This window comes from Salvelinus fontinalis, chromosome 7 (genome assembly GCF_029448725.1).
Source record: "Salvelinus fontinalis isolate EN_2023a chromosome 7, ASM2944872v1, whole genome shotgun sequence".
NCBI classification, from domain to species: domain Eukaryota; kingdom Metazoa; phylum Chordata; class Actinopteri; order Salmoniformes; family Salmonidae; genus Salvelinus; species Salvelinus fontinalis.
The window spans coordinates 65235185-65307273 of record NC_074671.1 but is presented as its reverse complement, the minus strand read 5'-3'; the positions used below and the strand labels follow the sequence as shown (position 1 = coordinate 65307273).

Sequence of the window (72089 nt, the reverse complement as noted above, 5' to 3'; positions counted from 1 at the left end):
ATGCATATTATTAGTCTATTTTGATAGAAAACACTCTGAAGTTTCTAAAACAGTTGAATGATGTCTGTGAGTATAACAGAACTCATTTGGCAGGCAAAAACCGGAGAAAAAATCCAACCAGGAAGTGGGAAATCTGAGGTGTGTAGGTTTTCAACTCATCGCCTATCGAATACACAGTGGGATATGGGTAATTTTGCACTTCCTAGGGCTTCCACTAGATGTCAACAGTCTTTAGAACCTTGTCTGATGCTTCTACTGTGAAGTGGGGCCGAATGAGAGGGGATTGAGTAAGGTCTACGATGACCTGAACATGTGCGTTCATGTGAGAGCGAGCTCTGTTCTATCGCATTTCTGAAGACAAAGGAATTCTCCGGTTGGACCATTATTGAAGATTTATGTTAAAAACATCCTAAAGATTGATTCAATACATCGTTCGACATGTTTCTACTGACTGTTACGGAACTCTTTGACATTTCGTCTGCTTTTAGTGAACGCACTTCGTGACTTTGGATTTGTTTACCAAACGCGCTAACAAAAGTAGCTATTTGGACATAAATTATGGATATTACCGAACAAATCAAACATTTATTGTGGAACTGGGATTCCTGGGAGTGTATTCTGATGAAGATCATTAAAGGTAAGTGAATATTTATAATGTTATTTCTGACTTCTGTTGACTGCACAATATGGCGGGTACCTGTATGGATTGATTGGGCTCTGAGCGCCGACCTCAGATTATTGCATGGTTTGCCTTTTTGAAATCTGACACAGCGGTTGCATTAACTTCTACTTCCTCCCAATCCCGGGTCCGGGAGCACCCCCATCAGTAAAAAAGCTGACTAGCATAGCCTAGCATAGCGTCACAAGTAAATACTAGCATCTAAATATCATTAAATCACAAGTCCAAGACACCAGATGAAAGATACACATCTTGTGAATCCAGCCATCATTTCTGATTTTTAAAATGTTTTACAGGGAAGACACAATATGTAAATCTATTAGCTAACCACGTTAGCAAAAGACACCACTTTTTTTACTCCACCATTTTTTTCCTGCATAGGTAGCTATCACAAATTTGACCAAATAAAGATATAAATAGCCACTAACCAAGAAACAACCTCATCAGATAACAGTCTGATAACATATGCTATACAATAAATATGTTTTGTTAGAAAAATGTGCATATTCAGGTATAAATCATAGTTTACCATTGCAGCCACCATCACAACTCTCACCAAAGCAACTAGAATAACTACAGAGACCATCGTGTATTACCTAATTACTCATCATAAAACATTTCTTAAAAATACACAGCGTACAGCAAATGAAAGACAAACATCTTGTGAATCCAGCCAATATTTCAGATTTTCTAAGTGTTTTACAGCGAAAACACAATATAGCATTATATTAGCTTACCACATTAGCCAGAAACACACGCCATTTACCAGCAGCAAAGGTTAGCGATCGTAACAAACAGGCAAAAGATATATAATTTTGACTAACCTTCATAAACTTCTTCAGATGACAGTCCTGTAACATCATATTACACAATGCATATAGGGTTTGTTCGAAAATGTGCATATTTAGCGGCACAAATCGTGGTTATACAATGTGATTAGTGGCCAAACTTCAAGCAATCTGTCCGGCGCCATCTTGGAGAGGCACCTATTCTAATCGATAAGTAATCATAAACTTGACAAAAAAAAATACAGGTTGGACAGCAAATGAAAGATACATTAGTTCTTAATGCAACCGCTGTGTTAGATTTTTAAAATTAACGTTACTACGCATACAGCGTGCGCTAAAGCGAGACCGCACCAAAATTCATGGCGGAATTATTATTTGACATTTGTCAACATAAATACGAATTAACAGCATAAAGACTGCTTACTATTTGCTGAGCTTCCATCAGAATCTTGGGCAAGGTGTCCTTTCTCCAGAACAATCGTCTTTTGGTTGAAAGATGTCCTCTTCTCCTGTAGAAATAGCAGCTAACGCTAGCCATCCACCGGAGAGGTGTCCAACTCGCGATAGCGCAAGACAAAGAAATTCCAGAAAATCGCAATAAACTGATATAAACTGCTATAAGTCGGTTTAAATTAACTACCGTATGAAGTTAAGACAAAAATCAAATTAAATCAGAGCCGGAGATATAGAACTGCTAAAACAAAAGCTTTTCAGGACGCCATTGTGATGTCCATCTTGCGCCAGGCGCCCCGTTGAAAAGAACGGTCCTTCCGTTCCATGAGCTTTTATAGTGCCATCCACTCCATTCAAATTCTCACCGCTTACTGACATCTAGAGGAAGGCGTATGCAGTGCATGTAGCCCCATAGCTTACACGGGGACTTATAAACTGACCCTAGAACAGGGACCTCGATTTCAGAAATTTCACTTCCTTACAGGAAGTGTGCTGCAGAATGAGTTCTGTTTCACTCAGAGAAATAATTCAAACGGTTTTAGAAACTAGAGAGTGTTTTCTATCCAATAGTAATAATAACATGCATATTGTACGAGCAAGAATTGAGTAAGAGGCAGTTTAATTTGGGAACAAACTTTTACAAAGTCGAAATGGCGCCCCCCTATTGACAAAATTAAGGAGAAGTGGATCTAAGAGTCCACGTATTACACTTGATCTTTGATCAAAGTTTATTATGAGTATTTCTGGAAATTGATGTGGCTCTCTGCAAAATCACCGGATTTTTTGGAACTACTGAACATAAAGCGCCAATGTATACCGAGATTTTTTAATATAAATATGAACTTTACCAAACAAAACATACATGTATTGTGTAACATGAAGTCCTATGAGTGTCATCTGATGAAGATCATCAAAGGTTAGTGATTCATTTTCTCTCTTTCTGCTTATTGTGACTCCCGTCTTTGGCTGGGAAAATGGCTGTGTTTTGGCAGTGACCTAACATAATCGTTTGTGGTGCTTCGCTGTAAAGCCTTTTTGAAATCGGACACTGTGGTGGGATTAACAACACGTTTATCTTTAAAATGGTGTAAAATACTTGTATGTTTGAGGAATTTTAATTATGAGATTTCTGTTGTTTGAATTTGGTGCCCTGCACTTTCACTGGCTGTTGTCATATCGATACCTTAACGGGATTGCAGCCCTAAGAAGTTTCAAGCTTCAAAACTGTATTGCGACCGTGAAATTGTCTCTCTGCACGCGCATTTTAGTTCGTTGACGCAGACCGAGTGGGCGCCGCCAGTTTACCAGCTCGTGAATTTTACACAAAATCAATAACATGCTAAACAAACTCTGAAATCTCAAATAAATGGATTCTTTATTAAATTACCTTTGCGGAAATCATGTCCATCCATTCAGACAAACCCAAAGTGTCTAGCTATGTGAATATCTATGTGTATCACGTTCACTCGGTTTGACACAAAAATAACAGCCCTTGACCAAACGTGATAATACCTTAACGGATGTTACCTAGCATGGTATGACATGTTCTTCTGATATTAGGAAGTTTAAACCTGCTATTACATACCTGTAGTAATAAATAGAAACGGACACAAAGGTTATCTTCTTAACATAACAGTTCTGGCGTTTCTTTATACTGAAGAATGTTGTGTGCCTGTCTGGAACTTCCTGTTCCCCCACTACCACAGTGCAGCCACAGATAGAACAATGAGACAGATATTATTATAGACATGAACCGGCAACTCATCTCTCCAGCATTGCACTTCATCATTTATTTCCTACAATATTTCTAATACAAATCGCTAGAAAACACAGGTTGTAAAGCAAATAGATCCCTGCTGAATAGAACATACTAATCTGTCTGTTACCAAGTTATCAACTTCCAAATAGGTCTATTGAGCGAACAGCACTGTTTACAAAGTAAAGCAAGAGAGAGAAGCTTTTGGCCGGTGAGTGAGCTGCACATCATTGGGTGAGTCAGTGAAACTGGAAAGCTTGTTTAGGACTATAACTTTCTCCTCATATTGTACAATGTGTTTCTCCTCACATCTGACCTAGGCTATTGATGGATTAGAGACAAGGTTGTTTATATTGACCTCAGAGTCTCAGTTTGTCAGTGTCAAAGCAGTCTGTCAATATGGTCATTTGTGAGGTATTAAAAAAGATTCTGCAAAGTCTCCAGTCATCTAAAATTATGTAGAACCGCATGAAATCCATTTATAAAAGGCCACATTTTTCCAGGACTCCAGGCTACAACAAATGTACTCCATGTGTGCAACTTCTGCAAACGGCTCCACACCGCTGCTCTATGCCAGTTCACTAAAGCCATGATAATGCATGCAATGCTTTATTAAAAAGGTAATTTTATTTAATGTGTTCTGGTACCTCAGAGACCCCCAGGTCAGCCCCCTCTTGGGTTCACTTCTGGTTCCAGCACCTCCCAATTTACAAATGAAGCACAGGAGAAGTGGGTAGCTGCTGCTGCCTCCCCGGGACACATCTTCTTTACATAGAGTTCATCAGGCTGTTGATTGTAGCCTGTGGAATGTTGTCCCACTCCTCTTCAATGGCTGTGTGAAATTCCTGGATATTGGCGGGAACTGGAACAAGCCGTCGCACACATCGTACCAGACCATCCAAAACATGCTCAAAGGGTGACATGTCTGGTGAGTACGCAGGCCATGGAAGAACTGGGACATGTTCAGCATTTTAAATCGTGTACAGATCCTTGCGACATGGGGCTGTGCGTTGTCATGCTGAAACATGAGGTGATGGCGGCGGATGAATGGCAGGACAATGGCCCTCAGGATCTTGTCATGTATTGAACACTAACCAAACGTCAGTGAGTACCAGATTGAAAGCCCCCTAAGCATGTATTTGGGGGCAAACTATACATTCTACCAGTTTCAAATCAATTCAAAGAAATTTGAATCAGAAGATGAGCGCTGGATAGCAAAATCAGAGAATTAGAGGGAAGCTTTTTTGGATAACTCAGTTGAAGTAAACAAGGAATTATTTGCTCCTAAATCTCAGTATAAATAACTTTCCACCTCAAAGGCTGCAAACAGTTTAACTAGGCTGAAACAATCCTTCTATGATCAAGGTGAAAGACCTGGTAAATTGCTGGCCTGGTGCATTAAGAAGTTCAATTCAGACCGAGCCATTCATGCAATTCATAATTAACAGGACAATTATCAATGGATCCATTGATAGAAATAGAAATAAACCAAACATTTGCTTCCCACTACCGCACTTTACAACTCTGAATCTCCTGAGAACTAATCAGGTCTTGATGTTGCCTCTATTCCAGACACTAAATTGGATCTGGAAAAGGAATTGGATGGTGTTGAAATATCTGATGCTATTTTCAATATGAAGAGGCAGGTCCAGGTGGGCTCCCAATAGATATTTAGAAGATATTTAAGGACAAACTTCTAGGTCCACTGTTGGATATGTACTGCTCTCGAGCTCAGACACAGACAATAAAAACCCTTCTGAGATTGTTGCAATACAATTGGATAATGAGAACATATCACCCTTGTTAAGCCCCACACATTTGATCCCAATACCCCAGACCTGTGTGTTAAATGTAACGCGCATTTAGGCACCTTGTATCATTGCCTGGAGGAATGTGCTGAGATACAAATGTTTTTTACCCCAATACCACTAATCCCTAAACTATGCCTCCTAAATCTTTTTTTTTTCTCCCCAATTTCGTGGTATCCAATTGTTAGTAATTACTATCTTGTCTCATTGCTACAACTCCCGTACGGGCTCGGGAGAGACGAAGGTCGAAAGCCATGCGTCCTCCGAAACACAACCCAACCATGCCGCACTGCTTCTTAACACAGCGCGCCTCCAACCCGGAAGCCAGCCGCACCAATGTGTCGGAGGAAACACCGTGCACCTGGCCACCTTGGTTAGCGCGCACTGCACCCGGCCCGCCACAAGAGTCGCTGGTGCGCGATGAGACAATTGTGCGTCGCCCCACGGACCTCCCGGTCGCGGCCAGCTGCGACAGAGCCTGGGCGCGAACCCAGAGTCTCTGGTGGCACAGCTAGCGCTGCGATGCAGTGCCCTAGACCACTGCACCACCCGGGAGGCCCCTGCCTCCTAAATCTTTACCCAGAGAATCGCTCTTTACATAGGAGAGAAAATAAATTGGTTGACCTCTGTCTATTACAAGCTAGACGTTCAATTGCTCTCCACTGGAAGTATGTCAGTTGGCCCTCACTTGGTCATTGGTTAAAATAATTAACGTCAAGCCTGGCTCTTGAATAATCTATTTATATAGTGAAAAGGAAAGCCCCAGATTTTCACAATATTTGGGATCTGTTTTGTGAGTTTTTCCAAACCGGTGATATTCTAGAAGCATTGGAACTGTAAATCCTCTATTTATATTGGCTACAGTTCTTAGAGGTATCTGCTTTATCTGCATATTACACGTTTTGGTTTCCTTCCCCAGATCTGTGCCTCGACATAATCCTTTCATGGAGCTCTACGGCCAATTCCTTCGACCTCATGGCTTGGTTTTTACTCTGACATGCACTGTCAAATGAGGGACCTTATATAGACAGGTGTGTACCTTTCTAAATCATGTCCAATAAATGTAATTTACCACAGGTGGACTCCAATCAAGTTGTAGAAACATCTCAAGGATGATCAATGGAAACAGGATGCACCTGAGCTCAATGTCGAGTCTCATAGCAAAGGGTCTGAAAACATATGTAAATAAAGGTATTTCTGTTTTGAATTTTTAATACGTGTACAAACAAAAACATTGATTGAGGAACATTGATGATACATTTTTTATTTAATCAATTTTAGAATAAGGCTGTAACGTAACAAAATGTGGAAAAAGCCAAGGGATCTGAATACTTTCCGAATGCACTGTATGTATTCATATTAAAAGGCTGTGCAATACAAAAGGGGAATAAATATTTTCTAAAAGTGGGTAAGATGGGGAGTGTCATCCTCCACTCACTATCACAAGGGTTTGTAACTACATAGGCTCATTTCATATAACTTTAAAACACTACTTCAATTATTTAGTGATCACTCCAGATAGCCCAGTGAGTAAAACGAATGCTGACAATTCTGGTGTCAAACCATGCAAGTGTCAGTAGCATGAAATAACATCTACCTTCTCATTGGAACAGTTCATCATGAAACAGTTTTACTGCAACTTTCATCCATAGTGGGAATTTGGAATGAATAACACAAACTTAGTGAGATAAAACCTGCTCTTACCATGAGAAACAGATTTCCCAATCTTCTCCTCCTCTTCTTCATCTTTAATGTTGGCATTCAGTTCCAGTGTTTGACTGCAGTCCTCCAGCTTCACTGATGCCATCTCTGGATCCTGCTGTGCAAACTGGGCCTCGCTGTCACAATCAGGACCCAGTGACTGTATGCTTGGACTCCGTGTGGAAGGAGAGAGGCAGGCTGGGTTTGTCCTCACTGTTGATGTTACCGCCCTCAGACTTAATCTGAGTCGGCCTGAAGTAATAAAGAGAAACGGATACAAAAGTTAGTCTTGACAGTTCTGGCACTTTATTTATTCTCTAAAAATATGGTTTATATTTAGGTGCAGGAGCTCCACAATACTGTTGAGCTAATTTTCTATAAGAGGAACATGAGCTCAAACAGTAGAAATTTGAGGTACTGGTACTCAGCTCCGGTGAGCTCCTGTCCAAGTCAAGCACAGATCTCATTTCAATAGATCTAGTAGCTAAGCATTGACAACAAAACATGAATTAATTCACATTAGACAAAGTTTACAATTTAAATCAGGCTACACAATTTAAGTGCACTTAATCTATAGTAGATTTCCTGAATTCACATAAATGACTCAAAAAACATTTAGTACAAGGTTGCCTTTTGTTTTAGGCAGCACTGTGTACTATTTTCCTTAATAACCTCGTCTTCGGTGTATTACTTCAATCAAAACCAATAGTATATCTGTTCACACCATAGTAACAATTATAGATAAAGATAGAAACAACGTGTCTGAATTTTAGTACACATGTAGAAAACTGATAATCATTACATTCAGCTTCAAAACAGTAGTGCAACCGTGAAATGGTCTCCCTCTGCCTGGACTTTTTATCATTGTATTCACAGGAATGTCCCTGTATTGATGTGTAATTTTGTTATTATTGTTGCAATAAAAGAAATTGACGCAGACCGAGTGGCGCCGCCATTTTACGAGCTCGTGAACGAATTCAGAAATCTCAAGTACATATATACTTTAGAAAGTTTAAACGTGCTATTACATACCTGTAGTAATCAATAGAAACGGACACGAAGGTTATCTTCTTGACCGCACCGTTCTGGCGCTTTCTTTATAATGAAGAATGGTGCGCGCCTGCCCGGAACTTCCTGTTCTTCCACTAACACCGTCCGTGCATTCCGGCATCCTTGGGAAGGTTCTACCCCATTACAAGAGAACGGGGTCGTAGCCTCTCCCAGGACACATCTCCTTTGCATAGAGTTGATCAAGATGTTGATTGTGAAATGCTATTTCTAGAATATTTTCTGGTCTGTGGAGCAACCAGACACTGGACTTGACACATTTATGAAATTGATTATTCCAGTTACTAATAAGCACGCACCTATTAAGGAAATTACTGTAAAAACTGTTAAATCTCCTTGGATTGATGAGGAAGTGAACAATTGTATGGGTTGAGAGGGATAAGGCAAAAGGTATGGCAAATAATTCTGGCAGCCCAACCGATTGGCAGATGTACTGCAAATTAAGAAAGTGTGTGACTAAACTAAATAAAAATAAACTATACTATGAAACCAAGATAAATTATATAAAGAATTATAGTAAAAATCTTTGGAGCACATTCAACAAAATTCTGGGGAAAAAAGCCAACTCAGCTCCTTCATACATTGAATCAGATGTCTCATTCATCACAAAACCCACTGGTATTGCCAAGATAAACAAACTTAGGGATGACATGCCAGCAACAAACGCTGACACTACACATCCAAGTATATCTGACCAAATTATGAAAGACAAGAAATGTACTTTTGAATTCCGTAAAGTCAGTGTGGAAGAGGTGAAAAAAACGATTGTTGTCTTTCAATAATAAGAAGCCACCGGGGTCTGATAATCTCGGGGCAGCAGGTGTTCTAGAATCAATTTTAGTATTTCAAAATCCAGTGAAGTTAATTTTTCCATGACAGGTACCAAAGCCCTTTGTAGGGTCATGTGAAGGTTTTTGTGGTTAGAGCTTGGGGCCAATCCCTGAGCTGACAAGGTGAACATCTGTTGTTCTGAACAGGGCAGTTAACCACACAATGACCCCAATAGACCGTCATTGTAAATAATAATTTGTACTTAACTGACTTGCCTCATCAAATAAAGTTTTTTTTTTTTATTGTATAAAAGGTGTTTTTCTGGAGTTTGATAAAGGTGTTATATAAAGGTGGTATGAAATGTGTTATATCTAGAGTTGAATAAAGGTGTTATATAAAGGTGGTATAAAAGGTGTTTTTCTGGAGTTTGATAAAGGTGGTATGAAGGAAAAAGGAAACTGCACACTGCTCTTGGTAGTATCACTGATATTTAATAAGCTTTACGTATCGACCTCACCACCTCCGTCAGAGCTATTGTGATTTTTTTTAAATTAGCACCCTTATGTAGACCTAGCCCCACCCACATCCTGTTCTGGTTAGTGTTTATTGGCTTATTTCACTGTAGAGATTCTAGCCCTGCTCTCTATACCATATCCAACCTATCAGTTCCACCACCCACATATGCGATGACATCACCTGGTTTCAATGATGTTTCTAGAGACAAGATCTCTCTCATCATCACTCAATACCTAGGTTTACCTCCACTGTATTCACATCCTACCATACCTTTGTCTGTACATTATTCCTTTAAACTATTTTATCGCCCCCAGAAACTTCCTTTTACTCTCTGCTCTAGTAGCTCTAGGCGACCAATTCTCATAGCTTTTAGCCGTACCATTATCCTACTTCTCCTCTGTTCCTCTGGTGATGTAGAGGTGAATCCAGGCCCTGCAGTACCTGGCTCCACTCCTATTCCCCAGGCGCTCTCTTTTGATGACTTCTGTAACCGTAATAGCCTTGGCTTCATGCATGTTAACATTAGAAGCCTCCTCCCTAAGTTTGTTTTGTTCACTGCTTTAGCACACTCTACCAACCCGGATGTTTTAGCCGTGTCTGAATCCTGGCTTAGAAAGACCACCAAAAATTCAGACATTTTTATCCCCAATTACAATATTTTCAGACAAGATAGAACGGCCAAAGGGGGCGGTGTTGCAATCTACTGCAAAGACTGCCTGCAGAGTTCTGTTATACTATCCAGGTCTGTTCCCAAACAATTTGAACTTCTACTTTTAAAAATCCACCTCTCTAAAAACAAGTCTCTCACCGTTGCCGCCTGCTATAGACCACCCTCTGCCCCCAGCTGTGCTCTGGACACTATATGTGAACTGATTGCCCCCCATCTATCTTCAGAGCTCGTGCTGCTAGGCGACCTAAATTTGAACATGCTCAACACCCCAGCCACCCTACAATCTAAGCTTGATGCCCTCAATCTCACACAAATTATCAATGAACCTACCAGGTACCACCCCAATTCCGTAAACACGGGTACCCTCATAGATATCATCCTAACAAACTTGCCCTCCAAATACACCTCTGCTGTTTTCAACCAAGATCTCAGCGATCACTGCCTCATTGCCTGCATCCGTAATGGGTCAGCGGTCAAACGACCTCCACTCATCACTGTCAAACGCTCCCTGAAACACTTCAGCGAGCAGGCCTTCCTAATCGACCTGGCCGGGATATCCTGGAAGGATATTGATCTCATCCCGTCAGTAGAGGATGCCTGGTCATTTTTTAAAAATGCCTTCCTCACCATCTTGAATAAGCATGCCCCATTCAAGAAATTTAGAACCAGGAACAGATATAGCCCTTGGTTCTCTCCTGACCTGACTGCCCTTAACCATCAGAAAAACATCCTATGGCGTTCTGCATTAGCATCGAACAGCCCCCGTGATATGCAACTTTTCAGGGAAGCCAGAAACCAATATACACAGGCAGTTAGAACAGCCAAGGCTAGCTTTTTCAAGCAGAAATTTGCTTCCTGCAACACAAATTCAAAAAAGTTCTGGGACACCGTAAAGTCCATGGAGAATAAGAACACCTCCTCCCAGCTTCCAACCGCTCTGAAGATAGGAAACACTGTCACCACCGACAAATCCACTATAATTGAGAATTTCAATAAGCATTTTTCTACGGCTGGCCATGCTTTCCACCTGGCTACCCCTACCCCGGACAACAGCACTGCCCTCCCCTCTGCTACTCGCCCAAGCCTTCCCCATTTCTCTTTCTCCCAAATACAGTCAGCTGATGTTCTTAATGAGCTGCAAAATCTGGACCCTTACAAATCAGCCGGGCTAGATAATCTGGACCCTTTCTTTCTAAAACTATCTGCTGAAATTGTTTCCACCCCTATTACTAGCCTCTTCAACCTCTCTTTCGTGTCGTCTGAGATCCCCAAAGATTGGAAAGCAGCTGCGGTTATCCCGCTCTTCAAAGGGGGGGACACCCTTGACCCTAACTGCTACAGACCTATATCTATCCTACCCTGCCTTTCTAAGGTCTTCGAAAGCCAAGTCAACAAACAGATTACCGACCATTTCGAATCACACCACACCTTCTCCGCTATGCAATCTGGTTTCAGAGCTGGTCATGGGTGCACCTCAGCCACGCTCAAGGTCATAAACGATATCGTAACCGCCATCGATAGGAAACAATACTGTGCAGCCGTATTCATTGACCTGGCCAAGGCTTTTGACTCTGTCAATCACCACATCCTCATTGGCAGACTCGACAGCCTTGGTTTCTCTAATGATTGCCTCGCCTGGTTCACCAACTACTTCTCTGATAGAGTTCAGTGTGTCAAATCGGAGGGTCTGTTGTCCGGGCCTCTGGCAGTCTCTATGGGGGTGCCACAGGGTTCAATTCTTGGACCGACTCTCTTCTCTGTTTACATCAATGATGTCGCTCTTGCTGCTGGTGATTCTCTGATCCACCTCTACGCAGACGACACTATTCTGTATACTTCTGGCCCTTCTTTTGACACTGTGTTAACAACCCTCCAGGCGAGCTTCAATGCCATACAACTCTCCTTCCGTGGCCTCCAACTGCTCTTAAATACAAGTAAAACCAAATGCATGCTCTTCAACCGATCGCTGCCTGCTCCTGCCCGCCTGTCCAACATCACTACTTTGGACGGCTCTGACTTAGAATATGTGGACAACTACAAATACCTAGGTGTCTGGTTAGACTGTAAACTCTCCTTCCAGACCCACATCAAACATCTCCAATCCAAAGTCAAATCTAGAATTGGCTTCCTATTCCGCAACAAAGCATCCTTTACTCATGCTGCCAAACATACCCTTGTAAAACTGACCATCCTACCAATCCTCGACTTCGGTGATGTCATTTACAAAATAGCCTCCAAAACCCTACTCAATAAATTGGATGCAGTCTATCACAGTGCCATCCGTTTTGTCACCAAAGCCCCATATACTACCCACCACTGCGACCTGTACACTCTCGTTGGCTGGCCCTCGCTTCATACTCGTCGCCAAACCCACTGGTTCCAGGTCATCTACAAGACCCTGCTAGGTAAAGTCCCCCCTTATCTCAGCTCGCTGGTCACCATAGCAGCACCTACCTGTAGCACGCGCTCCAGCAGGTATATCTCTCTAGTCACCCCCAAAACCAATTCTTCCTTTGGACGCCTCTCCTTCCAGTTCTCTGCTGCCAATGACTGGAACGAACTACAAAAATCTCTGAAACTGGAAACACCTATCTCCCTCACTAGCTTTAAGCACCAGCTGTCAGAGCAGCTCATAGATTACTGCACCTGTACATAACCCATCTACAATTTAGCCCAAACAACTACCTCTTTACCTACTGTATTTATTTATTAATTTATTTTGCTCCTTTGCACCCCATTATTTCTGTCTCTACTTTGCACTTTCTTCCAATGCAAACCAACCATTCCAGTGTTTTTTAGTTTTTATTTTACTTGCTGTGTTGTACTCACTTCGCCTCCATGGCCTTTTTATATTTTATTTATTTATACATATATCTGTTTGCCTTCACCTCCCTTATCTCACCTCACTTGCTCACATTGTATATAGACTTATTTTTTTTTCACTGTATTATTGACTATATGTTTGTTTTTACTCCATGTGTAACTATGTGTTGTTGTATGTGTCGAACTGCTTTGCTTTATCTTGGCCAGGTCGCAATTGTAAATGAGAACGTGTTCTCAATTTGCCTACCTGGTTAAATAAAGGTTAAATAAAAAATAAAAAATAAATCCGTTCCACACATCGAAAGGGGTTGGAGGCAAAGGAAAAACAAATAAGTGCTACCAAATATAACAATATGCATTTCATAAATATTACAAAAGTGTATAATAAGACGTATTAAACACGTCTGTAAAACCACAATGAGGACATAGCAAGTTTTCATTAATCCTTGGGCACATCGTACGAAAAACATCAGAGTAATCTTAAATAGGCACATAATTCATGTTCAAATTCACAACATAACATACATAGGCATTTCATCATTAAGTCCTTTAGGAAATAATGTCTGCAGGGTGAAAATCCCAAAACATTCTCTTTTACTCAGAGTGTTATTAATATCTCCTCCCCTGTCTGATATCTTAACTTTCTCTATACCACAAAATCAAAAGGTGGAAATGTCATTAAAATGTACAGCGACTGGATAATCCCTGTCGTTTCTCCTGATTGAACTTTTATGTTCACTAATTCTCTGTTTGAGAGAGCGGGTGGTTTTACAGACATAGCAGAGCCCACATGGACATTTAATAATGTAAATATCATGGCTGGTGGAACACATAATAATGTAATTTATTTGGATTTTCACCCTCCAGACATTATTTCCTAAAGGACTTAATGATGAAATGCCTATGTTATGTTGTGAATTGGAGTGTGGAAGGAGAGAGGCAGGCTGGGTTTTTTCTTACTGTTAATCTGTCAACTCTGAATAGAATCCCAGTTCTAAATAGAAGTCTGAGATCAACTTCCTGGTCCTCCCCTGTGCAGGCCACACCCCCTCCCATTGTTACTGTGTGTATGAAAACATTTTGAACAATGGCTTCCTAAAATGCTGTGGTGCTTACTAACACAATAGGAAAAGTTGTGGTAGATGTGGGCCATCACATGTGAGGTCACAGTTCTTTCAATTTAAACATTCATATCAATGACTCACCCTCAAATGGACCATCAATATCAGAGTTCTACAAGACTATTTACATAATAAACTGGACATTACAACAGTCTGACTCTCAATATAGTCTTGGGTATATATTGAACTCTAACAAAGGGCCATGGAAAAGGTCTGTTGAAATGGATACTGTAGTGGTGTAGAGAAAGGTAACACAAGCTTCCTCTCTGGTTACATTATCCAATCGATAGATAGTGGGTAATTCTTGAACTGAATGGGAAATGTTGTCTCTGGACTTTGGTACCTAATAAAATGCTGTTATTTAATTAAAAAAAATGTTTTTAAATGAAATTAGTCTGTGTAGTTACTAACCCTTGTGATGGTGAGTAGAGGATGACACGCCCCTTTTTAGCTTCAAATCTTACCCACTTTTAGAATAGTTATTTTCCCCTTTTGTATTGTACAACCTACTGATATGAATACATATACTACCAGCCAACAGTATGGACACACCTACTCATTCAAGGGATTTTCATAATTTTTTACTGTTTTCTACATTGTAGAATAATAGTGAAGACATCAAAACTATGAAATAGCACATACGGAATAATGTATTAACCAAAAAAAATGTTAAACAAATCAAAATATATTTTATATTTGAGATTCTTGGAAGTAGCCACCCTTTGCCTTGATGACACACTCTTGACATTCTCTCAACCAGTTTCATGAGGTAGTCACCTGTAATGCATTTCAATTAACATGTGTGTAAATTTGTGGAATTTCTTTCCTTCTTAATGTTTTTGAGCAAATCAGTTGTGTTGTGACAAGGTAGGGGTGGAATACAGAATATAGGCCTATTTGGTAAAAGACCAAGTCCATATTGTGGCAAGAACAGCTCAATTAAACCATTTGTTAAAAAGTTTTTGTTAATCCAGCATAAAGCTTGAGCTTTCCTTTCAGCACCATGGAGTAAATCCTTACCACCGCTGCACCTGGCTATCAGCCACCGGAGTCTAGTCAGGCAGCGAAACAGTTAATTCTGCCTAATTTACTGCTGATATGACTGACTTGCTTAGACAAATATGGTTTCTACTGACTCCTTGTGGATTTGTGGAAGTCGATGAGAACCTTCTAGTTAAATAAAGGTAAAATAATAATAATAAAATATGTACATGCTAAAATCACCACTGTAAAACACACAGGGTGTTCACTCCTTAGGCCCACCTTCCTTTCTGCGTTGGACTTCAGCCTCATGTCTGGGGTGGAACATCTACTTCTGAAAGTACCATGCTTAGATTCATAATGACATCTCAGATTGAACTGACACACTGCAAACAAGACACACTGGTTTGAAATGACAGAAATATGATTAATATATTTTAACAGAACAGGTAGGACTATTAATACAGATATTGGTGATTTTACCACTGGTATCAGATAGAGATTATTATGTTATGGTCATTGAATTGATTAGCCCACTAACCACGTGTTAAATGTGTAGTGTACACTGTGTAGGACTATGAATTGGGCAGCTATACGCTATTTGTTAATAGGCTAATTATGTTCTGGCCCGCAGACTAGCTACTAACTCAGCAACAAATTGACTGGAGGCCAAACCTAGTTACCAACACACATTGTATATTGTCAATTCAATTTCCCCCATCATCACAATACAGATAATTCAAACAGGTATAGTGAAAACTTGAAGGACTCATTGTCTATGTGAATTTAAATTATGTTGTTCCCCACCAGTGCCCTCAGAAGAGGAAACAATGATACAATGTAGTCTAACAACATCTCTCTCAAACAGCACAGATGTGAGATGTGTTTCACTGTAGAAGCACTGGTCCTCTTCCATTTTAATTCCAGGTTGCATATTACAATATTTAAGGGCATATCAGATGGTCTGCTCTGACCATAACAGTCACACCAAGCATAGGGTTGGTTGGTATAAGATTGAAATGGGTAAATAATGTACCTGTGAAAACCCTATGAAATAGCTCCCCAATACCATCTGATGTATATATTTATTGTATTACATGAATGGAGACCACAGTCCTTCCAACAATACATTTAAATAATGTTTTACTGTGATTGTTTCACCCTGCTGCATGTATTCAATGTATTCCATTTCAAATGTGTCTCTCAGTGCGGCTTTACTTCCAGGCTATTATGACACATCTGGCAGTTTCCTCTATGTTCCTGCCTCTAGTACAATGGAAAACATATATTGTTTTTAGGTCACTGCCATCCCAAGAAAATACCATGCTATATTTTGTTCATTGTACTACAATCTTACATTTTTGTAAGGGCTGTTCTTCACATCAGAGTGCTGCTGCAGGCCCTTTGCCTCTCTTGACCATGTTGGGCGGGCCGGGCACAACCCACAAAGCTCAAGGCGCGCTCTCCACTTCCCTCTGGTAGTTATTTAGCCTGATAACACATCACTCCCGCAGGCACAAGCAGAAATGTATCAGCCTATACACCTAATCATTAGGGATCTGACATGCTGTATTACATGGAAACTGTAGTCTACTAACAGTAGCTACATAGTCTAGTTTACTATGGTCCTGTACCTCTGACCAGGGTCAACAAAGTGGTAATGTTGTGTATTGTATATTCAGTATTTCACTTCAAACAGTTTATTTCATTTGAGAGAAAAAAGTGTTTGCCCAGCATAAATTCATGTACAATTTTTTTTTTTCATTACATTCTTGTCATTTAGCAGATGTTCTTATCCAGAGACTTACAGGACAAATAAGGGTTAATTGCCTTGCTCAAGGGCACAATGACAGACTTTTCACCTCGTCGGCTCTGGATTCAAACCAGCGACCTTTCAGTCACTGGCCCAACACTCTTAACCGCTAGGCTACCTGCCGCCAGATTAATTAACTTCAATACAGTTATTCAAATACATTCATCATCAATGACTAAAATAATGATTCTAATATTAAAATACTAATTAATAAACAAGTATCATTAAACAAAAGTTGTTTAGTAATATAAAATAATCCACCCAAACTAACGCTAAACACTGATCATCACACCATCTTTATCTGATATACACTGAGTGTACAAAACATTAGGAACACCTTTTGGATATTGAGTTGCACCCCCCTTTGTCCTCAGAACAGCCTCAATTCATTGGGGCATAGACTCTCCAAGGTGTTGAGAGCGTTTCACAGGGATGCTGGCCCATGTTGACTCCAATGCTTCCTACAATTGTGTCAAGTGTGGATCTACTCCGAATTGCTCGTTCCATCTCCTCCCACAGATGCACAATTACAGTGAACTGAGTAATCTGAATTCATTGTCATGTTCTTGGAACCATTCCTGGACAAGCCTTGTGGCATAATCCTGCTAAAAAAAATCATTTTGCAGATGGATACACTGCTGCCATGAAGGGATGCACCTCAACTCCAGCCACTTTAATAATGGAAAAACATATGTAAAAATGTATCACTAGCCACTTTAAACAATGCCACTTAATATAATGTTTACATACCCTACATTACTCATCTCATATGTATATACTGTACTTATACCATCTACTGCATCTTGCTAATGCCGTTCTGTATCATCACTCATTCATATATTTTTATGTACATATTCATCATCCCTTTACACTTGTGCGTATGAGGTAGTTGTTGTGAAATTGTTAGGTTAGATTACTCGTTGGTTATTACTGCATTGTCGGAACTAGAAGCACAAGCCTTTCGCTACACTCGCATTAACATCTGCTAACCATGTGTATGTGACAAATCAAATTTGATTGGGAATGATGTTTAGATATCCTGTGGCATTCAAACATTGTTCAACTTTTATCAAGGGGCCCAATGTGTGCCCTGAAAACACACCCCACACGCCTTCACACCACCAGCCTGCAATGCTGACACACGGCATGGATGCAGGCAGTGATGTAAAGTAGTTCTTTAAATCATTTTTACTTAAGAAGTTTTTGGGGTATTTGTACTTTACCATTTATATTTTTTTGCCAATTTTTACTTTTATTTAACTAAATTCCTAAAGAAAATGTACTTTTTACTCCATACATTTTCCCAGACACCCAAAAGTACTAGTTACATTTTATATGATTACTAGGACAGAAAATGGTCCAATTACCACACTTATCAAGATAACATCCCTGGTCATCCCTACTGCCTGATCTGACAGACTCACTAAAACACAAATGCTCCATTTGTAAATGGTGTTGGAGTGTGCCCCTGGCTAGCCGTAATTTAAAAAAAAACAATTGTGTCGTCTGGTTCACTTAAAAACCTTTTAAGGATCTTACCCTTTTTATTGACATTTTCCCCTAAAATGACATACCCAAATCTAACTGCCTGTAGCACAGCGCCTGAAGCAAAGAGACAGCAGGGGTTCAAAATGTAGAACCCTGTATCTATATTTGAACATAAAAACTGATTTTATCAAACTAAACTATGCTACATTTTATCTCTAGGACCCTCAAGATGACAAATCAGAGCAACATTACTGAATGTAGGTACACTATTTACCTTCAGAGGTGAAGGTATCAAACCAGTTGCAGTGATAAGTTGTTGTTGTACACTCTCCTCAAACAATAGCAAGGTATTTTTTCACTGTAATAGCTACTGTTAATTGGACAATGCAGTTAGATTAACAAGAATTTAAGCTTTCTGCCCATATAAAATATGTGTCTATGTCCCCGAAAAGTTGGCTGTTGTATACAACGTCATTATAGTCACATTAGCAACAACCGTCCCGTTTTAGGGACACCCAACCCGTAGAGGTTAATTTAAGAAATTTGAAATGATTCATACTTTTAGTTATAATACTTAAGTATATTTACAACCAAAAACTTTTACTCAAGTAGTATTCTACTTGGTGACTTTCACTTGAGTTACTCTTGCCACATTAAGAGCAGAAGGCTTCTCTCCTGTGTCTGGTCTCTGATGAACTTCTAGCTGACCTGATGTTGTGAAGCATTTTAAATCAGTCAGAGCAGGAGTAAGTCTTCACTCCTGTATGCATACGTTCATGTCTTTTTAAGGGGCCCGGTTGAGAGAAAATCCTTCCACAGTCAGAGCAGGAGTAAGGCTTCTCGCCTGTGTGTATACGTTCATGTTGTTTTAAGGTGCACCGTTGGGAGAAACTCACCCCACAGTCAAAGCAGGAGTAAGGCTTCTCTCCTGTGTGTGTTCTCTGGTGAACTTTTAGCTCAGTTGATGTTGTGAAGCATTTTACACATTCAGAGCAGGGGTAAGGCTTCAGTCCTGTATGTCTACGTTTATGTGTTTTTAAGTTGCACAGTAGAGAGAAACTCTTTCCACAGTCAGAGCAGGAATAAGGCTTCACTCCTGTATGTATATGTTCATGTGTTTTTAAGTTGCACAGTAGAGAGAAACTCGTTCCACAGTCAGAGCAGGAGTAAGGCTTCTCTCCTGTGTGTGTTCTCTGATGAACTTCTAGATGAGCGGATGTTGTGAAGCATTTTACACAGTCAGAGCAGGAGTACGGCTTCTCTCCAGTGTGCAATCTCTGATGAACTGTCAGAGACCCTGATGTTGTGAATCTCTTCCCACAGTCAGAGCAGGGATACAGATTCTTTCCTGTGTGTATTTTTAGGTGTATTTTTAGCTTTGATAGAATTGGGAAAAGCTCCTCACAATGTGGGCAGTGGTGAGACCTCTTAGCTCTGTGATCTTCATGCTGTTGCTCTCTGGATGTAGAGAATGTCTCAACATTGTCTCCTGTGCGAACAACATCAGAAGAACCAGTCAGTTGGTGTGATATACATGTCAATCACATGTATTTTATGTAGCCCTTATTACATCAGAAGTTATCACAAAGTGCTTAACAGAAACCCTGACTCAATCCCAAAAGAGCAAGTAATGCAGATATAAAAGCACAGTGGCGAGGAACTAGGCTCAAAGGGGTGGCCAGTCCTCTTCTGTCTGTATCGGGTGACATATGTATTCATATCAGTAGGCTGTACAATACAGGGGAATAAAACTATTCTAAAAGTGGGTAAGAGATGAAAGCTAAAAAGGGGCGTGTCATCCTCCACTCACTATCACAAGGGTTAGTAACTACACAGACTAATTTCATATCATCCTCCACTCACTATCACAAGGGTTAGTAACTACAGACTCATTTTATAGAACTTTAAAACACTGGCAGTTTGTCTACTTCACTTCTTTAGTCTACTCTCTGATCACTCCAGACAGCCCAGTGAATAAAACAAATGCTGGCAATACTGATGTCAAACAATGCAAGTGTCAGTAGCATGAAATAATATTTACCTTCTCATTGAAACAGTTCTACAGCAACTTGTTATGCACAGTGGGAAGTTGGAATGAATAACACAAACTTAGAACCTGCTCTTACCATCAGAAACAGATTTCCCAATCTTCTCCTCCTCTTCTTCATCTTTAATGTTGACATTCAGCTCCAGTGTTTGACTGCAGTCTTCCAGCTTCACTGATGCCATCTCTGGATCCTGCAGTGCAAACTGGGCTCCACTGTCACAAGCAGGACCGAGTGACTGTAGGTTTGGACTCCGTGTGGAAGGAGAGAGGCAGCCTGGGTTTGTCCTCACTGTTGATGTTACCGGCCTCATACCTGAGTCGGCAAGTAGTAGAAGAGAAACAGACACAAAATATATTGTCTTGACTGTTCTGGCACGTTCTTGATTAACTCTATTAAATACACTGCTCAAAAAAATAAAGGGAACACTTAAACAACACAATGTAACTCCAAGTCAATCACACTTCTGTGAAATCAAACTGTCCACTTAGGAAGCAACACTGATTGACAATAAATTTCACATGCTGTTGTGCAAATGGAATAGACAAAAGGTGGAAATTATAGGCAATTAGCAAGACACCCCCAATAAAGGAGTGGTTCTGCAGGTGGTGACCACAGACCACTTCTCAGTTCCTATGCTTCCTGGCTGATGTTTTGGTCACTTTTGAATGCTAGCGGTGCTTTCACTCTAGTGGTAGAATGAGACGGAGTCTACAACCCCCACAAGTGGCTCAGGTAGTGCAGCTCATCCGTAATGGGTCCGCGGTCAAACGACCACCCCTCATCACAGTCAAACGCTCCCTAAAATACTTTAGGCCTTTCTAATCGAGCAGGCCTTTCTAAATCGACCTGGCCCGGGTATCCTGGAAAGATATTGACCTCAGTCAGTACAGGATGCCTGGTTATTCTTTTAAAGTGCTTTCCTCACCATCTTACATAAGCATGCCCCATTAAAAAACTGTAGAACCAGGAACAAATATAGCCCGTGGTTCACTCCAGACCTGACTGCCCTTGACCAGCACAAAAACATCCTGTGGCGTACTGCACAGGCATTGAATAGTCCCCGTGATAAGCAACTTTTCAGGGAAGTTAGGAACCAATATACACAGGCAGTTTGAAAATGCTAGCCTTTGCTTTCCTAACAGAAATTTACATCCTGTAGTACAAACTCCAAAAGATTCTGGGACACTGTAAAGTCCATGGAGAACAAGAGCACCTCCTCCCAGCTGCCCACTGCACTGAGGCTTGGAAACACTGTCACCACCGATAAATCTACGATTATCGAGAATTTCAATAAGCATTTTCTAAGGCTGGGCTTGCTTTCCACCTGGCTACCCCAACCTCGGGCAACAGCTCTGCACCCCACACAGCAATTTGCCAAAGCCTCCCCCATTTCTCCTTCACCCAAATACAGATAGCTGATGTTCTGAAAGAACTGAAAAATCTGAACCCTACAAATCAGCTGGGCTAGACAATCTGGACCCTCTCTAAAACTATCCGCCGCAATTGTTGCAACGCCTATTACTAGCCTGTTCAACCTCTTTCGTATCATCTGAGATCCCCAAAGATTGGTAAGCTGCCGCGGTCATACCCCTCTTTAAAGGGGGAGACACGCTAGACCCAAACTGTTACAGACCTATATCTATCCTACCCTGCCTTTCTAAGGTCTTCGAAAGCCAAGTTAACAAACAGATCACCGACAATTTCGAATCCCAACGTACCTTCTCAGCTATGCAATCTGGTTTCCGAGCTGGTCATGGGTGCACCTCAGCCACTCTCAAGTTCCTAAACGATATCATAAACGCCATCGACAAAAGACAATACTGTGCAGCCGTATCCATCGACCTGGCCAAGGCTTTCGACTCCGTCAATCACCGCATTCTTATCGGCAGACTCAACAGCCTTGGTTTCTCAAATGACTGTCTCACCTGGTTCACCAACTACTTCTCAGACAGAGTTCAGTGTGTCAATTGGGAGGGCCTGTTGTCCGGACCTCTGCCAGTCTCTATGGGGGTGCCACAGGGTTCAATTCTCGGGCCGACTCTTTTCTCTGTATACATCAATGATGTTGCTCTTGCGGCTGGTGATTCTCTGATCCACCTCTATGCAAACAACACCATTCTGTATACTTCTGGCACTTCTTTGGACACTGTGTTAACTAACCTCCAGACGAGCTTCAATGCCTTACAACTCTCCTTCCGTGGCCTCCAACTTTTCTTAAATGCAAGTAAAACTAAATGCATTCTCTTCAACCGGTCTCTGCCCGCATCTGCCCACCTGCCTAGCATCACTACTCTGGACAGTTCTGACTTAAAATATGTGGACTAGAGGTCGACCGATTAATTGGAATGGCCGATTAATTAGGGCCGATTTCAAGTTTTCATAACAATCGGAAATCGGTAATTTTGGACGCCGATTATGCAGATTTTTTAAATAAATATTTTTTAACACCTTTATTTGACTAGGCAAGTCAGTTAAGAACACATTCTTATTTTCAATGACGCCCTAGGAACGGTGGGTTAACTGCCTTGTTCAGGGTCAGAACGACAGATTTTTACCTTGTCAGCTCAGGGATTCAATCTTACAACCTTACGGTTAACTAGTTTAATGCTCTAACCACCTGCCTCACGAGGAGCCCGCCTGTTACGCGAATGCAGTAAGAAGCCAAGGTAAGTTGCTAGCTAGCATTAAACTTATCTTATAAAAAACAATCAATCAATCATAATCACTAGTTATAACTACACATGGTTGATAATATTACTAGTTTATCTAGCGTGTCCTGCGTTGCATATAATCGATGCATTCGCGAAAAAGGAAGATACATGACTAGAGGTTATGCAATATGGGTGTATATCCACTGCACGCTTCTTAGGTGTGTAATTGACACGATCAAGGAGCTATTGCAAATTTGAAACTTTGAAAAATGTACATTACAGCACATGATTTTACAGGACACAAACAAGAGTGTGCAATATAGAAGGGTAGTCAGCGGACATCAGCGGACATGACCAAGGAGCAATTGAAATTTAATGTAAATGTTGAAAAATTCATGTAAAATCATGCGAGATGAAAATAGACCAACTAAAGGGTGTGCAATGTGTAGGCCCACTGAGTGGACATTCTGAACCTTGTTTGAAGTCATTAAGTCACATTACCAAGGAGCTATTGAAATTTAAAATGTAGAAAAATTCATGTAAAACCATGTGAGATGAAAATGGACAAACTAAAGGGTGTGCAATGTGTGTGTATGCCATCGGGTTCGCTACAACCAGTTTTGAAAGTGTTAGGAGTATTAGTTAAAGAGCTATTGAAATTTTTACATTTTGATTTGTCACTATGTTGACGGTCCCTAACTGCTGTTGGTGGACGTAAGGAAAACTACAGGCGAATATCCGACCTGAAACTGTCTTTACCTCGGTGTGCATAAATGACTCAAAAACCATTTAGTACAAGGTTACAGTTTGTTTCAGGCAGCACTATGCGCTATTTTTCTTAATAACCTTGTCCTCACTTTATTACTTAAATCAAAAACCAAAAGTATTTCCTGTTCACACCATAGTAACATTTATAGATAAAGACAGTAACAACTGAATGTCTCTTAATATTAGTACATATGCAACGTTAGAAAACCGATAATCATTACATTCAACGCGTAAACAGTCCGTTGACTCCTACAGACTGGGGACCGCCATTTTACCAGCTTGTGAATTTTACACAAAACCAATAATATGCTAAACAAACTCAGAAATCTCAAATAAATAGATTATTTATTAAATTTCCTTGAGAAAATTATGTACATCCATTCAGACAAACCCAGAGTCTCTAGCTGTGTGACTTGTAAAATGTTTTTTTATCACGTTCTTCCCTCGGTTTGACACAAAAAGAACACATCAAACCTTAACCAAACATGATAATACATTACTGGATTTGTTACCTAGCATGGTATGACATATCCTTTCGACATTAGAAAGTCTACACGCGTTATTACATACCTGTAGTGATAAATTGAAACGGACACAAAGGTTATCTTCTTAACTGCACAGTTCTGGCGCTTTCTCTAAACTGAAGACTGGTGCGCGCCTGCCCGGAACTTCCTGTTCCCCGCTAACACAGTGCAACAGTACGTGCATTCCAGGATCCTTGGCATGGCACTACCCCATTACATAAGAAAAGGGTAGCTGCCGCTGCCTCCTCCTCCTCCCGACCCTTCTCCTTCACATAGAGTTAATCAAGCTGTTGATTATGGCCTGTGGAATGTTGTCCCATTCCTCTTTAGTGTGCTATTTTTCTTTTTCTTACGGGGTATCTTTTATATCCCAGCTTTACACAGGGTGGTAGATAGGCTTACCCTGGCGTTTTATAACCGTGTAAATCTCTCTAGAACAAGGTGACTTTGATCAATATATTCGCCTGTATTTACCCCCCCAAATAAAATGCTAATTAGCTATCCTAAAGAACTACAAATGCAATGATGTTCTGGACAAGACTGCCGAATCCAGTCAAAGGTCAGGATGACAGAATTAACTATATAATGTTAGCTAAATGTAGTAATGAATAAATAGGCTACATTTATTTAAATGGACAATTCTGTTAACTGTCTTGTGCAAGTTTTAAATTGACACAATACCTGTTAGCAAAGGTGTCAGCTAGATATGACATGCAGGAGCTTGCAGTTATTTGTTGTTTGTGCATAATGTTTGATGCTAATTAGTGTTTCATAATTTGAGACGAAATAAAGCCGAATATATTGATAAAAGTCACCTTGTCCGAGAAAAATGTACATGGTTATCAAAACGTCCCGCCAGGGCAAACATACATGAAACATAGCCCTTATTTTAAGTGTTTCTAAAATGAAAAAGGATTGGAACCATTTCCCTTTTGACCGCTAGATTCTATGACACCGTTTTTGCAAATTTAATAAACTGAAATATTACATTTATTTTAGTATTCAGACCCTTTACTCCGGACTTTGTTGAAGAACATTTAGCAGCGATTACAGCCTTGTCTTCTTGGATATGATACTACAAGGTTGGCACACCTGTATTTGGGGAGTTTCTCCCATTCTTCTCTGCAGATCCATATAACTTTTGTAGATATTTAAACAAAACGATTTGGTGGTAAATTTATCACATTTTTGAGATGTAATTTTTTAAATATATATATTCCAATGAAGTTAGCTCTATAATTGTTTTTTAACGTCTTAAGATAATAAAAAAGATAAATTAGAAAACCTTAAGATAAATAATAACATGTTTAGAGAGAAACATTTGGATAGTTTTTGAGTAAAGTAGTAATATGTTGGATGAGTGTGTTGGGGGCAACTCGCCCTGCTTGGGGGTAACTGGCCCATGGGGGCTAATGACCCCTTAATGGTTATGAATGTGTTTCGACCTGTCATTTAGACAATGACTAGCCCAGTTAGCTAGTTTATGCTAACTTGCTAGCTAACAACTTCACTAGCGGTAAATGCTAGCCAGCTAGCTAGTTAGCATAAGCCTTACTTCCAGATCGTCTGAGGTAAAAAACATTAAAAAGATAACGTAACTTAATTGCAGTTGTAAATGTTTCCACGAGTGACTGATAGCTTTACAGTTAATGTCATGTCATGAACAGTCGCTAAGATTATAGAATACTAATGTTCATTGATATCGGCTATAGCAAAATCTAGCAAAAGATCCCTTTTACTGGTTGAAGTGAAGTATAATGCAGTTGATTTGTGATGATGACACAAACATTACATGAAGCAGGACATTCATACAAGCCTTAAAATCCTATTATTATTATTATCCAAAAGTAGTGTGAAATGCACTCATAAGCAACATGTAAATAGTCTTTTTTTGATGGTGTTCTATAAGAACTCCCCCTTGTTCTGCCTCAAATTTTCGCATTGCCATCTTCCAGCAATGTTTGTAAACACATAAAGTGATCTATGGCGTCTCAAAATGGACAAACAGTGCTACTGCCACTTTTTTCTTGTTTTTTAAGCAAAGGTCTTTTAAGAGAGTATGAGAGCACACTCGTTCGGTTCACCTAGCCTTCTTAAGAGATGACAAAAGCCGTTTTCTTTATAAAATAAATGAATATTTATTTATAGCACATGCTTAGAGCAAATGCATCACTAACTAAATGGAACTCAAATGGAACTCCAATTAAAAGGATAGTTCAATCAAATTACAAACGTCCACCTTGGTTTCTTCACCCTGTATACAATCCCAATAATGTGCACGTCAGCAGTGAAGTTCTGAAGATGGAGGACTTTCAGTACAGCAGTGTTCCCCAGCCCTGGTCCCAAAGGGGTGTACATGTATGTTTTTGACCTAGCACTCACATACCTTATTCAGATCAAAGGCTTGAGTTGTTTAGTTGAATCCAGTGTGTGGGTGTTAGGGGAAAAAACAAAAAAGCTCACCTCTTTGGACCCCTGGACGAGGATTGGGAGTGATGATGCAAATTATATTAAATTATCATCTCACTTTTTCCTCTGTACTGAAAGTTCTCTATCTTGAAAACTTGATTGCTAACATACAACATGGAACATTTTTGGCATTGTATTAACAGTGGACTAATGAACAAAATACTACAATAAGTTTTTTGTGTGAAAACAGAACCTACCGCTCCATTAAAAGATTTCATAACTTGTTCTTGTTGTAATATTTGTGTTGTGGAGAAATGACCAGGCAGGAAATGGGAGTGCAGTTAGATTTTGTTTAGTCAAAACCTCTCGTGCTCCACAGTTCCCGACACAATAGTGCGCATGTGCATTTCCTATTAGGTGTAGTAACGTAGCACTGCTGTAATACATCACTGCTTAGTAACAGCATAGTAACTAATATAAACAGATGTAGATCCCAGATACTACACTCCTCCCCCATAGTGTTTAACTCCCAGAGAACAAGGTAAATATGTTAGGGAACTACTAATGCAATATCTGAACAATGCATTCTTAACATTTTTCAACTACTGGGTTGAAGCAGACTTTTCAGAGCCCAGCACAAATCCAGGGGATTATTCTGCCCCGAAGATGGAGTTTGTGTCCTAATAACTAACCCAGGTAATGTCCTTTTTCTTTCCTTTTATCTAGGACATATTAAAGGGTTTGTTTGTTTTACTGTCTGTTACCTCCTTAAACAGCTCAACTCACAGGTCAATCTTTTGAGGTGCCCTTCGCTGTCGAATAGGATATCTCCGTTCCTCCTGGGCTTCCGGTGGTGGGCCAGGTTCGGGTGGAAGGTCAGGCTCTGTCTCTCCCGTACGTCCACAGTCAGGAGAATAGTCCTGGGGGTCGTTATTGTTCTCTCGGCGTGTCTCTGCTGGGGCGTTGGACCGTAGCAGATGATCCACATGAACGTTGACCTGGCGATGACCAATTTGGACTTGATAAGTCAAAGATCCTCTGCGTTGCAAGATCACACCTGAGTTCCACAGGCGCTTGGGGTGTCTGAAATCACGTACCATCACCCTCTCTCCCTCTTTGAATTCTCTGACAGTCTTTGAGTGTCTGTCATGAGCTTTCTTCTGCTGTAGCTGGTGCTTTGCCACAGTGCTTGACAAGTCTGGTTTCAACAATGTCAGGTGGGTACGTCAGAAACAGTTCAGCTGGTGTACATTCCGTTACTGTGTGTGGTGTGTTACGGTAACAGGAACCGGGGAAGCCTTTGGGTGGGTGGGCACAGACTGAACCTCGAGTCTAGTCCAGGCTTTCTTAAAGGTTTGCACGGCTCTCTCCGCTGCTCCATTTGATGGTAAGGTGGTGACAGGATGTGCCTTACTCTGTTGTTCTTGAGAAACATTTCAGAATCTTTGACATGAAAGGAGGGCCATTGTCCGATACGAGCTCCTTGACTAGTCCAAAGGATGCGAACAGGTGTCTAAGAAGATTGATGGTCTTCTCAGCTGTGGTCAGTTGAGTGGGGAACAATTCCATCCACTTGGAATGAACATCGACGACAACAAGGAAATGTTGCTTGTCAATCTCGGCGTAATCCACATGGATGCGTTCCCAAGGTGTAGCAGCTCAGGACCATGGATGAAGAGGTGCAGCAGCAGGCTTGTTGCGAACAGCTTCACAAGGTGAGCAGTGGCCTATATGCTGTTGATTGTCCTGATCCAGTCCAGGCCTCCACAGATAACTGCGAGCGAGTGCTTTCATTCGAGTCATCCCTGGATGTCCCTCATGCAGGTCAGATAGCAGTCTCCTCTGGAATTTGTGAGGTACCACCACCCTTGATCCCCACAGAACACATCCCTGATCAGTGGACAACTGGTCTTTCTTGTCGATGAATCGACAAAGGTTATCGTCATTTACGAAGGTTGGCCAACCGCCTAATGTTAAGTCCAAGACTTTGGAAAGCACTGGGTCTTTCCTCGTTTCCTCTGCTATGTCTGAAGCAGATATGGGCAGTTCGTCAATGAGTGAGATCTGGAAGACTGCTCTATCATCTTCACTGTCGGAGTCACTATTGCATGGTAGTCTTGATAGTGCATCTGCATTTGCGTGATCACTGGATCGTCTGTACTCAATCTCATAGTCGTAGGCTAACAATATCAGAGCCCAACATTGCATTCGAAGTGCAGCAAGGTTTGGTATAGCTGATTTTGGTCCAAGGATGGCCAACAGAGGCTTGTGATCTGTCAGCAGTTGGAACTTCCTTCCGTACAGGTATTTGTGAAACTTCTTCACTCCAAATATTATGCTCAGGGCTTCCTTCTCAATTTGAGCATAATTTTTCTCACTTGGTGACAGAGTCCGTGATGCAAATGCAATAGGGTGTTCTTCACCTGACGATAGAACATGTGAGATGACGGCTCCTACTCCGTATGGAGATGCATCACACGCGAGTCTCAGCTTCATCTCTGTGTTGTAGTGGGCAAGCCACTTGCTCTTTAGCAGACGCTGTTTGCAAGTCTTGAATGCTTCTTCGCATTGTGGGGACCAATTCCACTTTGTATCGGCCTGCAGCTGTTGGTGAAGCGGATGCAACAATGTGGACAAGTTTGCCACAAACTTTCCGTAATAGTTCAGGAGCAAGGTGCTCTCCAATGGTTGGTGCTGACACGAGGATGTCGTCCATGAAGCACACAACGTTGTCTATACGTCCAAGATCTGATCCATTGTGTTTTGGAATATCGCTGGAGCTGTCGAGATTCCATAGGCCAAGCGATTGAATCTGAATAGCCCCTTGTGTGTATTGATGGTCAGATACTGTTCTGACTCCGGATCCAGCTTCAGTTGCTGATAAGCAAATGCCAGGTCCAGCTTACTGAAAACCTTCCCACCAGCTAGAGTGGCAAACAGATCTTCAGCGTTTGGTAGTGGATATTCCTCTGGTAGTATGCAGCGGTTTACTGTGACCTTGTAGTCACCTCACATTCTGACGGTCTTGTCTTTCTTTGGGACTACAACAATCGGAGCAGCCCAGTCGCTCCTCGCTACTTTCGTGATTATGTTATTCTTCTGTAGGCGGTCCAGTTCCTTCTCTACTGCTTCCTTAACTTCTCTGCGCTACGGATCCCTTTTACGAGATCATTTTCCTAAACAACCGCTGAATTGCAGGGCGCAAAATATTACAAAAAATATTTATAATCATGCAATCACAAGTGAAATATACCAAAACACAGCTTAGCTTGTTGTTAATCCACCTATCGTGTCAGATTTTGAAAATATGCTTTACAGAGAAAGAAATCCAAGCTTTTGTGAGTGTATCAATCAATGCTAGAACAGCTAGCTCCAAATTAGCATGGTCACGAAAGTCAGAAAAGCAATAAAATTAATCGCTTACTGTCACGCCCTGGCCTTAGTATTCTTTGTTTTCTTTATTATTTTAGTTAGGTCAGGGTGTGACATGGGGAATGTTTGTGTTTTGTCGGTTTTGGGTAGTTATATGGTAAAGGGGGTGTTGGGTTAGTGTATGGGTTTGTGTTGAGTGAATGTGTCTAGCTGTGTCTATGGTTGAGTGTAGGTTCTAGGAAAGTCTATGGTTGCCTGAATTGGGTCTCAATTAGAGACAGCTGGTTATTGTTGTCTCTGATTGGGAGCCATATTTAAGGCAACCATAGGCTTTAGCTGTTTGTGGGGGATTGTCTATGTCGAAGTGTTTTGTGTCAGCACTTATGTTTGTATAGCTTCACGGTCGTCTGTTTGTTGTTTTGTTTTTCCTTCTTTAATAAAGAGAAGATGTATTTTCCACGCGCTGCATGTTGGTCCTCGCTCTCTCCAAAAGACGATCATGACACTTACCTTTGATAATCTTCGGATGTTTGCACTCACGAGACTCCCAGTTACACAACAAATGTTATTTTTGTTTGATAAATATTACTTTTATAACAAAAAATGCCATTTGGGTTGCGCGTTATGTTCAGAAAACCAAAGCCTCGTTCCGTTCAACGAAAATTCCAAAAAGTATCCGTAATGGTCGTAGAAACATGTCAAATGTTTTTTATAATCAATCCTCAGGTTGTTTTTAACAAACATAATCGATAATATTTCAACCGGACCGTTACCTATTCAATAAGAGAGAAAAAGAAAATGGAGAGCTACTCTCTCGCGCGCAGGAACTATTCAGAGGACACCTGACTACTTTAGAAAAATCTCGCTCATTTTTCAAAATAAAAGCCTGAAACTATGTCTAAAGCCTGGTCACAGCCTGAGGAAGCCATTGGAAAATGAATCTGGTTGATACCCCTTTAAATGGAAGAAAGACAGGCCAGGAAACAAAGATAAAAAATAAAAAATATCACTTCCGGGTTAGGTTCTCTCAGGTTTTCGCCTGCAGAATCAATTTTGTTATACTCACAGACAATATTTTGACAGTTTTGGAAACTTTGGAGTGTTTTCTATCCTAATCTGTAAATTATATGCATATTCTACGATCTGGACCTGAGAAATAGTCAGTTTACCTTGGGAACGTTATTTAAAAAATAAAATAAAAATCTGACCCCTAGCGTCAAGAGGTTGAGCATAGGGAACTGGACATGGTTTATGAAAGAGAGGCTTGGTTCCTTCTTGTACTCTGACTTTTGCTGTGAAGTCTTGTATTTCGCTGTAGCCATCTTTGAAAAGTTCTTTGTGCTTCTCCAGCATGTTAGTGAGTGTAGCCTGACTCACTGGTTTGTCATTTCTCAGACTGAAGATTTCTCCCCAGTTCAACTTGATCTTTTGTAGCCAGTTTCTACCTAGCAAGGCTGATTTTTCTCCTTTAACAATGACAAGCGGTAGCATCCACTCCTTCCCCTCATACCGGACTGGTACCTGGATCTGCCCTAACACAGGAATAGTGTCACCAGTGTATGAAGAAAGGCGGATGGACGCTGGTTGAAGAGGGCACTCTTTCAGTTTTTCTTTGTGGAGTCTCTCTGGAACCAGAGATACAGACGCTCCAGTGTCCAGCTGCATTTTTACTGGTTTTCCCGCTAACTCCATGTTGAGATAGATTCCATCTTTTTGTTGTTGAGCTGTGTACACTGTGGACAGTTCCAATACTGTTTCAGTAGTACCTTCCTCTTCTTGTGCTGCGTCTGACACTTTGTGCGCTCTTGCTGTGTGTTTTGAGGCTTTACACACTCTCTGTAAATGTCCAATCTTTCCACAATTGTGGCACTTAACATTTTGGAATCGACATTCACTGTGCTGATGATTATCTCCCCCACATCTGTAGCAACTTGGCTTAGACCTTTGAGATGTGGGCTGCTTTGTTCTTGTGTAACCTTGAGGACGGGACTGAGAAAAGTGTGACTTTTGTGAGCCTTTTTCACCACGTGCATCACTGACCTTTCTGACGTGCTGCATGTCCCGATAGCTCAATAGTATCCCTGTGGGAAGCTCGAGTCCAAGTGTGATATCACAGGCTTTCTGAAAGGTCAGGTCCTTCTCTGACAGAAGCCTTCTGTGATATGCTTCACCTGTGAGACCACATACACACTTGTCTCGAAGAGCATCATCAAGAAATTGTATAAACTCACATGTACTAGCCAGCCTTTTCAAAGCAAGGATGTAGTCAGCCACGGTTTCCCCTTGACTCTGGTGACGTTGGTAAAATCTGAAACGTTCTGCAATGAGAATTGGCTTAGGCTTGAAATGCCTTGAAAGAGTTTCAGTCAGTTCTGCATAGTTCAACTCCACTGCTTTTATTGGTTCAATGAGATCTTTCAGCAATCCATACTCAGTTGGACCCAAAACACTGAGAAATACGTCTGCTTTCTTTTCATCTTTCATTTCATTTGCAGCCAGCCAACGCTCAAAACGCTCCAAATAGGAATCAAAATCCTCTTTTGTAGGCTCAAACTCTGGTACTCGACCAATGGTTGCCATTTTCACAGTTAGTTGTTAAATTTCCTTATTCCTTGTATTCCTTAATTTTCAGAATTTATCTAATTCTTCACTTCAGACGTTTCTGCAATTACTCCTTTCACTGCACTCATTTGTAATAATGTACACACCGTACACACAATATTTCTTCACTGAGATCGCCTAATTTCAATGGGTTCAATGAGTAAAAAAAAATGTAACCACCAGAGGGCAGTGTCGCTATTGTGGACTCCAATAGTCTTGCTACTTGGCAGCTACCTACTAGCAGTGCTTAGCCTTTTCCATTGGCGAAAGAAAATAAAAAATAACTGACGAATTACATAATTATTTTGAGTTTCATTACTCACGCAACATTCTTCCCTTCAAGCAATGTCCGTTAAATAAGTTTAATCACCTCGTCGCCACTGTAATATTTGTGTTGTGAAGAAATGACCAGGCAGGAGACGGTAGTTAGATTTCGTTTAGTCAAAACCTCTCGTGCGCCACTGTTCCCGACACAATAGTGCGCATGTGCATTTCCTATTAGGTGTAGTAACGTAACACTGCCGTAATACATCACTGCTTAGTAACAGCATAGTAACTAATATAAACAGATGTAGATCCCAGATACTACATATGTAAGATTACTTGGTTTGTATTCAGGGGACTAGGTACAGTATGTACTCAGGAGATGAATGTCTGTTCTTAGCAGTGCCATTCTTACTCCTTCACAGCATTGCATTGTGGTTCTTCAATGTTTCCCTGCCGCTGTCGAACAGATAAAGGATTTGCCAATCTATATCTGCCGTTTCCATCACGTTGCAATGATTGTTTTGCCAAAAGAAAGTGTCTAATAAATCTGGGCCAATGGAAACCTGTCTACTGATGCCATCTCTAGATCCTGCAGTGCTAACTAGACCCAGTGACTGTATGTTTGGACTCATTGTGTAAGGAGAGAAGCATGCTGGATTTGTCCTCCCTGTCAACTCTGGATAGGATCCCAGGTCTAAATAGATGTCTAAGATCAACCTCCTGGTCCTCCTGTGCATGCCCCATCGTACTGTGTGTATGAACACATTTTGAACAATGGCTGCCTAAAATGCTGTGGTGCTTACTAACACAATAGAAAAGGTTGAGATAGACGTGGGCCATCACAGGTCTCAAAAATATAAATATTGTTTAATTCTCCAAATTTGGGGATTAGGAATTTTGGGCAAGAAGAATGTCTTTGTTCTGCATAGGCTCTCTCCCTCCTTATTCCATGGCAGCAAAAAGAGTTTCTGTCAGGAATTTCTGACCCTTGTAAAACATGAGGTGGGAGAGAGAGTGGGAGGGGCACAATATACAGCCAAAAGGGCCACGTTGTGTCGTCTGCAATCTTGATGATTGAATTGGAGGCATGCTTGGCCAAGCAGTTATGGGTGAACAGGGAGTACAAGAGGGGGCTGAGCACGCACCCTTGTGGGGCCCCAGTGTTGAGGATCAGCAGGGGGGTGGCCCGTCAGGAAGTTTATGATGCAGTGGCACAGGGCGGGGTTCAGACACAGGGCCTCCAGCTTAATGATGAGCTTGGAGGGTACTATGGTGTTGAATGCTGAGTGATGGCGATTGCATCGTCTGTGGATCTATTGGGGCCCTGAACAAATTGAAATGGGTCTAGGGTGGCAGGTAAGGTAGAGGTAATATGATCCTTGACTAGTCTCTCAAAGCACTTCATGATGACAGAGGTGAGTGCTACGGGGCGTTAGTCATTTAGTTCAGTTACCTTTGCCTTCTTGGGCACAGGAAGAATGGTGGCAATCTTGAAGCATGTGGGGACAGCAGAATGGGATAGGGAGAGATTGAATATGCCCATGAACAGACCAGCCAGCTGACCTGCTCATGCTTTGAGGACGCGACTCGGGATGCTGTCTGTGCCGGCAGCCTTGCGAGGGTTAACACGTTTAAATGTTTTACTCACGTCGGCCACGGAGAAGGAGAGCCCACAGTCCTTGGTAGCGGGCCGCGTCGGTGGCACTGTTATCCTCAATGCGTGCGAAGAATGTGTGACAGGTGAGTTCACAGCTCTTTCACTCTGAACATTCATATCAATGACTCACCCTGAAATGGACCATCAATACCAGAGTTCTACAAGACTATTTACATAATCAACTGGGCATTTTAACAGTCTGACCCTCATTATAGTACTGGCCATATGTTGAGCTCTAACAATTGGTTGTGGAAAAGGTCTGTTGAAATTAATACTGTAGTGGTGTGAGAAAGGTAACACAAGCTTCCTCTGGTTCTATTCCCCAATAGTAACTGGGTCATTATTAGATTGAATGGGAAATATTGTCCCTGGGCTTTGGTACCTAATAAAACACTTATTTAATTTTTTAAAAGTTCTATGAAATGAGTCTGTGTAATTACTAACCCTCGTGATAGTGAGTGGAGGAGGATATGAAATTAGTCTGTGTAGTTTCTAACCCTTATGATACTGAGTGGATGATATGAAATGAGTCTGTGTAGTTACTAACCCTTGTGACAGTGAGTGGAGGATGACACGCCCCTTTTTAGCTTTAATCTCTTACCCACTTTCAGAATAGTTATTTTCCCCTTTTGTGTTGTAGAGCCTATTGATATGAATACATATACTACCAGCCAACAGTATGGACACACCTACTCATTCAAGGGTTTTTCATTATTTTTTACTATTTTCTACATTGTAGAATAATAGTGAAGACATCAAAACTATGAAATAGCACATACGGAATAATGTAGTAACCAAAAAAAGTGTTAAACAAATCAAAATGTATTTCCTTCTTAATGTGTTTGAGCCAATCAGTTGTGTTATGACAAGGTAGGGGTGGTATACAGAATATAGGCCTATTTGGTAAAAGACCAAGTCCATATTGTGGCAAAAACAGCTCAATTAAACCATTTGTTAAAAAGTTTTTGTTAATCCAGCATAAAGCTTGATCTTTCCTTTCAGCACCATGGAGTGAATCCTTACCACCGCTGCACCTGGCTATCAGCCACCGGAGTCTAGTCAGGCAGCGAAACAGTTAATTCTGCCTAATTTACTGCTGATATGATTGACTTGCTTAAACAAATATGGTTTCTACTGACTCCTCGTGGATTTGTGGAAGTCGATGAGAACCTTCTAGTTAAATAATAATAATAAAATATGTACATGCTAAAATCGCTACTGTAAAGTACATAGGGTGTTCACTCCTTAGGCCCACCTTCCTTTCTGCGTCAGACTTCAGCCTCATGTCTGGGGTGGAACATCTACTTCTGAAAGTACCATGCTTAGATTCATAATGACATTTCATATTGAACTGACACACTGCAAACAAGACACACTGGTTTGAAATGGGAGAAATATGATTCATATATTTTAACAGAACAGGTAGGACTATTAATACAGATATTGGTGATTTTACCACTGGAATCAGATGGACATTATTATGTTATGGTCATTGAATTGATTAGCCCACTAACCACATGTTAAATGTGTAGTGTAGCCTACACTGTGTAGGACTATGAATTGGGCAGCTATACGCTATTTGTTAATAGGCTAATTATGTTCTGGCCCGCAGACTAGCTACTAACTCAGCAACAAACTGACTGGAGGCCAAACCTAGTTACCAACCCACATTGTATATTGTCAATTCAATTTCCCCCATCATCACAATACAGATAATTCAAACAGGTATAGTGAAAACTTGAAGGACTCATTGTCTATGTGAATTGAAATGTTGTTCCCCACCAGTGCCCTCAAAAGAGGAAACAATGATACAATGTAGTCTAACAACATCTCTCTCAAACAGCACAGATGTGAGATGTGTTTCACTGTAGAAGCACTGGTCCTCTTCCATTTTAATTCCAGGTTGCATATTACAATATTTAAGGGCATATCAGATGGTCTGCTCTGACCATAACAGTCACACCAAGCATAGGGTTGGTTGGTATAAGATTGAAATGGGTAAATAATGTACCTGTGAAAACCCTATGAAATAGCTCCCCAATACCATCTGATGTATATATTTATTGTATTACATGAATGGAGACCACAGTCCTTCCAACAATACATTTAAATAATGTTTTACTGTGATTGTTTCCACCCTGATGCATGTATTCAATGTATTCCATTTCAAATGTGTCTCTCAGTGCAGCTTTACTTCCATGCTATTATGACACATCTGTCAGTTTATTCTATGTTCCTAGGCCTCTAGTACAATGGAAAACATATATTATTTTTTGGTTCCTACCATTGCAGGAAAACACCATGCTACTGGTGCAAATACCAAAACTAACAACATTGAAAAATATCTACTATCATCTATTTCTTTGGTCACTATAGTGCCATGATAGTACCATGGTATTTTTCCCCCCAATGTACTACAATCATACATTTTTGTACAGTTCTTCACATCAGAGTGCTGCTGCCGGCCCTTTGTCTCTCTTGACCATGTCGGGCGGGCCGGGCACAACGCACAAAGCTCAAGGCGCGTTCTCCACTTCCCTCTGGTAGCCTGATAACACATCACTCCCGACAGACACAAGCAGAAATGTAGCAGCCTGTACACCTAATCATTAGTGATCTGACATGCTGTATTACATGGAAACTGTAGGCTACTAACAGCAGCTACATAGTCTAGTTTACTATGGTCCTGTACCTCTGGCCAGGGTCAACAAAGTGGTAATGTTGTGTATTGTATATACAGTATTTCACTTCAAACAGTTTATTTTCATTTAAGAGAAAAAAAGTGGTTGCCCAGCATAAATGAATGTACAAACATTTTTCATTACAATCTTGTCACTTAGCAGATGCTCTTATCCAGAGCAACTTACAGGACAAATAAGGGTTAATTGCCTTGCTCAAGGGCACAATGTCAGACTTTTCACCTAGTCGGCTCGGGATTCAAACCAGCAACCTTTCAGTTACTGGCCCAATACTCTTAACCGCTAGGCTACCTGCTACCAGATCAATTAACTTCAACACAGTTATTCAAATACATTCATCATCAATGACTAAAATAATAAATCTAGTATTAAAAGACAATTTTAATAAACACAAGTAGATTCATAGACTGTTTATCATTAAACAAAAGTTTAGTAATATAAAATAATCCACCCAAACCAATGCTAAAAACTGGTCATCACACCACCTTTATCTGATATACACTGAGTGCACAAACATTAGGAACAACATCCTATTGAGTTGCACCCCTCCTTTGTCCTCAGAATTAGCCTTAATTCTTCAGTGCATAGACTGTCCAAGGTGTTGAGAGCATTCCACAGGGATTCTGGCCCAATTCTTCCCAAAATGGTGTCAAGTTGGCTGGGAGTGGATCTCTACTCGGAATAGCTCCTTCCATCTCTTCCCACAGATGAACAATTGGATTGAGATCTGGTGACTCGGCAGGCCACTGCAGTAAGCTGAATTCACTGTCATGTTCTTGGAATCACTCCTGGACAAGCCTTGTTGCATAAAAAATCTATTTGCAGATGGATACACTGCTGCCATGAAGGGATGCACCTGATTGGCAATGATGTTTAGATATCCTGTGGTATTCAAACGTTGCTCCACTTTTATCAAGGGGCCCAGTGTGTGGTATGAAAACAAACGCCACACCATCACCAGCCTGCAAAGATGACGAGGCATGATGGATGTACTCATGGTTTCCTCCATACCCTAGTCTTTCCATCAGCATGAATCAGCAGGAACAGGGATTCATCAGACCAGGAAATGTTTTTCAAATTCTCCAGCATCCAGTCTTTCCATTTCTTAGCCCACTGCAACTGCAGTCTCTTGTTTTCTGCTGAAAGCTAATGGGGATCCAAAATGAATCCATGATAAATTCATAATAAAAACTACATCAATAAGGATTATAGTTTTCATCTGGGTTCACCTGGTCAGTCTATGTCATGAAAAGAGCAGGTGTCCCTTCATGTTTTGTACACTCTGTACATGTTGTGTCTACCAGCTCTTTCCCACAGAAAACTGCAGAGAGAAGCAGTACCACCCAGTCAACCATCAGACTCCATTGTGAGACGCCTCACAGAGGATATTCCACCCTAAGGGCAAATCCAAGGTCAACTCAATATCTTTACAGTAGAAGCTAACAAAACACACCAAAACTGACAAGGTGCACAATGATCAGTAAAGAGAGGCTAACATTCTATAACACTCCCTTTCCTCTGCACGGTTCTCTCACAGTGAGAAACAATAGGATTACTATAGTGTTCTACGCTTTCTTCATTTGGTCCAATTCAACGTTGCCAATTATTTAATGACATGAGAATGAAGTGGAGTGACTAATCTTAGCTGGTCTGAGAGAACTCCTTTATGTATACATTGGTGTCTTTTTAAATGGCCCATTCTGTAGAATCTCTTCCCACAGTCAGTGCAGTAATGTCTTCTCCCGTGTGTGTACATGTTCAAGTCATTTTAAGTGGCACAGAAGAGAGAAACTCGCCGCACAGTCAGAGCAGATGTAAGGTTTCTCTCCTGTGTCTGTTCTCTGATGACCTTTTAGCTCAGCTGTTGTTTTAAAACATTTTTCACAGTCAGATCAGTGGTCCTTTATGTTTACCTTGGTGTTTTTTTAAGGTGCTTTGTCGAGAAAAACTCTTTCCACAGTCAGAGCAGGAGTAAGGCTTCTCTCCTGTGTGTGTTCTCTGATGACGATTTAGCTCAGTTGATGTTGTGAAGCATTTTACACAGTCAGAGCATAAGTAAGGCTTCTCTCCTTTATGCATACGTTCATGTGATTTTAAGTTGCTCAGTAGAGAGAAACTCTTCCCACAGTCAGAGCAGGAGTAGGGATTCTCTCCTGTATGTATACGTACATGTGCTTTTAAGTTGCTCAGTTGAGAGAAACTCTTTCCACAGTCAGAGCAGGAGTAAGGCTTCTCTCCCGTGTGTGTTCTCTGATGACGTTTTAGCTCAGTTGATGTTGTAAAGCATTTTACACAGTCAGAGCATATGTAAGGCTTCTCTCCTGTATGTATGCGTTCATGTCGTTTTAAGTTGCTCAGTAGAGAGAAACTCTTTCCACAGTCAGAGCAGGAGTAAGGCTTCTCTCCTGTGCGTATCCGTTCATGCACTCTCTGATGAATGATCAGAACCTTTAATGTTGTGAAATTCTTCCCACAGTCAGTACAAGAATACAGATTCTCTCCTGTGTGTATTTTTAGGTGTATTTTTAGTTTTGATAGAAATGGGAAAATCTCCTCACAATGTGGGCAGTGGTGTGACCTCTTAGCTCTGTGATCTTCCTGCTGTTGCTCTCTGGATGTAGAGAATGTGTCAACATGGTTTCCTGTGTGAACAACATCAGAAGAACTAGTCAGTTGGTGTGATATACAGTACCAGTCCAACGTTTGGACAAACTTACTCATTCAAGGGTTTTTCTTTATTTTTGCTATTTTCTACATTATAGAATAAGTGAAGATATCAAAACTATGAAATAACAGATATGGAATCATGTAGTAACCGAAAAAAGTGTTAAAACAAATCAAAATATATTTTAGATTCTTCAAAGTAGCCACCATTTGCCTTGATGACAGCTTTGCACACTTGGCATTCTCTCAACCAGCTTCACCTGGAAGGCTTTTCCAACAGTCTTGAAGGAGCTCCCACGTATGCTGAGCATTTGGCTGCTTTTCCTTCACTCTGCGGTTCAACTTATCCCAAACCATCTCAATTGGTTTGAGGTCGGGGGATTGTGGAGGCCAGGTCATCTGATGCAGCACTCCATCACTCTCATTCTAAGTCAAATAGCCCTTACACAGCCTGTAGGGTTGTTTTGGGTCATTGTCCTGTTGAAAAACAAATGAGTCCCACTAAGCCCATACCAGATGGGATGGCATATTGCTGCAGACTGATGTGGTAGCCATGCTGGTTAAGTGTGCCTTGAATTCTAAATAAATCACTGAGTGTTACCAGCAAAGCACCCCACCATCACACCTCCATGCTTCACGGTGGGAACCACACATGCAGAGATCATCCATTCAACTACTCTGCGTGTCACAAAGACACAGCAGTTGGAACCAAAAATCTCAAATTTTGACTAATCACACCAAATTACAGATTTCCCCCGGTCTAATGTCCATTGCTCGTGTTTCTTGGCCAAAGCAAGTCACTTCTTCTTATTGGTGTCCTTTAGTAGTGGTTTATTTGCATCAATTTGACCATGAAGGGCTGATTCACGCAGTCTCCTCTGAACAGTTGATGTTGATGTGTCTGTTACTTGAACTCTGAAGCATTTATTTGGGATGAAATTTCTAAGGCTGGTAACTCTAATGACCTTATCCCCTGCAGCAGAGGTAACTCTTGATCTTCCTTTCCTGTGGCAGTCCTCGTGAGAGTCAGTTTCATCATAGCGCTTGATGGATTTGCAACTGCGCTTGAAGAAACTTTCAAAGTTCTATAAAATGTTCTGCATTGATTGACCTTCATGTCTTAAAGTAATGGACTGTCATTTCTCTTTGTTATTTGAGCTGTTCTTGACATAATATGGCCTTGCTCTTTTACCAGATAGGGCTATCTTCTGTATACCATACCTACCATGTCACAACACAACTGATTGGCTCAAACGCACTAAGGATAGAAATTCCACAAATTAACTTTTAACAAGGCACACCTGTTAATTGAAATGCATTCCAGGTAACTTCCTAATGAAGCTGGTTTAGAGAATGCCAAGAGTGTGCAGAGCTGTCATCAAGGCAAAGGGTGGCTAGTTTGAAGAATCTCACTTTTTTGGTTACTACATGATTACATATGTGTTACTTAAAGTTTGTTTTCACTTATATTACAATGTAGAAAATAGTAAAAATAAAGAAAACCCTGGAATAAGTAGGTGTCCAAATCTTTGACTGGTACTGTCCATGTCAATCAAATTTATTTTATAAACCCATTTTACATCAGCAGTTGTCAGAAAGTGCTTTACAGAAACCCAGCCTAAAACCCCAAAGAGCAACCTATGCAGATGTGGAAGCACAGTGGAAAGGAAAAACTCGCTAGAAAGCAGGAACCTTGGAAGAGGAACCAGGCCCAAAGGTGTGGCCAGTCCTCTTCTGGCTGTACCGGGTGATATATGTATTCATATCAGTAGACTGTACAATACAGGGGAATAAAACTATTCTAAAAAGGGGCAAAAGTCATAAATGAGCCATATCCTCCACTCACTATCACAAGGGTTAGTAACGACACATACTCATTTCATAGAACTTTAAAACACTGGCAGTTTGTCTACTTCACTTCTTTAGTCTACTCTCTGATCACTCCAGATATCCCAGTTAATAAATGCTGACAATACTGGTGTCAAACCATGCAAGTCTCAGTAGCATGAAATAACATCTACCTTCTCATTGAAACAGTTCATCATGAAACAGTTCTACAGCAACTTTTCATACACAGTGGGAAGTTGGAATGAACAACAAACTTAGTTAGATAGAACCTGCTCTTACCATGAGAAAGAGAATTCCCAATCTTCTCCTCCTCTTCTTCATCTTTAATGATGACATTCAGCTCCAATGTTTGACTGCAGTCCTCCAGCTTCACTGATGCCATCTCTGGATCCTGCTGTGCAAACTGGGCTCCACTGTCACAATCAGGACTCAGTGACTGTAGGTTTGGACATAGTGTGGAATGAGAGAGGCAGGCTGGGTTTGTCCTCACTGTTGATGTTACCGGCCTCAGACTTAATTCTAGTTGTCCTGTAGTAACATTGAGAAACAGACAGAAAGTTGTCTTGACAGTTCAGGCACTTTCTTAATTCTCCAAAAAAGTACTATATTTCTTCTTGTTCAATTATCTAATTCAGTACTTGACTTGGACTGAAATAGGTACCGGTACTGTTTATATTTAAGTGCAGGAGCTCCACAATACTGTTGAGCTAATATTCTATAAGAGGAACATGAGCTCAAACAGTAGAAATGTGAGGTGACGGTACTCTGCTCCAGTGAGCTGCTGTCCAAGTCAAGCACTGATCTCACTTCAATAGATCTGGTAGCTACGCACTGACAACAAAACATTAATTAATGTAACACATTAGACAAAGAACCTGCTTTAAATTAGTCTACACAACGTAAGTGCACTTAAACTATAGTAGACTCCACAAATTCACATAAATGCATAAATGACTCAAACCATTTAGTACAAGATTGCAGTATGTTGTAGGCAGCACTATGTACTATTTTCCTGAATAACCTTTTCTTCACTGTATTATTTCAATCAAAAACCAATTGTATTTCTGTTCACAACATAGTAACATTTATAAAAATAGAAACAACTGAATGTGTCTGAATATTACAACACATGATAATCATTACATTCAGCTTCAAACCTGTAGTGAGACCCTGAAATTGTCTCTCTGCACCAGCACTGAAGCCCATTGGAGCCAGACAGAGTGGCCACCGCCATTTTACCAGCTCGTCAATTTTACACAAAACCAATAACATGCTAAACGAACTCTGAAATCTCAAATAAATGGATTCTTTATTAAATGACCTTGAGGAAATGATGAACACCCATTCAGACAAACCAAAAGCTTCTAGCTGTGTGACTTGTAAAATAGTTGATCACAATCACTCAGTTTGACTCAAAAATAAAACATCAAACCTTTCCCAAACGTGATAATACCTTAACGGATGTTACCTAGCATGGTATGACATGCTCCTTCGATAATAGGAAGTTTAAACCTGCCATTACATTCCTGTATTAATAAATAGAAACCGACACAAAGGTCATCTTCTTAACATAACAGTTCTGACGTTTTCTTTATACTGAAGAATGTTGTGTTCCTTCCCCCAAGACCACAGTGCAGCCACAGATAGAACAATGAGACAGATATTTCACCAGATGTATAAATGTGAAGCATCCGGTTAGCGTTTCCACTCACTGCCAAATATGGTAGTGAGAGGAAGCCCACTGGCCGGCAGTGGGAGAAGATGGAACGAGATGGATTTTGGCCGACATTCTGCAAATGTTCTAATCTATGAAACATCTGATCTTAATAGAGTTTTCTGTTCCCAGAACTAAAATCTGTTATGAACAGAGTGGACTAAGTTTTGTAGACTTTACCCTTTGCAAAAGTTTTAAATAATCGTGTTATTTAGAAGGAACGTAAAAGGTGAATTGAGTTATTACACACGAGTGATTCACAGAGGAGTTCCCTAACAGAAATATGCAGATGTGTTGTAGAACGCACCAGTAGGACCTCGCTGACTCGTGCTTGGCTCTGCCCACTATGACTCATCTCTTCCCGTTGGAAACGACCGGCTATGGTCTATCTTGGATTAGTTATAAAAGACTTTGGTGCAACCGTCCATGCATTCGGGGATCCTTGGGATGGCTCTACCTCATTATATGAGAAGGGCGGTGCTTCATTTGAGCCGGATCCTCCAGCACCTCAGTTTTGTAGTCTTTCGTTTCCGGAACCCATTTGCGAGGATCAGGTAGCCTACCACTCGTGACATTTTTTTGTCCACTGTTTGCAATTTAAAAATCCTAATTAAAGCAATCAGAGTAATTACATTTGGATTCCTCTGTAATTGTCATGCCCCCAAAAAACCATAATGTGAAAACGTGCCTGATATTCTACGAATGTATTAATGTCTCTCCCTCTCTGTGCTGTTATAGACATGAGCCAACAACTCATCTCTCCAGCATGGCACTTCATTTATTTCCTAATAGAATAATAGCTGCGGGAAGTGGGTTTTTATTTATTTTGAACCACAAATTCTTATTAACAATTACGGCCTACCCCGGCCAAACCCGGACGACGCTGGGCCAATTGTGCGCCGCCATATGGGACTCCCAATCACGGCCGGATGTGATGCAGCCTAGATTCGAACCAGGGACTGCACTGAGATGCAGTGCCTTAGACCGCTGCGCCACTAAGGAGCCCAAGGTGCTGCAGCACTCTGCAGTCTGTTCAGAAAGAAATGAAATCATCCCCAATACTACACCAGGAGTATTTAGCTACAGAGGATCAATAGCTAATTTAAATAAAATAGCCCAGCTGTGGATTGTGTGTAGCCAAATCACAAGGCATGTCTACAGTCAGGAACATGTGGCAAATCTGTCAGTGAACAGCATGCAGCCAAAACAGGCCTTTAGCAATATTTATAATACAATCACTGGAAAACACAGGTTGTAAAGCAAATGGATCCTGCTGAAAAGAAAATACTAATCTGTATGTATGTTCCCAAGTTATCAACTTCCAGATAGGCCTATTGAGCAAACAGCAATGTTTTACAAAGTAAAGCAAGAGAGAGAAGCTTTTGTCCGGTGAGTGAGCTGCACATCATTGGGTGAGTCAGTGAAACTGGAAAGCTTGTTTAGGACTATAACTTCCTCCTCATATTGTACAATGTGTTTCTCCTCACACCTGACCTAGGCCATTGATGGATTAGAGACAAGGTCGTTTTTATTGATCTCAGATTCTCAGTTTGTTAGTGTCAAAGTAGCCTGTCATTTTGGTCATTTGTGAGGTATTAAACCTGGAGGAAGCGGGGCACAATTGGCCCAGCGTCGTCCGGGTTTGGCTGGGGTAGGCCATCAATGTAAACAAGAATATGTTCTTAACTGACTTGCCTATTGAAATAATAAAATAATAATTTACCTTTTAAGATTCTGTGAAAGTCTCCAGTCATCTAAAATATAGAATTGCATGAAATCCATTTATAAAAGGCCACATTTTTCCAGGACTCCAGGCTACAGTAAATGTACTCCATGTGTGCAACTTCTGCAAGCGGCTCCACACCGCTGCTCTATGCCAGTTCACTAAAGCCATGATAATGCATGCAATGCTTTATTAAAAAGGTAATTTTATTTAATGTGTTCTGGTACCTCAGAGACCCCCAGGTCACCACCTCTTGGGATCACTTTTGGTTCCAGCACCTCCCAATTTACACAGTAACCACAGGAGAAGTGGGTAGCTGCTGCTGCCTCCCCGGGACAGATCTTCTTTACATAGAGTTCATCAGGCTGTTGATTGTGGCCTGTGGAATGTTGTCCCACTCCTCTTCAATGGCTGTGTGAAATTCCTGGATATTGGCGGGAACTGGAACAAGCTGTCGCACACATCGATCCAGACCATCCCGAACATGCTCAAAGGGTGATATGTCTGGTGAGTACGCAGGCCATGGAAGAACTGGGACATTTTCAGCATTTTAAATTGTGTACAGATTATTGCGACATGGGGCTGTGCGTTGTCATGCTGAAACATGAGGTGATGGCGGCGGATGAATGGCAGGACAATGGGCCTCAGGATCTTGTCATGGGATCTCTGTGCATTCAAATTGCCATCATTAAATGCAATTGTGTTGGTTGTCTGTATCTTATGCCTGCCCATACCATAACCCTGATACCACCATGGGGCACTCTGTTCACAACATTGACATCAGCAAACCGCACGCCCACAACGTCATACACTGCAGTCTGCAGATGTGAGGCTGGTTGGGCATACTGACAAATTCTCAAAAACAACGTTGGAGGCGGCATAAGGTAGAGAAATTCACATTAAATTATCTGGCAACAGCTCATGTGGAAATTCCTGCAGTCAGCTTGAAAATTATGTGGATATATTGAAGCAACATCTCAAGACATCAGTCAGGAAGTTAAAGCTTGGATGCAAATGGGTCTTCCAAACGGACAATGACCCCAAGCATACTTCCAAAATTGTGGCAAAATGCCGTATGCACAACAAAGACAAGGTATTGGAGTGGCCATCACAAAGCCCCGACCTCAATCCTATAGAAAATTTGTGGGCGGAACTGAAAAAGCATGTGCGAGCAAGGAGGCCTACAAACCTGACTCCGTTACACCAGCTTTGTCAGGAGGAATGGGCCAAAATTCACCCACCTTATTGTGGGAAGCTTGGGGAAGGCTACGCAAAACGTTTGACCCAAGTTAAACAATTTAAAGGCAATGCTACCAAATACAAATTGAATGTATTTCTGTACTTCTGACCCACCGCGTATGTGATAAAAAATAAAAGCTGAAATAAATAAGTCTCTACTATTATTCTGACATTTCACATTCTTAAAATAAAGTGGTGATCCTAACTGACCTAAGATAGGGAATTTTGACTAGGATTAAGGGTCAGGAATTGTGAAAAACTGAGTTTAAACGTATTTGACTAAGGTGTATGTAAACTTCCGATTTCAACTGTAGGAGATTCGCTGTCCAGTCCTGATCCTTGACACCTCAACCTCTTTCACTCTAACAGGGCACTCTGAGAATTCGGGAAAACGACCCCCACCACAGTTGCATAATTTTACATTCACATACTCAACAATAACATATTCCTTCCATCTGCAAACACTTGACATGTGGCCAAACCTTTTACATTTCTTGCGTTGCATCGGGTTTTACACAAACTCTGTTAGGGGGTATCTTATATATCCCAGATTTACATTGGGTGGTAGATACTCTTCATCAAACATCAGTAATAGGTATGAACTTTGCTCCTTTTCACATTCTCCATACGGGTCAAGTGATGTGCATTTGCGTTGTCCTTCTTTGGAATTTGGTTGGCAGATCGCATCCAACTCTTAGGTGCATACACCCAGTGGCGGTTCTAGACCATTTCAACTGGGGGGGCCAAGCTGGGGCCAGTTGTACTGTTAGAGGGGCCAGTTGTACTGTTAGAGGGGCCAGTTGTACTGTTAGAGGGGCCAGTTGTACTGTTAGAGGGGCCAGTTGTACTGTTAAAGGGGCCAGTTACATTAGACGTTATTGTTGTCATCGTTTTCTTCACTGCATTGCATTGCAGGCATAAGACCATGTTCATAATCATCAACGTTGCCACTGTCTAATAACGGATGTAAAAAAAGAACGATAGCAAAAAATTTGTTATGTAAAAATGATTTCATACTCCACATTTAGGGGGGCCACAAGGGGGTTCGAAATTGTTGTCACAGGGGCACTGCCCCCCTCCCCCCCAGAACTGCTAGTGCATACACCGCCACCTACTGTACTGGTGTGAGGCCATTCACAGCCTACATACATTCAATTCATTGATACTCTGATTCATACAACATTTCCCAGCCAACTACTTTGCCCTCTAAAAAATGTGAGGCAAAATGTTCTTGGTTCGTGCAGGAGACTGTGACCTAGAGGGTTTGTCATGGTCTGGGGCGGTGTGTCACAGCATCATCGGACTGAGTTTGTTGTCATTGCAGGCAATCTCAACGCTGTGCGTTACAGGGAAGACATCCTCCTCCCTCATGTGGTACCCTTCCTGCAGGCTCATCCTGACATGACCCTCCAGCATGACAATGCCACCAGCCATACTGCTCGTTCTGTGCGTGATTTCATGCAAGACGGGAATGTCAGTGTTCTGCCATGGACAGCGAAGAGCCCGGATCTCATTCCCATTGAGCACATCTTGGACCTGTTGGATCGGAGGGTGAGGGCTAGGGCCATTCCCCCCAGAAATGTCTGGGAATTTGCAGGTGCCTTGGAGGAAGTGTGGGGTAACATCTCAAAGTAAGAACTGGCAAATCTGGTGCAGTCAATGAGGAGGAGATGCACTGTGGTACTTAACGGAGCTGGTGGCCACACCAGATACGGACTGTTACTTTTGATTTTGACCCCCCCTTTGTTCAGGGACACATTTTTCAATTTCTGTTAGTGTTAAGATATTTTATCAAGGTTTAAGATAAATGATTAAATAAGTCTACACAGAAACTTAACCATTAGGATTAGAAGTGATGTAGCATGTACATGGGAAGAAAGGAATGTATGTGTGCGTGTGTCTAAAGAAAACGAAGTGGATCATTAACCTATGTTTGAACCGACCAAGCTATAACTCTTAAGAGATATGGGAAGACAGCAAGAACCCCTCTAGGTTTTCCACATCTGGGGGGGGGGACTGGAACTGTCAGCTAAGTGGTAATAAACTGTGGTGAGACTTCAGGAGATAATCCAGATATTGTGTGTAAGGTATGTGCGTTAGTGTGTTGGAATGAACTTTTGGTCAGCTTTGTCCTTGTCGGAGAAGAGGAGGGACATTTAGAAAGCTATGACGCTGTGTGTGATATATAACCTAATGTACATGGTTTTTTGAGTAGAGCTCTCTCGAGAATAAAGCTATTGATTAATTTGGACACGGGTCTCTGTCTATTTTATGCAAATAAGAACCTTACAAATTTTTATAAATGAACAGAGTGTTTGCATTGTTGTAGTTAAATTGGTTAACGAACATATAGGAAACAAATTCCTTTATCAGTTAGTCACATGTCTGTGGGACTTGTTCAGCTTATGTCTCAGTTGTTAATCTTGTGTTCATACAAATATTTACACACGTCAAGTTTGCTGAAACTAAACGCAGTTGACAGTAAGAGGATGTTTCCTCTTTTTAAGAGGATGTTTCAACCTTTCGGTTACTGGCTCAACACTTTAACCACTAAGCTACCTGTATGTATTCATATAAGTAGGCTGGTACTGTATGTATTCATTCAGTAGGCTGGTACTGTATGTATTCATATAAATATGCTGTGCAATACGAAAAGGAGAATAAAACTATTCTAAAAGTATCTCATAAGTCAAGAAAATTATGAGCCATATCCTCCTCCACTCACTATCACAAGGTTTAGTAACTACACAGACTCACTTCATAGAACTTTAAAACACTGGCAGTTTGTCTACTTCACTTCTTTAGTCTCCTCTCTGAAGACTCCAGATAGCTCAGTGAATAAAACAAATGCTGGCAATACTGGTGTCAAACCATGCAAGTGTCAGTAGCATGAAATAACATCTACCTTCTCATTGAAACAGTTCATCATGAAACAGTTCTACTGCAACTTTTCATACTCAGTGGGAAGTTGGAATGAATAACACAAATTTAGTTAGATAGAACCTGCTTTTACCATGAATAACAGATGTCCCGATCTTCTCCTCCTCCTCTTCTTCAACTTTAATGTTGACATTCAGCTCCAGTGTTTGACTGCAGTCTTCTAGCTTCACTGATGCCATCTCTGGATCCTGCAGTGCAAACTGGGCTCCACTGTCACAATCAGGACCCAGTGACTGTAGGTTTGGACTCAGTGTAGAAGGAGAGAGGAGGGCTGGGTTTGTCCTCACTGTTGATGTTACCGGCCTCATACCTGAGTCTGCAAGTAGTAGAGGAGAAACGGACACAAAAGTTATTTTATTGAAAGTTCTTGCAAGGTCTTTATTCTCTATTAAATATATTATATTTTTTAATGTTCAATTATCTAATTCAGTGCTTGACTTGGACTGAAATAGTTGCCGATACTCATTTTGGGTGCTGGTACTGTTTATATTTAGGTGCAGGAGCTCCACAATACTTTTGAGCTAATACTTAACCTGTAGTAGATAAATGCATAAACGACTCAAAAACCATTTAGTACAAGGTTAGTTAGTTTTAGGCAGCACCATGTGCTATTTTCCTTAATAACCTTGTATTTACTGTATTACTTCAATTTTTTTATTTATATGTCCTGTTCACACCATAGTAACGTTTATAGATAAAGACAAACTGAATGTGTCAATATTATTAAACATGTAGAAAACTGATAATCATTACATTTAGCTTCAAAACAGTAGTGCAACCGTAAAAGTGTGTCCCTCCGCTACACCCACACTGCCTGCACTGAAGTCCGTTGACGCAGACCTCGCAGGTGCCGCCATTTTACCAGCTTGTGAATTTTTCCTTTCATGGAGCTCTAGAGACAAGTCCTTCGACCTCATGGCTTGGTTTTTACTCTGACATGCACTGTCAAACATGGGACCCTATATAGACAGGTGTGTGCCTTTCCAAATCATGTCCAATCAATTGAATTTACCACAGGTTGACAACAATCAAGTTACAGAAATATCTCAAGAATGATCAATGGAAACAAGATGCACCTGAGCTCAATGTCGAGTCTCCTAGCAAAGGACCTGAATACTTTTGTAAATAAGGTATGTCTGTTGTTAATTTATATAAATGTGAAAACATTTCTAAAAACCTGCATTTGCTTTGTCATTATGGGGTATTGTGTGTAGATTGACGAGGAATGTTCTTTTATTTCATTAATTTTAGAATAAGGCTGTAACTTAACTTCCCTAGGGTAGGTGAGACGCTAACGTCCCACCAAGCCAACATCCGGTGAAACTGCAAAGAGCTAACATTTTAAATACACCATTCGTTGTATTAAACATTCTTGTAAATACATGTATCTTACATCATTTAAAAGATGAACGTCTTATTAATCCAGCCGCTTTGTCAGATTTCAAAAAGGTTTACTGCAAAAGCAAACGTGATTTTTTGAGGACGGCGCCCCACACACACACAAGTATTACTAGCATTTTCCAACCAAGCATTAGCGTCACGAAAGTCAGAAATAACAATAAAATAAATCGCATACCATTGAAGATCTTCCTCTGGTGGCAATGCCAAGTGTCCTAACTACACAGTGAATGTTCGTTTTGTTTGATAAAATCCATTTTTATAGCCTAACACGAAACATTTGTAAACCGGTTGCGTCGTGATTTCCGTCTCATTCAACTTTGGACGAAGCGTTCGTGGTAATTACACACACTAAACAAACGTTTATCCAGTCATGGTTGGTTTCATTGCAATCCTCTGGTTGTTACTAACACAACCATACTTGATGGTTCTTTTCCTGGGACGTATTGACCGAAAAAAAACGATTGGAAGACACCAATCAATGACCTCATTGCCCACCAATGGTAGGACCAGTCTATCGTTGATTGACTGTATTTTGGCCCAATGACCACTGATCATCTTGAAATCTAGCTTGGAAGATAGCTGTCAGGTTTTGGCCAGGACTGTTCTGGTTTTTGGTCACTAGATGTCCCCATTGCACCTTTTTTGAACCTTTTGTTTTTTCCTTGCTCTAATTATTGTTTGCACCTGTATGTCGTTCCCTTGTTAGTATTTAAACCCTGTGTGTTCCTCAGTTCTTTGCTCAGTGTTTGTACGTTAGCACCCAGCCCCAGCCCTGCTGTTAACTTTTTCTCTTGTTGGAGTTTCCAGAGGTTCTCTGGTATTGTTCTTGTTTATTTTGGATTAGTCTTTTGAGGTTTAATGCCATAACCGTCCGTAACCGCTACCCGCTACCCCTTATGGCCACAGCCTTTGAGCTGCTCCAGGAAGCAGTGGTCTTCACTAAGCTTGACCTACGGAACGCATACCATCTTGTGCGGATCAAACCCGGTGACGAGTGGAAGACCGCTTTCAACACGCCTACTGGTCACTACGAATACTTGGTGATGCCCTTCGGTCTGACCAACGCCCCGGCTGTGTTCCAAGCGCTCATAAACGATGTGCTTAGGGATATGCTTAACATTTTCGTGTTTGTTTACTTGGATGACATCCTCATCTTTTCGAGCTCCCTTCAAGAACACACTAAGCATGTCAGACAAGTGCTCAAACGCCTCCTAGACAGCCATTTGTACGTTAAGCCGGAGAAGTGTGAATTCCATTCCCCTCGAGTACAATTCCTGGGATTTGTAGTGGAACCCGGTCGAGTCCAGATGGACCCCAAGAAGGTAGGGGCGGTAGCGGATTGGCCCACCCCCAAGTCCGTTAAGGAAGTTCAGCGTTTCCTGGGCTTCACTAACTTTTACCGCAAGTTCATCAAGAACTTCAGCTCGGTGGCAGCCCCTCTCTCAGCTGTAAACAAGGGTGGCAACACAAGGTTTCTGTGGGGAAGAGAAGCTGAGACGGCCTTCCAAGGACTCAAGCAGTGCATCCTCTCTGCTCCCATCCTGACACTACCGACGGCGGATGAACCTTTTGTGGGGGAGGTAGACGCATCAGAGGTTGGTGTTGGAGCTGTCCTGTCTCAGAGGGGTGAAGACAAGAGGCTTCATCCTTGCGCCTTCTTCTCTCACCGGCTTACCCCGGCTGAGAGGAATTACGATGTGGGGGATCGTGAACTCCTAGCGGTTAAGATGGCATTGAAGGAATGGAGACACTGGCTCGAGGGGGCTTCTCAGCCATTTCAAGTGCTTACGGACCACAAAAATCTGGAGTATATCCAGCAGGCGAAGCGGTTGAAGTCCAGACAAGCTCGATGGTCTCTTTTCTTCAGCCGATTCCAGTTTATCCTCACCTATAGACCCGGGTCGAAGAATCTCAAACCGGACGCCTTGTCACGAGTCTACTCTCCTGCCATTCGAGAAGATACTGACATGACTGTTCTTCCTGCCGCTAAGATCGTGGCTCCAATCTCGTGGCAAGTTGAGGATACCGTGAGACAAGCTCAAGCCATCGAACCGGGTCCTAAGGGAGGTCCTGCCAATCGGTTGTTTGTTCCCAAGGCAGCAAGATCCCAAGTCCTTCTGTGGGGGCACTCCTCTCGCCTCACCTGTCACCCGGGCGTAGGTCGCACCTTGGAGTTCATTCAGCCTAAGTTCTGGTGGCCCACCATAAAAGAAGACGTTGCCACTTTCGTCAAGGCCTGTCCCGTGTGCTGCCAGGGCAAATCTTCTCACCTCCGCCCTCAAGGACTCCTTCACCCTTTATCTATTCCCCACCGACCCTGGTCCCATATCTCGTTGGACTTTATTACTGGCCTTCCTCCGTCCCATGGTAATACTACTATCCTAGTCATCATCGACAGGTTTTCTAAGGCGGCCAGGTTTGTTCCCTTGACCAAATTACCTTCTGCCAAGGAAACAGCTGAGTTGGTGATTAACCATGTGTTCCGAGTCTTTGGCATTCCGCAAGATATGGTTTCCGACAGAGGTCCCCAGTTCGCCTCAAGGTTTTGGAAGGCATTCTGCCAACTCATAGGGGCCACGGCCAGTTTATCTTCAGGGTACCATCCGGAGTCCAACGGCCAAACCGAGAGGATGAATCAGGAGCTGGAAACCACCCTCAGATGTATGGTTTCCAACAACCCGTCCACATGGTCATCCTTCATTGTTTGGGCCGAGTACACACACAACACCTTGTGCTCCTCCTCCACTGGTATATCCCCGCACGAGTGTCAGTTTGGCTATGCTCCTCTATTGTTCCCGGACCAGGAGGCAGAAGTCAGAGTGCTTTCAGCCTCGAGGTTCATCAGACGCTGTCAGCTTACGTGGAAGAAGGCCCGTCTTAATCTTCTGCGTTCCTCACAGCAGTACCAGCGACAAGCCAACAGACGTCGCCGTCCCGGTCCTACCCTATACCCCGGCCAGAGAGTATGGCTCTCAACAAAAAACTTACCGCTACGGGTGGAGTCTCGCAAGCTGTCCCAGAGTTTCATCTGTCCCTTTAAGATTGCCAGGAGAGTCAATCCCGTTACTTTTCGCCTGCACTTACCCAGATCCCTTAAGATCAATCCAACATTTCACATTTCTTTATTAAAACCTGTTGTTTTTTCTCCCCTTATCCCGGCAGGCAGACCTCCCCCTCCGCCCCGTGTCATCGGAGGCCAGTCGGCTTATACCGTCCACCGGATACTGGATTCCCGCCGGGTGCAGCGGTCCTGGCAGTATCTGGTGGACTGGGAAGGCTACGGTCCCGAGGAGCGCTCCTGGGTTCCTGCCAAGGACATACTGGACCCTGACCTCATTCGTCAGTTCAGGGCCCTCCACCCTGAGAAGGCTGGTAGGAACGTCAGGAGCCGTTCCTAGGAGGGGGATTCTGTCAGGTTTTGGCCAGGACTGTTCTGGTTTTTGGTCACTAGATGTCCCCATTGCACCTTTTTTGAACCTTTTGTTTTTTCCTTGCTCTAATTATTGTTTGCACCTGTATGTCGTTCCCTTGTTAGTATTTAAACCCTGTGTGTTCCTCAGTTCTTTGCTCAGTGTTTGTACGTTAGCACCCAGCCCCAGCCCTGCTGTTAACTTTTTCTCTTGTTGGAGTTTCCAGAGGTTCTCTGCTATTGTTCTTGTTTATTTTGGATTAGTCTTTTGAGGTTTGTTTTTTCCCTTGCTGTTCTTACCACTTTGTGGATTTTCTTTGTATTTTGGAAGATATCTATTTTTGTCTCTTGGCTTTTGTTTTGGACGTTGTGGATTTATATTTTTGCCGGAGGATCTTTCCTTTGATTAAACCACCGTCTCTAGTACTGCTGTGTCTGCCTCATCTTCTGGGTTCTGCCGATTATTAGTGACTTTCTCACACCGGGTCCTGACAATAGCCAATGAGCTGAGGTAAACAGCAATATGTAATGGTTATATGTTTGAAGACCAGCCTTTGTCGTAAACTCTGGCGTAAAAGAGGTTCATTCGCCATTGCAAATCCTACTTGACGGAGCCACGAGTGTAACGCATAGCAGTACATATTCAATAGCATTTTCAACAAGTTTATATATTTAAATTATGGCGAATAAATCAGGAAAAGCTAAAACAAAGTCTAGAGTCTGTGAACACCACAACCAGTGGTGTTCACCTGCCCAGATTCATCTCTGCAGGCCTGAATGTGCCTCAGGGCAAAAAGGGCACAGTAGGGAGACGTCGTTGTGAGCTTTGTCACAGGAAATGCCCCATCACCTGCACCACCTGTTCAGTAGGCCTCTGCTTTACAGCAGAAAGAGACTGCTATGGGCCATGGCACCAGCAGCACAATATTGTGTAGAGGACTGAGGGTCTTCACAATATTGTAAATAGAAAATGTGTAAATAGTTACCCTTGTTATTTGTTTGTTTATTATTATTTATTTATTTTAATACATTTTTTCATATATATATTTATTTATTTTTGGGGGTGTGTTAGAATAGCATTGATGTATTTGGTTGATAGTTCTTTCTTTCAAAATGTATCACTGTACCAATTCGGCTACTTGGGTACATTTGTGTGGGACACCTGGGTGACTTCATGCTCAATGTCATGTAGCTCGTTCATTTTTGAAGTTATCTGTCTAAAACTTTGCTCAGCTATTGTTGCCATCTTATGTTCTTCACTCAAATCACCCACAGGATCCTATCTGTATGTTTGGCTGTTCTTGGTCATTTGAAAAGATGATGCAGCAACAATAAAAAACAGAAAACATATGTTTATTTCCTTGTATTTTCTTCTACCAGATCTATTGTGTTATATTCTCCTACATTCAATTCACATTTCCACAAAATTCAGAGTGTTTCCTTTCAAATGATACCAGGAATATGCATATCCTTGCTTCTGAGCCTGAGCTACAGGCAGTTAGATTAGGGTATGTCTTTAGCCGGAAATTCAGAAGAAGGGGGGGGTGCCCCAAAGAAGTTAACAAAATGTGGAAAAAGTCAAGGGGTCTGAATACTTTCCGAATGCACTGTATGTATTCATATAAATATGCTGGTACTGTGTGTATTCATATCAGTAGCCTGGTACTGTATGTATTCATATAAATATGCTAGACAATACAAAAGGGGAATAAAACTATTCTAAAAGTATCTCATATGTCTAGAAAATTATGACCTATATCATCCTCCACTCACTATCACAAGGTTTAGAAACTACACAGACTCATTTCATATAACTTTAAAAGACTGTCAGTTTGTCTACTTCACTTCCTCACTCTACTCTGAACACTCCAGATAGCCCAGTGAATAAAACAAATGCTGGCAATACTGGTGTCAAACCATGCAAGTGTCAGTAGCATGAAAAAACATCTACCTTCTCATTGAAAAAGAACAACATGAAATCCTGCCCTGCCTTTCTAAAGTCTTCGAAAGCCAAGTTAAACAGACCACCGACCATTTAGAATCCCATCGTACTTTCTCCGCTATGCAATCTGCTTTCCGAGCTGGTCATGGGTGCACCTCAGTCACGCTCAAGGTCCTAAACGATATCATAACCGCCATCGATAAAAGACAGTACTGTGTAGCCGTCTTCATCAACCTGGCCAAGGCTTTCAACCCTGTCAATTACCTAATTCTTATTGGAAGACTCAAAAGCCTTGGTTTCTCAAATCACTGCCTCGTCTGGTTCACCAACTACTTCTCAGATGGAGTTCAGTGTGTCAAATCGAAGGGCCTGTTGTCCGGACCTCTGGCAGTCTCTATGGGGGTTCCACAGGGTTCAATTCTCGGGCCGACTCATTTCTCTGTATATATATCAATGATGTAGCTCTTGCTGCTGGTGATTCTCTGATCCACCTCTACGCAGTCGACACCATTCTGTATACATCTGGCCCTTCTTTGGACACTGTGTTAACAAACCTCCAAACGAGCTTCAATGCCATACAGCACTCCTACCGTGGCCCCCAACTGCTCTTAAAAGCTAGTGAAACTAAATGCATGCTCTTCAACCGATGGCTGCACACACCCGCCCGTCCGACTAGCATCACTACTCTGTACGGTTCTGACTTAGAATATTTGGACAACTACAAATACCTAGGTGTCTGGTTAGACTGTAAACTCTCCTTCCAGATTCAGATTAAGCATCTCCAATTCAAAATTAAATCTAGAATCGGCTTCCTAATTCGCAACAAAGCCTCCTTCACTCATGCTGCCAAACATACCCTGGTAAAACTGACTATCCTAACGATCCTCGAATTTGGCGATGTTATTTACAAAATCGCCTCCAACACTCTACTCAGCAAATTGGATGTCGTCTGTCACAGTGCCATCCGTTTTGTCACCAAAGCCCCATATACTACCCACTGGCTCCAGGTCATCTATAAGTCTTTGCTAGGTAAAGCCCCACCTTATCTCAGCTCACTGGTCACCATAGCAACACCCACCCGTAGTACGCGCTCCAGCAGGGATATTTCACTGGTCATCCCTAAAGCCAACTCCTCTTTTCGCCGCATGTCCTTCCAGTTCTCTGCTGCCAATGACTGGAACTAATTGCAAAAATTGCTGACGCTGGAGTCTAATATCTCCCTCTCGAACTTTAAGCATCAGCTGTCAGAGCAGCTTACCGATTACTGCACCTGTACACAGCCCATCTGTAAATAGCCCACCTAACTACACCATCCCCATATTGTTATTTATTTTTGTTCTTTTGCACCCCAGTATCTCTACTTGCACATCATCATCGGCACATCTATCACTCCAGCGTTAATGCTAAATTGTCATTATTTTGCCACTATGACCTATTTATTGCCTTACCTCCCTAATCTTACTACATTTGCACACACTGCATATAGATTTTTCTATTGTTATTGACTGTACGTTTGTTTATTCCATGTGTAACTGTGTTGTTGTTTTTGTCGCACTGCTTTGGTTTATCTTGGTCAGGTCGCAGCTGTAAATGAGAACTTGTTCTCAACTGGCCAACCTGGTTAAATAAAGATTAAATAAAATAAAGGAGTTCAACAGCAACTTTTCATGCACAGTGGGAAGTTGGAATGAACAACACAAACTTAGTTAGATAAAACCTGCTCTTACCATGAGAAACAGATGTCCCAATCTCCTCCTCCTCTTCTTCATCTTTAATGTTGACATTCAGCTCCAGTGTTTGACTGTAGTCTTCCAGCTTCACTGATGCCATCTCTGGATCCTGCAGTGCAAACTGGGCTCCACTGTCACAATCAGGACCCAGTGACTGTAGGTTTGGACTCAGTGTGGAAGGAGAGAGGCAGGCTGGGTTTGTCCTCACTGTTGATGTTATCGGCCTCAAACTTAATTCAAGTCGGCCTGTAGTAACAATGAGACACGGACACAAAAGTTACTGCCAGAACTGTCAAGACTTTCCTTATTCTCTAAAAATATGGTTTATATTTAGGTGCAGGAGCGCCACAATACTGTTGAACTAATATTCTATAAAGAGGAACATGAGCTCAAACAGTAGAAATTTGAGGTGTTGGTACTCAGCTTCGGTGAGCTCCTGTCCAAGTCTAGCACTGATCTCACTTCAATAGATCTGGTAACTAAGCATTGACAAAACATTAATTAATTCACATTAGACAAAGTATACACTTTAAATCAGGCTACACAACTTAAATGCACTTAATCTATAGATTTCCTGAATTCACATAAATGACTCAAAAAACATTTAGTACAAGGTTGCAGTATGTTTCAGGCAGCATTATGTACTATTTTCCTGAATAACCTTGTCTTCACTGTATTATTCCAATCAAAAACCAATAGTAGTTCCGTTCACACCATAGTAACATGTATAGATAGACAGAAACAACTGAATGTCTCTGAATATTAGTTCACATGTATAAAACTGATAATCATTACATTTAGCTCCAAAACAGTAGCGCAGCCGTAAAATGGTCTCTATCTGCTGAAACCTCACTGCATGCACAGAAGTACGTTGATGCAGACCAAGTGGGAACAGCCATTTTACCATCTCGTGAATTTTACACAAAACCAAAAACGACATGTAAAACGAACCTAGAAATCTCAAATAAATTGATCCTTTATGAAATTACCTTGGCGAAATTATATACATCCACTCAGACTAACCCAAAATCTCAATTTGACCTGTAAAAAAAAGTGATCACGTTAACTCACGCGGTTTGACAGAGAAATAGCACATAGAACCTTTATCAAACGTGATAATAACTTGACGTATTTGTTACCTAGCATGTTATGACATGTTTTTTCGATATTAGAACGTGCTATTACATACCAGTAGTAATATATTTGAAACCGTCTCGGCTGCACAATTCTGGCGTATCCTTTATTCTGAAGAATGATGCGCGCCTGCGCGAAACTTCCTGTTCCCCCACTACAAGATTCTAAACCCAGAGACGTAAAAACGCGAGACTTCCAGAGAACGCTTGCGAAGCAGACCAAGCCTGGGTTTGAGAAGTCAATGAGATAAGTGAACAATTCTGACACTTTTGCAGCAGCTAATGGGGATCCTAATAAATACCCAAAATATTCGTTCAGCACACACTTTGAAACATGGCCATTATTTTTATCAATTTCATAACTGCAGTGGTTTATTCACAATAGCTCACACTGCGTATCTTACATATCTCAGATTCACATGAGTAGGCAGACACTCTTCACTCTTCCAACGAAACTGCAGATACGACACATTTTATCGGTGCCCTGCTCTGAAAAACAATGCTCTCTCCTTCTGCGACGCATGAAATGAAAACAAAACCACTACTGGTCACTCTGACTGACTCTACCTTTCCTAATGCCTCCTTTACCATCTTCCTGACATCAAATTATCTCCCAAAAATACATAATTGTTGATGATGTCTTACATCAAATGTCTTTCATACATCTGACATTGCCTTTGTCTCCTGAGCGACCAGTCGGCGAAACATTCCCCCATTTCAAGTTTAAAAAATTGACTTGCGATTACCGCATACTGACAAATATATTAGGCTACAGTGTTCAGAGTTTACCAATGAATGTGATTATAATAGTCTATTAGGGAGGAGTGAAAGAGACAACTTGTGCCATTCAAACAGGCCCTCGTCTTTTCTACACTGCGTGCAAGTTTGAGCCCTAATCAATTGTCAGCCCCTGAGAAGGACAACTTTAACCAAACTTATCTTGTAAATTGCTTTTTGTCTTTGATAGACACGGAAAAGCAAACACATTCATCCACTTCTAAATTATTCTGAATAAATGTAATAAATTATCATTATTACAACACAACACATTAGTTAGTGATAACCGGTGGTTTGAGCCCTGAATGCTGATTTAGTTGCCGTGGGGAACCTGTAAGATGCTCCAGATCTATTAGTCTTTTCTATAACTTACTGTGTTTATTTTGGTGTTACAGCTGCAGTCAAGAAATGGAACAGCAAGGCCACTGACCATGATGTTCGGAGAGCTGTGGCAGACCACCTCAAGCATGCTCGTGGTAGAGTCGGGGGCGATGGTTTCCACGTCGCGGTGGTGGTGAGGGCCGTTGCTAACGCAGCAAATATCTATAATTTTGATGGATAATTATTCAATGTATATAATTATATTCATTTGAACTAAACTGTATTTTGTCTGTTATCACTGTACTAGATAGTATTCTTAGACTGAATGTTTTGTGCAAATACTGGACTAGTGTGATTGTTAATTTTTTTAAATTATAATTTTTGGGGGGTTACTGCGTCCATGTGTATAGGCTACAAGTACATTTAAATTATGTACTTTGCAAGTCGTTAAAATAACGACCTGAAAAATACTTATTTTCAACCAAAACGGGCCGTAGACGGATGTCTTTTTATATGCGTCTTTTCAACGATGTTACGTATTTTCAATGCCGTGAAAAAGACGTCTTTTCAACTTTCAACCAAAACCGAACGGGCATAGTCGTCTTTTTAAAGACAGTTTGCTGGGTGGGCAGCTTGCTCAGATTCTGAATAAATTTGTGTCCATTTCTTTCTAGCTGGCAAACTAAGTGAGCTAGACTTTGTTTGGTAATTCCATATGTCGATAACATCGTTTGTTTGTCACTGGTATGGGATATATCCTAAACCTAGACAGTGATAGCAGCAAGCGAAAACCAGCGAGAGGGGGGAGATAATTCAGGTACTGTTTCATCTGCTGCTGGCTTGATAACGTTTTTCCACATGCAATTGATTAAATGAGATTTGTATTCTCTAAAGATTGTAATTGTGTTCATATCTGATGAATATTGAAGAAGACTACTGTCTGTAATGTGTCTCAATAGACACTGAGTGTACAAAACATTAGAAACACATTAATACGGAGTTACACCCCCTTTGCCCTCAGAACAGCCTCAGTTCATCGGGGCACTCTTTGGGCACTCTACAAAGTGTTCTACAGGGATGCTGGCCCTTATTGACCACAATGCTTCCCACACTTGTGTCATTATGGCTGGTAGTTGGCTGAATTCACTGTCATGCTCATGGAACCATTCCTGGACAATCCTAGCCTTGTGGCATGGGGCATTATCCTGCTGAAAAAAATATATTTGCAGATGGATAAACTGCTGCCATGAAGGGATGCACCTGGTTGGCAATGATGTTTAGATATCCTGTGGTATTCAAATGTTGCTCCACTTTTATCAAGGGCCCAATATGTGCCATGAAAACACACTCCACACCATCACTACCAGCCTGCAGTGTTGACACGAGGCATGATGGATGCATGTACTCATGTGGTTTTCAAGATGGCGCCGATATACATGGACGCCCTGTTCCTTGCTGCTAAGCAACTTTGTAGTATTTATTTGGGGGGGAGGGGTTATTTCTTCCATTATTAGTTCAGAACGTTTCTTGCATTATTACCTACAGCTGAAAATAACTTTTGGTTATTGGATCGGCGGTCACTCACCAGCATTTCAACCTGAAATACAACTTTCCTGAATTGGATCCTTTGTTTGTACCCCATGAGGCAATTCAACTGATCCCAGGTGCTGCTCCAGGGCGCCGCAGACTGAGAAGAGGTGTGGACTTTTGGTTCGACTCACGGTAGGTTTTGACCAGAAGCGGGCACGAAGATAGTCAAGTAAGTCAGCCCACTGTGTGTAGGCTGATGAGCTGCTCGCTAGCAACTTTACATACTAGAGTGAAGTTAAATATCATCAGCTAGCTAACGCCATATTAGCTTGTTATGTTAATGTTCACCTATTTATCATTGTAAATTAAAAACTCATAATCCAAATGCGTTTGTAGATAACAGTAATGGAAGAGGGTGAAAGGATTTTCTGCTCCAGCTGTCAGAAAAGGAAAACTATGAAGACAGAGAGATAATAGTCAGGGCTGTCTAATTGGAATATATTGAAGCCTGTTTCTTTGTGATGTCTGTCCTCAGATATGGAGAGCTGTGAAAGCCTGTCTGCAGATGAAGAGGTCCCAGTGAAGGTCCAAGAGACTGTCTGCAGATGAAGAGGTCCCAGTGAAGGTCCAAGAGACTGTCTGCAGATGAAGAGGTCCCAGTGAAGGTCCAAGAGACTGCAGGCACATCCTTGTGGGCCATAGGATTTGTGTGTATTATTGTTGGGCCGGAATAGAAGTCTGCTCACCCAGTAGAGCAGGGAGTGGATCAAGGTTGGCCACCTCTGGTATGGATATTTTAGTTTTTCTAAAAATGATGCTTTAGTAATAATAGCATACTTACTAAGATGTCTAACATTTACAAACAAGTTAGCTTATTTGTACATTGAAATTACATGTTGATTCATTCCATTTTTATGAATTGTTAAACTTGTTTTAATTGTAACGTAAAAACATTATTCAAGATGAACTAGTGTCAATGTTCATTAATTACAGATCAGAATTCTACAATAAAAAGGTGTGAAGGGGATCTGTCTCTAATTTGTCTGTGTTTCTGTCTCAAATGAACATGACCTTTTTGTCCAGTTGTAATCTCTCTGAGAGGTTTTATTTGATTGTCACGCTGTCTCAGTATATCATCCATTTAGCTGCTTATCATAATGGCATGCATTACCAATGCAGCCATATGTCTACAGTATGATGGCATTACTGGCCTAATGGACATGTGCAATCAATGTGCCCCTTGTCATTATACATCAGCAGCAGACAACAGCTAAACTCACAGAATTTTCATATTGTTGAACTGTTCGGACAGTTGCTCCCTGATTAAATAGTACAAGAGTACACCCTGCTGGACAAAAAAGCTTACTGCACCTGGTATTGCCAGGCAGCGAAGCATACAAGTACTAACCAGGCCCGACCCTGCTTAGCTTCCGAGACCAGGCGTATTGAGACTGGTATGGCCGTAAGCCAGTGACTTTATTGTGTATATATGATATGTAATAATGCCGTAAGTGAAGGAATAACTCTTACTACACTATATCAAGTTTATGTCACTTGAAAAAGTGCAGTGTGAAATCATTGAAATAGAATCAATGGGATAAATAGACATAGTTACTTTAACACAGGCAGATGGGTCATATATTTGAGTCTTGTGAAAATAGCAGGCCGATCAAATAATGACTTCAGACAAATACATCAGATAACGTTACCGGTATGTGAGGCAGTCCATGTTACCAGTACATGACTTTAGCACATTTCATAGTTTGAACTGTATAGTCTTCTTGTGTATATATATATCCAATCATAACCATTTTTATAACTACTTTATTACTTAGCTATTTGTGTATATTTTTGATCGTGTGTATTGCACTGTTGAGGAGAGGTTGCAACTAAGCATTTCACTGTACCGTTTGTGACGAAAACTTTTTTTTAAAGATTAACGCACCATTCACATCAGCTATCAAAGTCAATATAACGGTGACCGACTTGACCAGCAGTATCTAGCCATCACTGACACTAAAATGAACTTGTCCAATGTGAAAATACAATATAGATTATAATCCTTAAAAATGTAAAACTAATCAACGCCTGATTTATATTTACAACGACAGGGGGTGCACCGTTCCTGGAGGTACTGCAATACCAGGTCGATGCGTGGAGTGGACGGAGCAAGCCCCTATTCCATCTCCCTATTCCAAAAATCAATTTAATATATGGTCCCCAGATAGGGGACGTATCAGATATTAAACTGATAAGAACAGATTTTTTTTTTTTTTTTTTTTGGAAAAAGAATTTTATTTACATTTCTCATTGAAATACAATTACATAATCAGTGCATTACATAACATCGATTCATAAAAACAGTATCCAAAAATAGTGTAACAATATAACAATAGCAAAACTACTCAAAAAAATGCAGTTCTGCAGAACCTGACCAGTGTTATTACATTCAAGTTTAACTTGCCTCTAACAATCTCTAAAAAACAATACAAAGAATTCTATAAATACAAACATATACATATACCAAAGTGAATTCTGAATAAACCTCAGTGTATATCAAATATGTACAAAGGCTTAGCCTACATTTCAATTGGCTCTAAAAACATTTAAAGTGAAGGGTAAACCCCTTTCCATTTCTGTTTCACTGATACAATGCCCCACTTATCTATTTCGAATTGTATTCTTTTCCAAATGTCCTGTTTTATAAATTCAACTAATCCCGTCGTTGACCACTTGAGGGTGTCATTGACCTGAGGGTGTCATTGACCGCACCACATCTGGCCTCCCAAAGTTTGGTCTTGATAAGGGACACCAGAGTCACTAATGCTAATAATTGCACCCTTTCCACATTTTTTAGTTCAAGTTTGGCTACCCCTTCATAATCAATGTTTTTTAAAATCACAATTTTTTTTTTATTTTTTTCTCCAAACCAATTTGGCAAAAGAACATTCCCATAAAACATGGGGAATTGTTTCAATTGCAAAACAATTGTCCCTGGGACAAAATTTATTCAGGGTCAAATTATGAGCATATAATGTTGATCTGACCGGAAGACGTCTGTGTAAAACAAGCCAATTAAAATCTTTCAGTCTGTTGTCTAACCCTTTTAATTGTGTCCGTAGCCAGGTGGAAGGCGATATTGGTAATCGGTCTCTAGGACGACAATTTTCTATTAATTTTTCGTATAGCAATCTGTGGTTGATTACGTTTTCTTTTACTTTGCAGACAGGGGTTTTCTTTGCCCATTCCACTATTTTCTTAAAATGTAATGGGATACTTTCAGCTTTTGGCTTACTATTATCCCATTCCACCATGAACCTTAACGGTACAGACAGCCAGAATTTGATTAAAATATGACATTTGTGTACAGAAGACGGCAAAATACAACAAACGTTTGAATAGAACAACGCATCTAGTTTGAGAGGAATATGAGGGAAATCCCTTCCACCAGCCTCTATAGGCTGGTACATCCGATCTCTACGAATGTACTCATATCCCCCCCAAAAGAAATTAAACAGTGCCCGTATGAAAGTTTTCCTGAGAGACACCGGCATGGGAAACACATAGGCAAGGTGAAGTAATGAAGGCAGAATATCCGCCTTCAGCACTAACACCTTCCCACTAAAGGATAGTCGCCTCACTTTCCACAGTCCCAATCTTTTATTAAGAGATACTAGTTTTTCTTTCCAATTAAACATGTCATCTTTAATTTCATTTCCGAAAGATATGCCGAGCACTACCATTGGTCCTGTGCACACAGTCAAACCACATAACTGATCAGTTCTCCATTTCCACGGTCCCATATATTTTATTTCTGTTTTATTCTTGTTTATCTTTGACCCAGAGGCAACAGAGAATTCATCCATGACTTTGATAGACTCTTTCAAGCTCAGGTCGTCCTGTAAATATAAAACTGTGTCGTCCGCATATTGCGAAATTTTTAGGATATCCCCTCCGGGTAAACGGATGCCTTTGATGTTGTAATTTGTCCTAATTGCGCATGCAAAAGGTTCGATATATAAAACATACAATAGAGCAGATAGAGGGTCCCCCTGCCTGACACCTCGTAATTGCTTGATGACCGTTCCCATATTCCCATTAATATTTACCCTGCTACCCACATTACTATAAAGAATTTTTACCCATTTCATAAAATTATTTCCAAACCCAAATTTTCCCATAACTCTAAATAAAAACTCATGGCTTACCATGTCAAAGGCTTTTTCCTGGTCCAAATTCACAGTAATAGCTGGCAAGTGCCTTTCCTCTAAATATGCTTGAACGTCTCTGTGCAATTGCAAGTTCCAGGTTAATTTTCTCCCCACCACACCGCATGTTTGGTCTAAACCAACAACATATGCCATGGCAGATGATAGGCGATTAGTTATGGCTTTACTTAATAATTTATAGTCAACACACAACATTGTTAAAGGTCTCCAATTTGCTAATGTCTTGGGGTCTCCCTTTTTGTAAAGTAGAGAGATTACCCCCTCGCACATCGAACCTCCCATATGCTCCAAACCAAATATACTTCTAAACACTTCCAACAGATGACATCCAATTAAATCCCAAAAAACGATGTAAAACTCTTTAGAGAGCCCATCCACTCCTGGTACTTTGTTATCTTTCATGCTCTTCAGTGCCATATAAATTTCATCTAATTTCAATTCCCCTTCTAATTGGTCTCTAATATCTAAAGGTATCTGCACATCCACGCATTTTAAAAATTTTGTCCCCTTCTCATAATCAATTGTTTGTTTTTGAAATAGCTGAGAAAAGTGATGTGTAGCGACACCAAGCATGCCATCTCCATCCTCAACCATCTCCCCATCTTGGTCCAATACAGCCGAAATAGTCCTCCTCTTTCCCCGTGATTTAATTTGTTTGAAAAAATATGCAGAGCACTTCTCATCATTTTCCCATTTATCCTGCTGACTTTTAAACATGAAGTCTCGAGCTTTCTTTTCAAAAAAAGCATGCTGCTTTTTCTGTAGGATACATAATTTGTCTTTATCTAATCCACCACCATTCAAATTACCTTGGATGTGTAGATCTTTTAGTTCATTCTGCAATTCATAAAAATCTTTGTGGGTATTACGTACTTTGTCTTTGCAAAAGTTCTGAATAAAAATCTTGATTCTTAATTTTGTGCTCTCCCACCACTCTATGACAGTAGAATAAAACGGTTTCATAGTTACACAGCCCTGGAAAAAATACCTAAATCTTGTCTCAAAAGTTGTGTCATGTAAAATGCCGTTATTAATTTTCCAATACCCTTTTCCAAATTCAATTGTTTTTAATTCTACTGTCACGGACAGGCAGCTGTGGTCCGAATAGAATACCGGAGTGACGCGCGCAGAGGACACACCGAGTCCACGCGGAGCAAACAGATAATCTATTCGGCTCCTCGCGCCCCTGCTGTTTTCCCAAGTGAAACCTGTAGCATCCGCGTGCTCCACTCTATACGTATCAACCAAATTATATTTACCTATTAAACTTTTTACAAGATGCCCTCCTAGATTACCTCGGTCGTATGATACATTAAAATCTCCCCCCATAAACACCTGTCTGTTTGTCATAAAAATAGCGTCTAGGTCGTTAAGCATTTCCCTCCTTTCCTTGGGTGTCGATGGTGCATACACGTTAATAAATCTAAAACTTTTACCCCTCCAATCGATATCTACTATTAAAACCCTCCCGTGTACAGCCGAAAAACTCCCTACTATTTTTAAATCCCTATTCCCACATAGCACCCCAACCCCTGTTGAATGCACCCCGCCTACACTCCACCTCGACTCTCCCTGAACCCATTCCTGCGTAAACCTCTCCACGTCATTTTGATCTTTTAAATGTACTTCTTGTAAAAAACACACAGAGAAGCAAATGGAGGACAAATGGGAAAAAACAGTCGCCCTTTTAACTGGGTTCCTAAGCCCTCTAACATTTATGCTAGCTAGGTTTAAAAAAGACGACATGGGATAAGGAGGGAAACGGACTACTATCTAAAATATGACATTTTTCCATACTCACTTTAAATACATCTCCTCGTTAGGAGGCCTATCCGGGAAACGGTGGTCTCCAGCGGGAGGACTGTCCACAAGGATCTTGGTCGGGAAAACCCTTTCCTCCTCCATCTGTGTGGGCGCTGGAACACCGCTGGGTGCCAGACCGCTGCTGTCGATGGAGCTGCCTGACGGGGAAAGCAGAGTCTCTTCTGCGCTGCCCGGGTTTCCCTCGCCTTTCTCCTCAGACCTCCCGCTTTCCAAAACACTGAAACGGTTTCCCCCCAGAGCAGACTTCTCCGTCGCCTCCATGCTGATGAGTGGGGAAACAGGGCTCATCTGCTTCCTCTTCACCGAGCACTTCCTCCTCTCTCTCACCGTTGTCCAGCTCTCCTGAGCCGAGGGCGCGATGGGCTCTCCCTTCTCCCCCTCCACTTGCTTGTTCCAACTCCCGTCGGTCTCTCCGCTCTCCTCGTGGGATGATGATGGCGTCTCACTCCCGCTCTCCTCGGACCCTCGCAGTTCTCTCTCCATCACCAGCTCCTCCACCACCTCCTCAATGGCGCGTAGTTCCAGTCCTTCTCCCTTGTCTGGTCTTTTCCCGCTCTCTGGTCTTTTGTCGCTCTCCGCTCTTTTCCCGCTCACCGCTCTGGCGTAAGAGGGGGCTGCCTTCGGGCAGTGACGGAACAGGTGGTCCTCTGAGTTGCACAGACTGCGGCGCTTGGGCACGGTGCAATCTCTCATTATATGGCCCAGAGTCCCACAGTTTCTGCACCTTGTCTGGGTGCAGGCATCAGCGAGGTGCCCGTAGGTGCTGCACTTCCTGCAGAAACGAGGCTGACCAGCATACATAAGGTAGCCCCTGTCTGCTCCGATGGAAAAAGAAGCGGGTGGATGGCGGTAGCCATCATGGCCGCTCTCGTCCTCCTTTAGCAGCACACGAAACTGCCTCTTCCCTGTCCAGATGCCCAGGGCGTCCTTAATGTCTCTCACTCCTGGCAAGATGGTCACGTACCGGCTGAGGTAGCACACTAATGTTTCCTCTGTGACCCATGGGTTGAACATGTGCACCGTTAGCACATGTTGTGCCTGCACAGGGACTCAACTTGAAACGCACTGAGGGCGGGTGCTGTCGCGTTCGCGCGGAAAAGCCCTCTCACCTCCTCCAGCCTGGTGATGGTGTAGAACGACACGTCGTAAAACTTCTCCGGTGTGTTCTGTTGCAGGCAGTGAACGTCGTCTGCTGTCAGGCGTAGCGGTCCAAAAAGAACTTCTTTCCCAAAACGAAATCTCTCCATCAAACTATCATTTCCGGTCCATTGAAAACGCAGCGTGTTCTTCAGTCCAGCGGCTGCTGACTGTGACGTGGCCGATGTCGACATCGCACCTCCTTGTGGATCCCGCGGGTACTTCTCGCGATCTTTTTCTTGATCTTAGCCAAAAGGCCGAGAAGCGATACCCACAATGGTTTCGGGAAGAAGTGGCCGTTCTCCGACACGTGAAATTTGACATTGGTTACACCAAAATGAGCTCTGTATGCTTTTTTTCCCCATAAAAAAAAGATAATGCTTTAAATAAACGATGGCATGGATTGCGAGTTGATCAACGTCAGGAATAACCACGTTCGAATGTTACAAAGTAACACAGTTGTAGGTTCTAAAGTCACGTGGTTATCCGCCCACCAATCAGGAATGAGAGAAAGCATTGTTCAATTAAAACCATATTAACAGCGAAATTGGAATAATAATTTATCACGGGTGGGGTGGAAACAATTTGAAGATAATAATATTGACATAAGATTTGATCTTGTATCAAATATCTCTGGTAGCGTTGCTGCCACAATGGAACAGAAGCAATTGTCCACTTGGTGGCACCAGAGTTCCACCAACCGTCCCTTTTTCCAAGCTGTCCCGTGTGGTACATCAAAATGCATTTGAATGTTGAACCACTTGACTTCAATACATCATCAATGCAAATAATGTGAACAATAAAAGTAGCCTATGCATTTATTTTTCTTGTAGAGCGTTGTATGATAAGGCCTTTGTGAAGAAGCCTTCATAAAGTTGCCCTCCTAAATTACTCGAGGCCAAACTTCAACGATGTCCATCCATGGCACCGGACTGCAGTGAGAGCTAGGCCAGAGCGGCTGTGGTCCTGGCTGCCTAAATGTTTCCCCATAATAAACATGCCACTTTTGAGGCTTACTTTTACAATTAGGTTTACTCAGTCACTACTATCACCACTATCAAAATGAACAATATATTTTTACCTCTATATTTTATATTTTATTATGAATTAAGTTTTTATAGACATTTACCAAAACCTATTACTGTGTTGATAATTAATTTGAAATAATGATCGTGTTTTTAATGTATATAAGATAACATTAAATATGTATAAGGAGGGATTGAATTTGGACTTCAGAGATGTCAGGGGTTCAAACTGTAGAACCCAGTTCCTACATTTTAATATAAAAATGATTTGATCAAACAAAACTATGCTACATACAAATCAGAGCGAGATTCTGAACATAAGTACATTATTTACCTTCAGGGAGGAATGTATTAAGCTCTGGTGTTGTTAGTGACATGGCACGAGGGGCTAAGGTGGTGAGCCAGTGACGGCTCCCCCATGGGAGGGTTGCCAAACCCGGATTCCATCATATTATGCATGTCCAGGCTTGGGGTACCCTTAGAAAAAATCTGGGGAGCAGTTCCTGTCACGCCCTGACCTTGGAGATCTTTTTATGTCTCTATTTTGGTCGGTCAAGGCGTGAGTTTGGGTGGGCATTCTATGTCTGGTGTTCTATGTTGTTCTATGTTTTGTATTTCTATGTGTTTGGCCTGGTATGGTTCCCAATCAGAGGCAGCTGTCTATCGTTGTCTCTGATTGAGAACCATACTTAGGTAGCCTGTTCCCACCTGTGTTTGTGGGTAGTTGTTTTCTGTTTTGTGTATTGCACCTTGCAGAACTGTTCGTTTGTCGTTTTTTTGTTCTTTTGTTCAAGTATTCGTCTTTATTAAAATTATTATGAATACTTACCACGCTGCACCTTGGTCTTCTCCTTCTCCCGACAACATTCGTTACAGTTCCATTAACTTCTTATGGCTGCAAGGGGCAGCATTGAGTAACCTGGAAAGAGGTGGCCATTTCAAACGGCCTCCTACTCAATTCTTGCTCGTACAATATGCATATTATCATTACTATTGGATGGAAAACACTCTCTAGTTTCTTAAACCGTTTGAATTATTTCTCTAAGTGAACCAGAACTCTTTCTGCAGCCCATTTCCTATCCGGAAATGAGATTTCCAAAAGCGAGGTCTTTTTTCAAGAGCTTGTCTATAAAAGGGCATGTCACTTGGGACTATAGAAACACATCATACACCTTCCCTTGGGTGTCATGTGGAAGTGAGAGCAGAAATGACTTGAATATCTCGTTCTGGGATTGAATACATCATCTTGGAGTGAGAGGTCCGCCATTATTTTTTTTTCCGAAGGTGCGAAGTTGGACCTGGAATTGCCTCCTGGAAAACCGTCGTTATAGGTGAATATGATCTCCGGCTTCGATTTTATTTGATACATGTCACAATATCATCCTAAAGTATGTTTTGTCAATATAGTTTAATTATATTATTGAAATTTATTCGGGACTTTAGACGTGATGCGTTGGAAGAATTTGTTCAAGAAGGAGAGGTTAGCGCCGCACGGCCAGTGTGCTTGCTAATTCAAGAGGGAAATAGTTAGTTCTGGATCCAAACAAAGACGGTTCTGGACAATGGACCCCTTTACAACATTCTGATGGAATCAACAAAGATAAGGACCCAATTTGGGATGCTATTTCATATATCTGTCGAACTGTGCTATCGCTACCGATTACTTGGAATCAATGCTGTTGTGTGTTAGCTATTGCAGTAAGCTAATATAACGATATATTGTGTGTTCACTGTAAAACACTTAAGAAATCGGAAATATTGGCTAGAATCACAAGATCTTTGTCTTTCATTTGCTGTACACCATGTATTTTTCAGAAATGTTTTATGATGAGTATTTAGGTATTTGACGTTGGTGTCTGTAATTACTCTGGCTGCTTCGGTGCCATTTCTTACGGTAGCTGTGATGGTAGTTGCAATGTAAAACTGATTTATAGCTCAAATATGCACATTTTTCGAACAAAACATAGATTTATTGAATAACATGTTATAAGACTGTCATCTGATGAAGTTGTTTCTTGGTTAGTTTGGTTGGTTCTTGGTTACTTCGGTTGGCTTTGTGCATGCTACCTGT

The 72089-nt window shown here is 41.4% G+C and overlaps 3 protein-coding genes and 1 non-coding gene across 5 annotated transcripts in view; all 4 read right to left on the bottom strand.

Moving 5' to 3' along the window:
- LOC129860157 (zinc finger protein 501-like) overlaps positions 1–8339 on the bottom strand; it is a 188260-nt gene extending 179921 nt beyond the window's left edge. Inside the window, exons 1-2 of one of the 2 annotated variants that reach the window (XM_055930514.1) lie at positions 8218–8337; positions 7189–7437 (exon numbers count right to left, since the gene is read on the bottom strand). In XM_055930514.1, the coding sequence (XP_055786489.1) occupies positions 7189–7291 (103 nt within the window). In that variant the 5' untranslated portion in view covers positions 7292–7437; positions 8218–8337. Of the gene's footprint in view, positions 1–7188; positions 7438–8217 lie in introns of both variants that reach the window. The other variant, XM_055930513.1, reaches the window with a different exon arrangement.
- A 7862-nt stretch (positions 8340–16201) lies between these two features.
- LOC129860207 (zinc finger protein 239-like) lies at positions 16202–24605 on the bottom strand. The gene is made up of 3 exons (XM_055930597.1): positions 24474–24605; positions 20563–20796; positions 16202–19925 (listed from the first exon to the last, which is right to left on the bottom strand). Exons 2-3 carry the CDS (start codon positions 20792–20794, stop codon positions 19168–19170), a joined length of 990 nt encoding a protein of 329 aa, XP_055786572.1. The 5' UTR covers positions 20795–20796; positions 24474–24605; the 3' UTR covers positions 16202–19167.
- A 12176-nt stretch (positions 24606–36781) lies between these two features.
- On the bottom strand, positions 36782–59316 carry LOC129860180 (zinc finger protein 664-like). The gene is made up of 5 exons (XM_055930559.1): positions 59232–59316; positions 58040–58288; positions 49634–49876; positions 42224–42472; positions 36782–40074 (listed from the first exon to the last, which is right to left on the bottom strand). Exons 2-5 carry the CDS (start codon positions 58140–58142, stop codon positions 39320–39322), a joined length of 1350 nt encoding a protein of 449 aa, XP_055786534.1. The 5' UTR covers positions 58143–58288; positions 59232–59316; the 3' UTR covers positions 36782–39319.
- Positions 59317–63912: 4596 nt separating this feature from the next.
- On the bottom strand, positions 63913–64096 carry LOC129860233 (U2 spliceosomal RNA). Its single transcript, XR_008760329.1, has one exon. It is a non-coding gene; the product is annotated as a U2 spliceosomal RNA (small nuclear RNA).
- Between the last annotated feature and the right edge of the window lie 7993 nt (positions 64097–72089).

Coding starts and splice junctions, on each gene's coding strand:
- LOC129860207 (XM_055930597.1), bottom strand. CDS start 20,794: ATGAGGCCGGTAACATCAACAGTGAGGACAAACCCAGGCTGCCTCTCT. Junction 19,926..20,562: donor TGGGAAATCTGTTTCTGATG/GTAAGAGCAGGT, acceptor TTGTTCGCACAG/GAGACAATGTTGAGACATTC.
- LOC129860180 (XM_055930559.1), bottom strand. CDS start 58,142: ATGGCATCAGTGAAGCTGGAAGACTACAGTCAAACACTGGAGCTGAAT. Junction 49,877..58,039: donor TGGGACATCTGTTTCTCATG/GTAAGAGCAGGT, acceptor TACTACTTGCAG/ACTCAGGTATGAGGCCGGTA. Junction 40,075..42,223: donor TGGGAATTCTCTTTCTCATG/GTAAGAGCAGGT, acceptor TTGTTCACACAG/GAAACCATGTTGACACATTC.